The sequence below is a fragment of the Astatotilapia calliptera genome, chromosome 8 (genome assembly GCF_964374335.1).
Source record: "Astatotilapia calliptera chromosome 8, fAstCal68.1, whole genome shotgun sequence".
In the NCBI taxonomy this organism is placed as follows: Eukaryota; Metazoa; Chordata; class Actinopteri; order Cichliformes; family Cichlidae; genus Astatotilapia; species Astatotilapia calliptera.
This window is the reverse complement of record NC_137429.1, coordinates 9,319,607-9,391,695: the sequence shown is the minus strand read 5'-3', so window position 1 is coordinate 9,391,695 and position 72,089 is coordinate 9,319,607. Positions and strand designations below refer to the sequence as shown.

The following is a 72,089-nucleotide window of genomic DNA, read 5'->3' as shown; positions in this document are numbered from 1 at the left end:
TGTGTTTGCTTCCTGTGCTCTTTGCTCACCCATCTCTCTGGTGTGGAAAAAAAAGAGATAATCTGCAGAGAATCCTGTGGAGAAAAGGAAACAGTGAACTTACCTGCTTCGCCCGGCCTTGAACCTCACTGCATGAAAGCTTCTCCATTGGATGTTTGAACTCTTTTGTTGCACGTAAACCTGTGAACGTTTACTCTACAGTCCCCTATTTGAGTCAACCTTTGACTATCAGTTGTGACAACTTCAGGGACTCTTTACTAAAACATTTGACAATAAATAAAAGAGAATATACAGTTGTGGTCAGACATACATCTTTAACGAATTTAAAAACCAAGAATTAGATTTTTAATTCATTTAGGATTTATCTAAACCACACAAAGATCAAAATTATGCATACAGGCTCAAATATACACATACACCCCCAATAATATTTGGTTAAATGTCCCTTAGCAATATGCATTTTCTCCAGACTCTTGTGGTAGCCATTAATAACCTTCTGGCATAATTCTGGCTGCTATTTGATTGCATTCCATCCACACAGCTACAACGCCATGCTTGACAGTTGGTACAATGTTCTTACGCAAGCCTCATCCTTACTCCTCCAACCACATGTCTTGTCATTGTGGTCAAATAGCTCAGTCTTTGTCTCGTCTGACCATGAAACTTTTGTCCAGAAGCCATTTGTCTTGTAGGCAGCCGCAAATTTCAGTTTGAGTTTGAAGATTTCACTTTTGAAGGACCTTCGTTTTTGGTTGATACCCTCTCAGTCCAAAACGATGTAAAACTTCCTTCACTGTGGACAATGGTGTCCCAGCAGTTTCCAGTTTATGGCAGGCTTGAATTTTAGTGGTTCCTGATCATCCTAACCAGTTTCCTCTCATTGGAGGGTGACAGTTTAGGTCAATCAATCACACCATGGCAACATGGCGACACATCTGTATAATGTGTATTTTTGACCTCGACATCTGCAGCTGTTTAGAAATGACACCAAAAAACCATCCTAACTTGTGCAAATCTACAGTTCTTCTTAGATCTTTAATGAATTCTTTGGACTTTCTCGATGTTCTGAATGTCGGTCAGTCCAATGACTACTGTCAAATAAATCCTTTCTATGCTGGCAAACAAAAACTACCGGTTGTATTCAATCATGATCACTAACAAGAGGTTAATTGACCTGTAAGATACTGTGAGACACTGTAGAACCTTCATCACAAGACCAAAATTACTATTACATTAATTTACATGACACGTGTCTGTAAACTTTCGACCACAAAAGTAAATGAGCTCTATAGCTGGGATAATTTGGGTTATTTTTTGGCCAAATAACTTTCAGGGGACTTTAAAGGACATATTACAAACAATGTGAGCATTTTAATTAATTCCAAATTTAAAGCTGAATTAAAAGGCCACTGGATCTAGCTTCTTAAGTACTGGACAGATAAAAGAAGGACTGATCTTCTCATCTAACTCTCAGCAAGAAAATAGGTGTGTTTTCCAACTTGGTCCATTATTTCTTTAATCACTCATTTAAAAGCTCGCTTTACAATACTGACAGGCACGTGGCATGCAATGCCTTTTGTGTTCTTATAGGATCAGACAGCATTTCCTTGTGGGGTAAACGGACTGCTGACTTTATTTACATAAACAGATGAGTCAACTAAAAATGCCAAGGGTAAAATCTGGTTTTTGGCGTGATATCAACATTATCTAGGGCTCTAATGTAAACATATCACACTGAGGGTATTAAATGGGGTTTACAAGCATCCACACTGGAATCCTTATGTCGTCAAAAATCTTTTAGGCATCTTAATCCAAATAAAAATTGCCCGTTATATGTGACATGCACACTGCACACACACACACACGCAAGCGCACATAGTCTCGATGGTGTCCTGCTGCTCATCCAATTATGATTGTGCCATGGGGGATAGGGATAAGGGCAAATAAGCTGGTCAGCATAGATGAGTGGAAGATGGAAGTAAGAAGGGGAGATAAATGTCACTTGAGGAATAAGAACTGGCCAGCATGTTCTGGACTGAAAGATCCAACATAGTCAGTCATTAAGAAATAGCTAGAACTTTTTTAGTGCACCAAACTGCCTCCAGTGCCTTAAAGTGATGCTGTCACCCTTTGGAGGTGCCAGTATAGTTTTAAAACAGTCCAAAAGTAGAATTAGCACTTGGCATTTGTGTGAATCCATCAAGCAATTAAGATGCAGTTTACATTGTGAATGTCAAATATCAGCACTGTAGCTTCAATATCTAAGCAAATATGACATATGATAATAATTTAACCTTCTGTTCTTGTCACATGGTTATGGCTAAAACGAAGGGGGTCACAGTGATCAGCTAATGTTTGAGTTCAAATGAACATTTGTACTGGATGGATGGATGAGCTCTATCGCCTCTGTCGTGTGGAGTGCTATGGGTTGTTCTTGATGTGTAGCAGTTTGCTCAGTGACCTCCTGTCCCTCACTGACTCAAATGCCTCCAGATTCTGGCCAGTGATGGTTACAGCCTTGTGGATTAATTTGTAGATTCTACAGGGACTAGAAAGAGAGAACATATTTCTCCTGTTTTGGCTTCCCTTCATTGGCTTCCTGTTAAATCCAGAATTGAATTCAAAATCCTGCTCCTCACATACAAGATTAGGCTTAAAGCATATAGTTAGGGCTGGACCAGGTGACCCTGAATCCTCCCTTAGTTATGCTGCAATAGATGTAGGCTGCCGGGGATTCCTATGATGCATTGAGTTTTTCCTTTCCAGTCACCTTTCTCACTCACTATGTGTTAATAGACCTCTCTGCATCGAATCATATCTGTTATTAACCTCTGTCTCTCTTCCACAGCATGTCTTTATCCTGTTTTAGCTGTCTAATGTTTGTAACATCTAACTTATGATGTTTAGTCACATTTTTTTCTTCCAGAAGTCAACCATCATCTCTTTTGCAATGTTATCAGAGAGGTGGGTGGGTCATTCACTGTTATAGTGCAAATCAGGACTGCCCCCTGCGGTGCTGCAGGATTTCTAACCACTCCTTCAGACAGCAGGCCCCTCCAGCCGTACAAATTGAAGCCTCTCTGACAGACAGGCAGCAATCCACATGACAGAAGAAGTTAAGAGTACACAAATGGGACCAAAGATAATAAAAACTACTGAAGCCTGGTGCTTTTAGAAATGTCACTCATGTCCGCCGTTCTGCCAGACATAATTTTACATCTGCAAACTCACAGAGCGAGCACAATATCTATTGTGTTCATAATCACAGAATAAATTTACAATTGTAAGATAGGGAGCAGAGCTACAAGAGACAGCCACTTCCTATTTATTTCCTTTGAGAAGAAGAGATGTTAAAGAGTATGACAAAAATAAAAAGCAGGCTGCATGAAGAGCAGAGTTCAATTCATTGAACTGTGGACCAGAAGAGAAGGAGAATATTGGAGTAATAAATTATCACACTTGATATTCATCATCTATTTCTGTACAATACATGTGTAAATGTGAAGTGCAGTATTTTCAATGTAAAATCTTAATTTTCTTGACCATTTTAATTCAATGAGAATTAACTTGATTCTATAATGAGCGTCAAGTGTCCATGCCAGGAACTGCAGTTTTTGGCGCTTGCTCACAGGCATCATTTTCATAATGGAAGCTGCAACTTAGTGACCCATTGCCTATTTTTTTCTGACCCCCATCCTCTTTGTTTGAAGACATTAGAAAAATTCTTTGCAAATATTTTTTGTTTGACAGGAGAAACTAATTTAAATTCTAGCAATCACAGTATTCGTTTATGGAGAAATCATACATTGTTTATCCATTTTTATGGCTCCCCAGCAGCTCATCTGTGTTTTTTCTAGAAATAATTACTGTTGTTAAAAATATTGGCAGCGTAAAGTAGACTCAATTTGATCTCCCCTGACTTGTTTCCTCAGTTTGCCAATTTTAATGATAAAATAAGATTTCTTTGCATGCCAAATTTTAGTTGATGGCTTCATAATATTAATAGTAACATCTCTGGCTGTTGGGGCAATGTGAATGACAGGAAACAGCAAACCCACTTGTTCTGTGGGGATGAAGTGCAGACATGTGCAAGATGTTGGAGAATGCCTGATAATGGACAGGATGTGGGTTTGAAGATGGTGAGAAATGGGAAGGATTTTTGTTACATGAAAAAAGTGTTAAGAATCAGAGAGATTTAGAAAAGATTTAGAATGACTTAGAGGGCAAGGAGTGTGTGAAGAGCAAGTGAAACAGATTGCTGGAGTCACGAATGACAATAAGCCATACAGAGGTAAGATATTGATTAGCTGTCCTCTTTGATGTCAGTGTTATCCATTAAAATAAATGTCGATAAAATGTCTGGATTTTGGTGATGTGGTGGAAAACAGATAAAAGCAGGATTGATGGAACAACAGAGATCAGTCAAAAATAGAAAACAGTACAGGAGTGAATGGTTCTGATACGTTAAGGGTTTAACATCCAACTAGCGGCTCTCAATAGAAGAGTGCAATACATCATGCACACATGCAGAGAGAGGACTGACTGTGTTGCTGTGACCGAGGGCTGAAGTCAAAAGCAGCAGTTGTGATGATAATAATCGCAGTGATTGCTACTTGTTCGCATATCTCCCAGGCTTTATTCAAATGTCTTTCCCCCCAAGCCAACTGCATAGCCTCCATTAAATCTCCTCAATATCTCTCGCTCTCTCAATAGGGATAGCTGAAAAGAAAAAAAAACAATGCACTGGAATCACAGATGGACTGCAGAAAATGTCATCAAAACCCCTGAAAGGCAGATTTGACTTTTATTTTGTAAAATAAATAAATAAATGTCCAGTGCATGTGTGTATGTGTCAGTGTGTTTGCTATTATTGTGAGGACTTGTTTGGGGTTTAGAGCTTAGGGTTGCGGACATTGATGCAAATCCTTGCTTTCCAACATCAAAGGATGTTTGAGGGTTAGGTTTTTAAGGATTGAGGTACTTCATAAGTAGGCTTAGATTAGGGTTTTAGTGAGGAACTCTTTGTAAATTAGGAGCGATATAGAAATGTATGTGCAACATTATTTGCTTATGTTGTGAGAACTAGCAGCAACTTGTTGTTGTGAACACATTGTCACGGCCCAGCGGCACGAGGGAACAGAGATGGACACAGGTGCAGAAACCAACCCGGAAGCGAGACGGTAAGAGAACAAAGGATTTATTTCCGCCCGCAGGCAAACACAAGCAAAAATAAAAATGACGCCACCACACTAGTGACGCGTAGGATAACTAAGGGTGACCTAGATACCTCTAGGAGACAGCTGAACAGCAGAGGCAGCGGGGAGGTGGAAGCAGGACTATGTAGGGGCCGGGGCACTGGAATGAGAGGAGATCACGGTCAGTGGGATCCAGCAGACAATCAACAATCCTCCACAGTTAAACTGAGTTGCCTTACTTGGTTTCAGGTGGAGGGGACAGGTGGGGCGGAAGGCCCAGAAGCGGTCGAGACGTGGTGAGCGGTGGGCCAGCAGGCAACGTCGTATCAGCAGCAAGCGGCCCAGGTCCAGGAAAGCGGGAATGAGGGAGACAAGACCTCCACTATATACACTCACCAGCTATTTTATTAGGTACACCTCTTCTACTGCTTGTTACTACAAGTATCTAATCAAGCATTCACATGGCATCAACTCAGTGCATTTAGGTATGAATGAGGATGGAAGGTGATGTTGAACATGGCGTGCTTGTTGGAGATAATTGAGTTACTGTTACCTTCCTATTTGCTTGATGCCGCCTGGCCATTTTCCACCAACGTCTGGCATCTACAAAGCATTTCTGCCAAGAAAAGCTGATGTTTTCTGGATATTTTGTCATTTTTGGATTATTTTCTCTATAATATATGAAACACAAGATATAAGAGCATCTTTGAACATGCAACATGTCAAACCTTGAAGCTGATTGAGTAGGAACAGGAAAACTGAAAAAAAAACTTGTATCTGTCATGCAGGGAAAAGGGATTTTATTTTAAAAGTGCATTCAAGGTTTAGTGGGTACGGGAAACCTGAGATCAGTGCAGTGGCCCAGCACACTGAAAAGAATCAAAGCTCACAACAATTTCTCATGTGAGCTTCAGTAGGTTTTCTTTGTGTACATGCTGTGATCAGCTGACCTTTTGCTCTTTGTGGATTTACACAACAATTCAACAAGATGTCAGCAGACTGAGAAACTATCGTGGCTGATGTCCATCCTCTACACTGACACTCCAGTTTTTTTAAACTGTCTTTATACTAGACAGTATACAGTTGGTATAAAGTTGTAATTCAGTTAATTAATCTAAGTATCATTAGCTTAAATGCAAATTCATCTCTGCTGCACCTGAAGTAACCTAAATCTGACCATGAGGACCACAGCCACTGTGCTCCAGTCCACCACAGTGCTTTATTGTGAATTCACCCCAGTGCTGCAAAATAACCTTTTTAACCTGCACTAAACTACCCTGTATTTACATGCAACATTTGAATAACACAAGTTTGTATCGCTTAGTTTGTTTAATGTTATGTTTCACAATACAAAATTGCAGAATTTATGAAAACACATCATATACATAACCAATATGTAATTAAAAGTGTGACATTACATGCAAGGTTTAAATTTGCAGTTTATCAAGCGTCACTGAAGGGTCCTTACCTTTTAAATCTAACCACTCTTGTTCCTGTCCTGTCCTGTCTTTCTTATCTTTCTCCATCTATGAGTGAAGTTAGCGCCCTTTCTTTTCTCTACCTGGAAATAACTGTACCTTTAGCTAGTCACACACTGTCCAACATACTGCACACAAACAGTTTGTGTGTTTTCTGATGTTTGTTGAGCTGACAGGTTACATTTGCCTGCCACTTGTCAAAATCTCACCCCCTTCATGTTTTCTAAGGAGCTTGGAAAGAAAAGCGTCTGGACTTCTTTAAGTTGCTTGAAGACGTTTCACCTCTCATCTGAGTAGCTTCTTCAGTTCTAGGGTCAAATGGTGGAGAGTCCCAGATTTAAACCCAGTGGGAGTATCCCCCTAAAGAGGGACAAAGGACCCCCTGATGATCCTCTACCTAATCACATGAGCCAAGGTGTGAAAACGGGTGTGGGTCACAATCAGCCAGGGTTTCGGGTGAGCTCATTGTGAAACCTGGACCCACCCTATCATGTGATTTTCTGAGGTCAGATGGCCCAGGGTGTGAGTGGGCATTAAGGCGTCTGGGAAGGGATCTCAAAACTGGATTATAGATCGCAGACAGTTGGTGTCGTAAACCACCGCCTCTGTTCAAAGATGGTCGCTCACAGTGGACATAGATGGCTTCTTTCACTCCTCTTTCAAACCATCTGTCCTCTCTGTCCAAAATGTGAACATTGGCATCCTCCCTTCATGTTTCCTAGTTGTTGTATGGATGGTGATAAGACTGTATGTGCCCAGCTAAACCATGCCCTGCAAACTTTTCACCAGCAGAACAAACCAAATTTTGGTGGTGAAATCTTCTCAACCATTGTTTGGATTACCATACTCTAAATCTAACTAAGCCTGCCAACCAAAGCATGCAGCTTGCTAATATTATAACTCAGACAAGTGGAACGCAGTTAATTTTTACATTCTGTGACGCCATTATGAGTATAAGCCTCTACTCACATGTGGAAATATGCTTTATTTTGTTGATTTCATTAGAAAAAAAATTTCATTAGAAAAAAATGGGTCCTACATGAAACTGTTTCATAGGTTTGTTGAGCTGTTGTATGTGTGTAAGATGGTCATGAGTTTTCTTTTGGTGCTTTGAGGACCATTTGATTCATTTCCACTATATTTCAGAAAGGGAAAGACATCTTTACATATAACATCTGCAAGAGTAACCCTGACTCACACCTAAATAACTAAAAAGGTATATTTGGTTTTGGAGTGGAATGTCCCTTTAAGTCATCCCATTTTTTTTTGACACTATAGCACCACAAAACTGGACAGTAAGTATAAACCTACAGTATTTTTCAACAGTTACAACATCGCTGCGTGTTTAATATAGTTCCACTTTTGTTTCAAACAAGTTCCTGCAACTGTCGATAAAACAAATACACTTCTAACTTTTGCAAATTTACAGCCAATGCACCTGAACAACAGCATACTACAGTCCCCCAAACAGATCAGCAGGCACGAGGATGAATGAACAGCCTCCTGACACTTCTTCACAAAGCTACCGTTTGAATTATTTATTAGATTGTCATCTATTCTTGCCCAGTGTCCTCAAACCCACACAAAACCTTTAAGAGAGAAGTAAACGAAAACTGAAAAACAAACAAAAACAAATGAACAGTTCAATGCATCAGTGCATTAAATATTACATTTATTGATGAATGGATAATTGAGGAGTGAGGAAATTGGAAATGAATGGCTGAGTCTGTGCACGTGTAGTGAGTTAATGGGTTTAAGTCGCGGTTGCTATGGTAACAATGCTGTCAGCTGCATGCATACTGTAACTGCGTATTTTACCCCCTTGTTAACGTTCATTCATTCAGAACTACACGCACGCACATTACGGTAAAGTACAGTGTTTTGTCCGAAACCCTGAAACTGCAGCCTAGCCGTAAGATTATAAGAATGAGTCACCGCTTCATTCACGAAAAGAAAAATACAAGTTCAACTTTAAAAAGAATGTAATTGAGAAAAGACAAAAAACATAAATAAATAAATACTTATGGCACAGGGGTTTACAGAGGAGGAGAAGAAGTCACGCCTGGGTGCAGCACAGGGACGCGTGAGGTAAAAATACCCCAAAGTTTCTATTTCTTTCTCGTGTAGGCTCCTCTCCCTCCTCCGCTCTGCGCTATTTTTAGCTCACGATGACACGAGCGTCTGTCTGCCACCGCACCGATAACCGCACGTGAGCCCTCCGCACGTGCACCTCTCCCTATGACAGGCAGCTTTGGCGTCAGACACGACTCTCACCGCTGCCAGCACCACGGAAGACGAGAAGGGAGAGAAAAGAAAGACAGCGAGGAGGAGGAGGAGGAGGAAGAGGAGGAAAGATTACTTCTCATCAAAGAAAGCAAACAACTAAAAATATAGCCGGCATTTTCAGCCGTGTTTTAGCAGCTATTTGTGAATGTAGCTACATTGCTGGAGCCTGGCTACCTGGTGTATGAGGCTAATATACCATGTCGTGCTGTCGAATATAAAAACAGCCTCCTTGTGTAGACATGAATAAGTCATTCATGGTTTACAAAAGAAAGAAAGATAGATAACAGATAACCCACTTGTCTCAGTTAAGGTCACTTTTTATGAATTAACAATAAGGAAGAGACTGGACAAAAATAAAATCCAAGGAGAGTTCCAAGGAAAAAACCACTGCTGACAAAAAGGAGCACACATCTTATTGATCCCCAAAACTTGGGAAAATATTCTGTTGACTGATCTGAGGTCTGAGTGATTTCATAAAAAGAGCATCATACCAGCAGTCAAACATGGTGGTGGTAGTGTGATGGTCTGGGGTTGCTTTGCTGTAACTGATCTCTACAAGAAATTCCTGAAGCAGAATATCCGGCCACCAGTTCATTCACAGATGCTCAAGCGCACTTGGGTTATGCCTCCACAGTGCCAGTTATTGACAACACCTGCTTAATAGGATTTTGTAATGAAACACCTTTATATTTTGATTGGAACACACTGGGTAATGCTAAGTCAAACGGATGATCAATTATCAGTGGAAAATGCGGATGAATAAATAATAAATATGCAAATTATTTTTCAGGGGCCATTAATGCCACAGCTGTTGGTGCTTCGGGCAACAAATGCCAATAAAAAAAAAACATTGCCGCATCTGGAAAAACAACAAAAACAATCAAAAATCAGCACTCTGATCAGAAAGAAGGATTTTAAGTAAAAAGAAGCTCTTTTATGAAGTTAACAGTTTGGGGGCATCAAGTTGCAAAGCTGGCTTACTCTCAAACCGTGGATTGAAGTTTGTTTACAATAAAGTGCAGCTCTGTTTGCTCACTTAAGGGTTTGAGGTTCTCCCTGAGCCGGGGACCACACATGTCTCTCTGCATGATGTGGGTTGGAATTTGTTCTTTCTTATCACTGTGTTTTGATTTGGGTTCTTGGATTTATCCTGGAATTCCTGTAGGCCATTCATTTTCAAAGCTGATTTTCTATTTTGTGCACTTGCCCATGTGGAGTTTGCACTATGTGTGACCTGGTATCACGGTAGTTCCTTTAACTTCCACAGGACTCCTGCTTCTCTCTGAGCATATTATCTCTCCAGTAAAGAGCTTCTCCAGACATTTTTAAGCTTGGCTTTGACAGGTTATTGAGTTTGCTGTCATCTGTATTTGTGGTGATGTATCGTGTTCCCACACTTCATTACTATGTGCTTCCTTTAGCATGAATGAGAAATTTCAAAATTAAGTTGACTCTAGGCTCTTGAATCAAATCCTTCACTGTTCTTGTAACTTATATCCAAAATAGAAGCTTGCCTTTCAGGGAAGGTAATTTCTGTCGACCTCTTGAGCCAGAGTGAAATATGTGAAAGGTATTGGAGAAATTCCTATAAATTTTCTGGTCATCAGAGGGTAAGTGCTGTTGACTGATGACCCTTTGACTTGTCTACTATCAACACAGGTTGGCACTTTGGTGTTTATTCGAATATCCTGGCAGGTCAAAAAGCCTGTGTATTTACAGTCAGCACGGCTTAAGAGCCTGTGTAGGTTGAAGCTGTTTCCTTGCTTAGGCCTGCAGCATTATTAGAGCTCAGAACAGCTTTTACATATTATCACTGACTGTTGTTATACATACCCGACAGAAGTGAATGTGAGATCTCAAATGTCTAGCACAGTAGGTTCACATACAAGCCAGTTTTTAACCTGTGAGCTGTCTGTGATCTCTTTTTGTACTGTAGTCCAATTAGTGCAGCTAATAGTCCAGATCATTTAACTGCTAGCAAAGTGGACATTGTGTGATGTCACCTGGAAGGTCTTACCGATACTAAACCTTAAACACGAACCATATGTCCGGCAGTGGAAACTCATCTGAAGTGGATTTTTTTCCTGCTGTGGAGATTGTGAGAAAGGAAAATTCTGGAAAATAAACTGACCTAAGTCCCAAGTATCATTTTCCGGTGTGTAGACGTTCCTAAATTAGATGCTAAAGGATAATGGCTAAACTGTGTTTTTTTTCTTAGACTTAACCAAGTAGTTTTGGTACTTAAATCCAACCAAACAAGAACTGAACAAGAAAACCTAAAATTAAAAAAAAACTTGTGATTCATGCCACCTCTCTCCCCAGCTGTGTGGAATTGTTTCTCCACTTCCTCAGTGAAGAAAATGCCAAGATTGGGATTTTTACCCTGCACAGCAAAAGAAATTTTCTTCCTGCTGAGCTCGGATGACCTGATAGTGTCACAGATGTATTGACGTCATAGTTGCGTTTTTTTAATACAGGTGCAACAGTTCACACTCATTTTCGAAGTGCCTCATCACACCTCTTGTCTCAGTGCTGTGCACTGACCTCGGATCAGCATTCAGGAGTTAAGATGTTCCTAATTACCTTCAGGTTGTCTGGATTAGTTTCAGCCCATCGTCAAGTAATTTTATTTTCTCAGTTTTTTTCTTTTCTTCTTTGAATTGTTCGCTCTGGCCTTCTGCAAAATGGGATTCATGTAACTTCATAAAACCTCACACCAGTATGCGGTGTTAAGAATCAACACTAAGTGGGGCTATGAGTGTGAGCAAGTGAGAGCTTTTATCATTACAGACAATTATCTTCCCCAAATTAAATGTATTGTCATCCACAGTTGGAAGCTGGCAGCAGTCTTGTTTTTTTCCTGATGTAGATTTCATGGCTCACAACAAATTCTTTGACTTGCAGTTAGCTTTGCCTTTTCAGTGTTTGCGTTTGCTCATCCAGGGGCTCATCAGTCTTCTTAACAATTCTGTTTTTCCCCTTCTTTCAGTTATCCATCGGCGGCACTTTTGTTTAAAAGGTGAAAATGTGGCACTGCAATTTCCTTCAGTGTTTTTTGTTTTGTTTTGTTTTTTTCAGAAAACCAAAGCCTTGAAAGACACTTGAATCATTTATGCTAGTATCTTTGTTGAAGGCACCATCTCCATTTATTCTCTTTATTCTGACCCACTTCCTTTAGTGCAGCCTTATTGTCTTTACTTTTCCTTTCACTACTGTTCTCAGGTTGAAATTACTTCTAACTGCGGTTCTCACTTCAGTTCTATTGTTTAGTTTTATAAGAATGAAGAGATAAAGTGCTGCAGAGAGGATGCAGGCAGTCTAACAAGGTGTAACCGAAAATTAAAACTCAGAGTTTACCTGACAAACTGATAAAGATTAATCTTTACATGAATATTTTTCTGCAGTGCTGTGGTGGTCAGACTGCTTGACTAATGCTGAAGACATTTGCAAGGAAGATACACACTTCTCTTAGCAACATCTCATTAATTAAATTTGAAAGGATCCCACTTTCTATTCTGACTCCAACTAGAAACAGTGGCATGACATCAAATTAATGCAATGTTGTGTGTTTTATATGTGATCAATCAACTTTCTCTGAGTAGCTATATAAAAATATATTTTTCATGTGTTCATTATGGAAGCTCAGTTGTGTTCTTGATAAATAATCATCACTTATACAAAATTCACTTCATCATCAGTGTGCATCTTCTTGATTATTGCACTGTTCATGGCTTCCGTCATCTCTTCATCTCACTCTGAATCTTTTGCATTTGCTAAAGATGTAAAATATTTATTTCCTCAACACACAGTTTCATACGTTCAGTAGTAATAATAAAAGGCTGCCTGGGTAAGTGCAATGTGTGTGCGTTTGTGAGGGTGCTTATGAATTATATCAACACTACTGTGCATGAGTGGGAGTGACTGATTGTAGCGGGTAAATGCAAGTGGCAGGCCAGCGTATCACTGCTTACATCTAGTGGTAGGCAGGCTAACTGCAGACTGACCTAATGGAAGACATTAGTAATATAGCTTCACAGTTTCACACACATTTAAACACTGTTTAAGAGAAATATGATGCAAAAAAAAATTTGTAGCAGTTTTTTTTCAAGTACTGCAGGAACTAACGCTGGTCAGTTACTGATCCCTAAACAATATAAATGATCCCTGAATAAATTAAAAAAAAAATTGTATTAGAATATACAGAATATTTTTTATTTCGTTTTTGAATATTTAAGTGATTAAATAAATCCATCAATAAACTTCTGGCATAATTACAGCTGAATATTTGCCCACTCTTCTTGGTAGAACTGGTAGAGTTAATTCAAACTGGTTGATTTCTTGGCAAAAACCCCGCTTTTAAGCACAGACCATAAATTTTAGGTAGGGTTGAGAATCAGCACTATGGAACGGCCATTCCAGAAGTGTAACGTCATCCTGCTTGATGGATTTGAAAACCAGTTTTGGATCACTGTCCTGTTGGAACAGCTAATTATGTCTAAGTTTCAAGCATCTAGCTGTTAATTTGCAGTAAAGCTGAAGAATTTGGAGATCGTCCTCCTTCTTCATTATTCCATCCACTTTGTGGAATGTATCAAGATTACTGACAGCAAAAAAAAAAGTCTCAGAGCACGCTACCACCATGCTTGTCTAACCTTAAATCCTCCATAGATATGTCTTGTTTTTTATTTGGTTTGTCCATGTGGGCAGCTGGAAATCAAGCTTGAAGGTATAGAATTTGTAGCTGGGACATCTTTCTTGGTTGGCATGCTCTCGGTCCATAGTGATGTACAGAAAAACCTGCTTCACTGAGGACAGTGACGCTGGATTTCCAGCAGTTTCCAGTTCATGACAGACTTGAGCCTTGGTGGTTGCTGGGCTGTTCCTGAACATCCTAACCAACTTAATTTGAGGTTTTAGAGGGCAATTAGTTTTTTACACAGGGTCATGTAAGTTTGGATTTTTCCCTCCTTAATAATAAACACCTTCATTAGAAACTGCATTTTGTGTTTTCTTTGTGTAATATTTAAATTTGTTTGATGAGCTGAAACACTAATTTTAAGCATTACTATTAGTTTCACTGACCAAAAATTCTTAAATTTTCTATATTTGAGGAATATTTTAGCTGTAGATTAGTGTATTATATGTAAATATATGAAAAACACTGCTTAAGAGCTTAATTAGTTTTCCTGTTAATTTGGATTAAGACCAGACTGGTGTTGGTTTCTTTTTCTTGAAAGTTAAGTTCTTTTCACTCTCCTCCCCACAAACAAATAATGAAACACATGTTACGGTGGTTACGCCCCCTTTGGGAGTGCATTGTTAATAACTTTATTGCAAAAATACAGGTTCCCTCTTTCCCCGAGCAACACCACCCCAGAACTGACACATAAAGTCTACACACACCCACAAATAACCATCTTTGTCAGTTAGCTTCCCACCCTCCTCTAACGCAAACACACACTTTCATCCTTTAGTTTACATTCATTCGCTCTTTCTCCCTCTTGCTCTCTGCGTCCTCGTTGCTCTCTTTTTGCATTCCATTGGTTGAAACATAGCAGTAGATGCAGAACAACAAAGTTCACCAGCAGCAATAAACATGAGATCTTCTCTTCCTCCTCTCCGTGTCTCTGCCAGAGTCCATGAGAGCACCCGTGAGGGGTGGGCGTGTCTGCCTCCTGACTGTCTCCAGTAAAGGACTGTGAGGGAAGGTTGATTTGCATAGCGGACTCATGCGCTACAATTGGCTACATTCTCCCACATCCAAAAAAACAACAACAAAAAAAATCCAAAAACACAAAAAAAACGAAGAAAAAAACAAAAATACAACCACAAAATCTGAACCTAAATGGAAAAATAAATTCTTACTTTAACTCTCTGAGTTAGGTGCCATCCTTTGGTTTAGTTACAACGTTCATTCAACATCAGTAAATTCTTAAAGAACATTACATTGGCCTTTTGTTTAATAAGGACTTTGTTAGTTTATACGATATTTAACAGAATAAAGCATATAATAAAAGTACTCTACACACGTCAGAATGCTACCCAATAAAGGGAAGAGTGAATTAAGTCGTAATAACTGTTCATACAACTGAGGAATGGTTGACATCTCTGATAGCTCACTGGCTGAAAATATACCTCTAATACATATCTATCATATAAAGCATGTTCATATTAGACATGTCACTGTCTTAGGTTGAAGATGAGCATTTTTCTGAACACATCTGAGGTCTCAAAACCAGTTTCAGTGGGAGGAGGGAGGGGAATAATAAAGTGTGAATTCATAAGTGTCACTGAAGTTCACCTGAGGCCTTGGAGTGAAAACAAACGGCATCGACTTCTCTCCAGCTGCTCCACGTTCAAATAGCCTTCAGAAAGTGCACTTCTGCCGAGTCACCTTGCAAAGTGCACTTGAGTCATCTGTTTTCATTGTTAAAAGCCTAAGAGAAGGGTTTCCTAACCTACATTCTCTCATTCCTTCTAGACTTTCCTCCGCTGCTGGCCTATTTCTGGTGCTACTGTTTCCTGTTTGGAACAAAGAAAGCAAGCGAGAATATAAGAGAGCAAGAAAAGAGGAGCAGAAAGAAAAGAAGAGGGAAAGAAGCAGAGAAAAAAGGAAGCGCTTTTCTTGTTCAAGCTCCCGGTAGAAACGGGAGAGCTGTCATTAGGTCGGCGAGCGGTTTGGGGGCAGAAACTCCAGCTAGACACTTGTGAAGTGCACTCCACTCCTATTTGAAATGCAGACATGAGGAAGTATCACTTTAAGTTTATCAATATTTGTTAATTATCATTATCAACATTCCATAAGGTCTTATTAATTAACATACAGGTTTCATATGTGAGTTTTCTGTACACGACTTAGTTATTAGAGAGTTCAGTCTCGGCAGATTAACTGTGCGCACACACAGGAAGAAAAACAAACCCAAAAACAAAAAGAGAAAAAAATATGGCTGTCCATCTGAAACAGACCTAGTTCAGCTACGTGTGCGTCCAACAAGAAATGCCCGTGAAGAGAGAGGAAGAGGCGTGGCTACTTGGTTAGAGTCCCCCCCTGAGCTAAAGGTCCTGTGGGTTGGAGGGCGAGTCTACAGAGAGCTCTAGTCCTAGTTGGATGCGGCTGGTGAGCGACTGCTAAAAGCAGCAAGCTCACCTGGAAACCCTCTGAAAACCCCAGGGGGAGACGAGAAACAGTCCCGGAAAGCAGGGGGAAAGGTTGAGGTTGTAGTTGGGGGTCAGAGTGACTGCATAGACAGAATAGTAGGGGGAGGAGGAAGGGAGGAAGGCAAGAAGGGGCTAAAGCAGGGTGCTGCAGGCGCTGAGGGAGGCTCTACGTCAGTGCAGATGTGCATGTGTGCGTGCATGTGTTTGCGTGTGCATGTCGTCTGAAGGAGGAGGAGGAGGAACAGGATAGGAGCTGAGTCGATCCTCCTGAGCCGATTCCAGGTCCGTCAAGGTGAAGCGGTTGTGGACCCACGTGGACGGGTTGCGGTAAGATATTAGTGAAGCACTGAAGGACCATGGTCTGAGGAAAGCTTGACCCCCGTCAGACACAGCCAGAAACTCCCTGAACTGTCCGACAGCTCCTGGACATGAAGATAAAAGGTCAGATTAGTAAGAAGGTGCACGTCAAACATGACAGATGTGGTCATTCACAGGAATATGCACACATGCTTCGATTTTACACATGTATCTTCAATCATGGGATTTACAGAGTGTAAAAGACACAAACTGTCACACACTGATGCTTTAAACACAGTTTTCAAAGATCTCAAGAATTATTTCCCCAAGCTCTACTTAAACTTGTCCCATACAATCTGATAAACTATAGCTGTACAGCATCCCAGGGGAAATCCCTGTGGGACACCTTAAAAATACTACGCTATCTTTTCTTTTTGTACATCGATACAAAAGCAGAATCTTATATATCTATATATATATAAGATCTATATCAAACAATGCAGGATGCAGTGACACCTCTTTTTAAGATGTCATTAACAGATATTTGACTGTTGATAAATAAAAATTTAAAAAACCTGTGGTGATAGAGACTAAAATTTCAGAACAGCCATGCTACTTCTTTATAATCAGCATTTATTTGCTTCTTTGGCCCAAATGGGGAGATTAAATTATAAACTGTGAGTATGGATGCAGAATTTCCCAATCAGTGCATCACCCTCAGCTTCATATAATCTAAATAGTAAAATCTGTTAAATTCCACATTTGATTCTTTTTATATGGAACATTTAAAAACTGGTCATTCTTCACTGTGTATACATGCATATTCTAAACAGTGCACGGTTTATTTAGGATCTTTTGTATCTAGCATATCCTGGTTTCTGAAAACAGCATATAGCACTGTTTATGCATAAAACTGAGGCAGTCTAAAGACCTGCACATGTGAATGAAGCGCAATGCAAGACAGCCAAGAGCATTTGGCAAGTAAAAGCATAGTGCCGGGAGGCAGGTTATGCATAATTTCACCTTGAATTTAAAACAGAAAAGATCAAAAGGACCAACGTGCATGCTTGTTGATTCTTTTTTTCCCTTGCTTGTTTATTATAAGCTAATAACAGCTCAGATGCATAACTTTTCCTATAACATACAACCAACCATAAGACATAAAGAAATTGTATGTTAAAAACTACACATATATTCCAATATTTAATGCATGTATATTTTTAGATTAAGAAGTTGAAGAAAACCTGATTACTCAATTGCTGACTTTTTTAAACCAATTGTTTTAAGCCATGATTTAGTGAGAATTTTGAATGCACTGCTAATTAATTACTAGAAATTATCATTTCTTCTTATGTTTTTCTCTGCTAAGAGAGACCATTGGTGTGTGACATGTACAGCAGCTTGTAAAAATACTTTGGATCGATGCGCATTAGCTTCAGCTCCCACAGCGAGGTGTTATTTTTGCACTGTGAAGCTGAAGTGTAAAAACCTGAAACGACACTTCTGCCTGTCAAACTATTCACCACAATTTGAGTTTAAAAACTAATATGATGCAAACAGAGCCGACACATCTGCAGATATGTCGTGTGTAATACTGACGTAACAGAAAACCTAACAGGCTGAAATGTTTTTGCTTCGGGGGCCTTTTTAAGACATCCCTCTTGTTTTCAGCTTTTTTCCTTATAGAGAGTGGGAAGGTGTCTTTTTTTAACCTCTAAATCAAGGTATCAGTGTTTACTTTTCAGAATTTCAAATTTCCTTCTGTGAATTTTAGATGAACTGGACACATGACAGATTTGCAGGCCAAATTTCTTTTAAAATCACCTTTGGGTCTTCACATTTTTTGCAAATCAGTGAGGATTCCCTGGTTTTAGATATATGGATATGCAGCCTACTTTTGTGCCAGATGAGCCCAATTTGCCAGGAGGCGAATATTCACGAGAAAAATAATAAAAAAAAAAAAGAGGAGAAGACTTTTACTTTGCTCTAAAACAGACTTATCTGGCACATAAAGTAGCCAGCCAAAAATCCACTCTTGATGCAGGCGAAACACACAGTGCAACATCATATGAGCCAGCGCGGTGTTTACCTGTGAAGCAGTGGAGGGAGGTGGTGATGAGAAGGTGTTGGTGATGAGGAGGATGAAGGAGATGATAGTGGTGGAATAGCAACAGGGACTCAGAAGAGAGGAAGTAAGCAAGGAGAGGCACTGACATCAGCCTGCTTCACCTTTGAGAGAGACAGAGGACAGAAGAGGAAGAGAAGAAGAGAGCGGGAGGACAGATTGCAAGTAGAATAGCAGGACAAAAGGAAGAAACAAGACAAACAGCGGGGGGGAGGGAGGGGGGAAGAAGAGCACAGGGAAAAGCAATGTGACCGCAAGACATCAGGCAGGTGCAGTTTAACAGCATAGCCGCAAGGAGGCAGCAGAGCCCAAGTAGTCACACTCACAAAGCTGCGGGTTGCAGTCAGGCGGCTGCGGCGCGAGGTCACTACTGTGCCGCTCAGGCTGCGTCCAATTCTCCTCAGGTTTTCCCCATCATCAGGCTCCACCCCAAAATCCCGCAACATCATTGGCTGCAGAGGGAGAAAATGTCTGTCAGACGCTGGAAAATGGATCCAACTGATGACCCATGAACAGTTTCTGCAAAGGACTATGTAGGTGTTGCCTTGTTGAGGTAGGTGGGGGTGCTGGTGCAGTCCGCCCCGTACGCACTCCTCTCCATGTCTGCGTTGGGGGTCTTGGAGCGAGCCTGCCCTCCCACCCTGGATATGAGCCTCTCCGATGGGCTGCAGCCTGGGAACACACAGATGGTGAAAATATGAACAGAGCGTGGTCTGCAAATTATGTCAGACTGACAGCTTACATTTCCTGTGTCGTTCATGAATTCATTAATAAGTAACTTAAACAAACTTTGCTTATGATTTGACAAATGTTTACATACAGTATATATCAGGCGTGTCAAACAGAAGGCCACAAGGGCCAGAATCATCCCGGAAAAGACTCAAATCTGACCCAGTGGATGGCTTTGAGAAGGAGGTAATACATTTTGGACTATATTTTCAGAAATTTTGCAACTTTTCCCACTAAAGCAGACCTCCCACATGGCCATTTATACTACACCAATGTAAATAAGTAATAGATAATCAGTTACAATCATAGAAATTTCTGTTTTTTTGGGGGTTTTTTTTACAATGGATCCACGATAAAAACGAATAAAAAGAAATGTTCTGTGAATGAACAACCTTATAATTACAGCACAGTCTGGGCAATGAGCTACATTTTATTCATTTTAAACATTTATTTCTTACAATTTATGCCCAAAAAGTTATGCAGATTTCTTTCATTTGCTACGGCAGCATTTTTTTTATCATGTAAAAGACAGTTGAAATTGCACGTCTTCTTTTTTTTAAAATTGACATATTTAAGAGATTAAATGTGTAATTAAACTTTTTACACTGGCTAAAAGGGGAGTTTCACTGGTTTGTCCTATTTAGGATCAAAGTGGGAGATACAGTGTGGTGCCCACAATGTAAAATAAGTTTCACATCCTTGGTATATATTTAATGAGCCAGCGCGATGTTTACCTGCGAAGCAGTAAACAGACCGAGACCGAGGCCTTCACTGAAACTCCAAAGTTTTTTTTAAAGCATTTCTTTAATGTCTCTAAAATTTTACATTTAACACAGAGAGAAGTGACCCTATAGAAAAATCAATATAAAAGTGGAAAGCAGTAACATCTGCTGCAGTAGCCTGTTTACTGCAGTACTCTTTACTGTGTCTCAGTTCCATACTACATACTGATATGCACAGTATATAACATGAGGTAATCTCAACAATATACTGTTGTGCATGTTGGAAATTAACAGCTACCACTGCTAATTACAGTAAACAGACCAAAAAAAATACTGAAATTGTTAAATTGTCCCCATGTATAAACCAGTGTAAAATCCTCATTTTCAGTTCACAAAGTTCTGTTGATCGTACATATAATTTTGTAGCGGTTTTATACTTGAGGACATAAATTAAAAATGTGCTTATAGTTGGACTACAGCTGAATAAAAAAATCTATGGAGCATTTTAGCTTGCTTCAAAAAGTGAGCCTACAAGCAAAAAGAGTTTTCTATGTTGTAAATAAAAGACATGCGGTCACATTCCTTGTAGTCTCCACCATTTAGTTGTTTCCTGTGTTATTATTGTTTTCACATGTGCCTCGCTGTGGTTCTACATTTCCCTCCTTTCTGTCTTTGTATTTAGTGTTTTTCACCACTTTGCCAATTTTCTTAATCCATAAAACTTGCAGAGATTGTCAAAAATCTATCACAAATTTCTAAGATCTTAAGAGTCTATGTATGACATCCTTAATTCCTTTCTTTATCGTACATCAAAAGGCCCAAACACACTCACTACATGTATTGAATCAGCCATACAATATGAAAGCAATAAAACGTGGTCAAAAATGTGAACTTAAGTTCAAATCAAATATCAGAATGGACAAAAATACAAATCTCTTTAAATATGAGATGTTTCTGGTGCCAGACAGGCTGGTCTGAGTATTTCAGAAACTGCTGATCTACTGGGAATTTTCCCACACAACCATCTGATGGCTACTTCCAGCAAGCACAGAGCTCAGATCATCTCGAACTGGTTTATTCAAATGCCCTACACAGTCACCAAATCTCAATCCAACAGAGGCCTTTGGGATGTGGTGGAACAGGAGATTTGCATCGTGAATATAATTTAAGTTGATAGTGAAAATTAATAATTTAGTCATTACGCCACAACGGTATGTCATATTCTGAGCACAATTAATTTCACTGAATGGTGGGTTTAAATGTTCCAATAGTTACAGATTGTGTTATGGTGGCTATGTGTGTCTGTGTGTGTGTACCTGTCTTTCCAGCCAGCAGACTGGCCTGGTAAAGGGAATCAAGCTCAGAAAACTCAGCCTCTTTGCGGTCACAGCAGGGATTACTGTGTCGCCCTGGGGCATGCTGGGAGCTGTAGTGACCTGGAGAGGACTGGCAACTGTAGCTGTAGTTTTGACTGGATGCCTGCGGCCTGATGGGAATGCAGCGGTCTGGGGGTGTCTCGTACGGCGTCACCACTGCGTCGGGGCGGTCCAAACTCCAGGAGGACCAATGACGTGTCTCTGAAGCAGCTTCTTCCCTCGGCCAATGCTGAGCAGTGCCCGCGGGGGAATGGGGCCGCGGTGGTTGCCAGAGCGGCGTGAGAGGTTTCCTTTGCCCGGAGGCTTCCAGAGGGGAAGACAGGGGTGGATTAGAGGTCGGAGGGGGAGGAGGTGGGGGAGGCTGTGCGTGAGTGGGTTCAAGGTGTGCGGAGTGTGAGGTGTGTGTGACTTGTGTATCCCAGAGACGCAGAGGAAGAGAGGGCAGAGAGATGGCTAAGTGCTTCCCCAGTGGTCTGACACTCACCCCCCCTGCCTGCAGCAACTCACACAGCCTCACCCCTGTCCCCTCCCTCCCATCCTCCTCCTCCTCCCCTCTCCTGCCCGCGCATCCATCCTCCTCCTCCCCTTGGCTGGAAGGTGCGCAAGGGTGAGCGATGCTGAGGGTGAGCGGGGGTCGAGGGGGAGGGGGGTGATAGGGCGGAGGGGGCGGGTTCTGGCCTTGGCCCAGAGCAGCATCCCTGTTGGGCGTTGCCTGGTCCTCTTCCTCCTCCTGATTGGGCGTCAGCAGTACTTGGACCGGGCCAGGCTGTTCACTGGAGGACACAAAAGAGGGAGCGCGTCAGTCAGCCGGCAGCAGGACAGAAAAACAAAGCTGCTCTGACGTCAGGTGAGTTACTGCATAGAGGGAAGGTCACGACAGCACATCAGGTAAACAAACACACACACACACACACAAGCTCACTTACATACCGGACAAACAGCCTTGTGCAAGCATCGCTTCGTGTATGAGATTTCACAGCCATGCTGTTTATGAATCAGGCACAAGCTCAGGTGCACTGACTGACTGATGACAAACTTAAGTGTCTGATTTGAGCATTTCCATCTTACACAGAATGTAATCAGATTTCCACTACTCTGCACTGGTGCAGTATATCAGCACTGAAAACAATCTATGACATAGACTAATTCAGTCTCATATCCTTTTATTGATTTGCATATATTGATAAATGAGGGATATGATATATGTTGAACATTAGTGGATTTTCTCAGAGACATGAGACACTATTAATGTTTGTGCGTGTGTGTGCTTGTATGTGTGAATAGAAAGTCTGTACATTTCTGTGTAGTGTGCACAGACACACGTGTGTCTATGTGAGCGCCCACCCCCGTCCCCCACTTTAACTTTCCTGTCTCTTTTCAGCGTTAGTAATTACCCAGCAGGCTTTGCAGCACTGAGCTATAAATCAGAGGCTTATGTTGATCAATAGAGGAGAGGAGGAAGGTAATAAAAGAGGCAGAACACTGAGAGCTTTGCCTCCACCTCCTCTTTTCCCTCAGTCTCGCTGTTAACAGTTTGGATATACAATTTATTATTTTAGAAAAAAAAAAGTTTTACTCCAGTTTAAGTTCAGTTTTAATGAAACACAGACTAAAATCAATATTAACATGGCTTAGTTTGCACATTCAATCAGTCTCTGGTCTGTGCTGGTTCTTCAGAGTGGAGCAGCAAAACTAATTACAAGATCTAACAAAAGAATATTTGAGGTTTTAGGAGTTTAATGACCGCCCTTTAAGGCACATTTGAGATTATACATCTAATTTCCTGACTCAGTAAGAATCTAAGATCCTGAGAAAAGACCAGAACTTCACAATAAAGCTCACTATATTCATTCTTTTTTTCTAGGACATTCTGTACATTTTTTGCACTTGCATATTTTTAAAATCTAAAGACATTCAGGTTACTATAAACAAATTAACAAACAAATGCAGTGAGTTTTCCTAGGAAAACAGTTGGGATGATTAATTGGCAAAAAATCTGCAGGTCAATAACCAAACTGACCTTTTCAACTAACTTTCAGTTCTATTCTTTTAATGTTTTCATCATTAAGCCTCGTGTCTCTTGCATGTGTTGCATCCAATTGGGAATTTTTAAAACTATGTGTGTTTGGCTATCAAAAGTCATCAGTGCATCTCAGATTCTTAATACTTTGATTTCTGAATATTAAAACTGATGAAACTGATGTTAAAACTCACTTTCCCCTCCTTACGCAACAAAACTAACACATCAGTAGGAAAGCAGACTGAATTTTTGTAACAGACAAACATAGAAGCAGAGAGCACGGAAACAAAGCGCGGCACAGGATCTGTGACTGCAGTCGCGTGGCAGCACACAGGACAGAAACACAGTGATGGACTGCAGCTTTGCAGTGCACAGAAGGACAGATCAGCAGCACACAAAGAGCAGAGGAAAGCCTTGGCAGCACAAAGCTACAAAGAGCAGCACAACAACAATGAAGGGAAGCAGTGAAGCACAGAAAAGCCGAGAGAAACTCTCTCTCCCTCTCCCTCTTTTTCTTCTTGATGGCAACACAGAGAACAGCAAAGCAGCTTTTTACTGCATTGCAACAAACACACAAACACAAAGCGGATAATAAGTTGCTGTATATAGTCAAGGGTGTGTGTTTGAGAAAACGTACACATTCAGACACACACACACACACACACACATACACAGAGCTGGATGTGAGAGTGCAGTGCTGGGGGAGTGGGTTACAAAATCAAGCTTTCTGGGATTTTGTCCAGCCAGAGCTGAAGACGCACACATGAGGGTGTTGAGGCGTTTCTACACAGCCAGCACCCAGAGGACACACACAGCGGAGTCCTGAGGTGGGTTTGAGGACAGCTTGAGCTTGGACAAACACGAAGTGAGGGAGGAAGGGGAGGGAAGTGAGGGGTGTTGAGGTGATTTTGAGACAGGCACCGCTGTGGATACATAAGGGTTGACAGTGGTGGTACCTGCGTGGGCCCTGTGGGCGGGCGCTTCCTGTCTCCCGTTCCATTTCCTGTTCCTGCCTGCGTTTGATTGGGGCCCCAGTGCTCCTCATGCACGCAGCTACAGCCAATCCGCTATGAGCGTTAGCCTCATGCAGGGGTCTGAGCACAGCTGAGGATGTTAACAACAGAGCAGGAGATAAAAAGGAGAATAAGACAGAAAGATATAACGACAGAGTGGAAGCGAGAGAAAGTTTGAGGAACGGAACAAGAAAGGAGACACGAGGAGGGATGAGAGTAAACGATTATAATACAAAAGGAGAGAGAAAAGAGAAGCAGAGCAGAAGGAGTGTTTGTGAGGGGGCCAGCATGCATTACACTCTGCTGCTGTAAATCAATGTGTGAGTATTTTACATAAGTATAGAGTTGCAAAGTGGGATGTCCTCAAAACCTAACCTAACTTCAATCCCCAATCATTTTGGTGAGAAATATCCATTCACTTAGAAGCTTACAATTCAGGTTTTTGCAGCAATAACAACAAGTTTTTACTATTGTGTTCAGAAGAAACTGGATCCAACACTCAACAGCTGCGATCAGTGGCTTTTAGATAAATGTAGAAACCATAGTGCTGTGTTTCCTCCAAATTTACTGCAAATTTCTTCAGTGCCACAGCTACTGCTGCTGGTACCGAGGGTCACAGATGTCATAGCATTTTGGCATTTAGTGCCTATTCCAAAGCCAAACTGACAGAAAATGCTCTAAATAAAGCAAAAATCTCACCTGACTTAAATTTGACTGCTCCCTGTTTCAAGGCAGTCTACTTGTCAGACTCTTAGCTGCCTCAAAAGCTGGTCTTTACTTAAATCACTCTGTGGAGGTCTCATTCTGACCACTTGCATGTGCCCATAATGTTCCTTACACTACCTACCCTCACTACTATGCTCGCCTGATTTAAATCCTTGCAGCCCCTTCACCAAAATGAAACCCAGACAGAAGGTGCAGAAGGAGACAACCCTTTAGGGAAGATTAACAAATTGCACCACATAAACCTGTTAAATCTTTAAAACTGAGATTGTGAAACCATGAAAGAGATAAAAAAAGCGAATGAAAAGTTATAGATGCATGAAAGAAAACAGACCCCCGCTCCGTTTAATTCACTCAGATGTTTTGCTTCTTAAGTCTTCCTTTGTTTGGTATGACAACCAGTTTATGCAGGCTCACTGTCAAGTCAAAGTTTGTGCCTCTTCTCTGCCTGGGCTACATTGTTTACCCTGATCCTGTGATTTCAACTTGCACAAAACTGGCAGTTATTTTTTCTCTGAGGACACCCTCTTGTTTTCAAGCTGACAGACACTGGCAATATCATAAGAGGAAACAATAGGAAGATTTCATAGCAGGGACCCAGCATCTTTTCCCACTTAGCAACTCTGATGTAATCACATTAATATACTAACTTGTACTGTTGGTGACTCAAAAATTGAACATTAGATAAATGAGTTGAAACTGGGGCTGCGTTCATGAAGCCACACACACCAGACAAGGGAATAAACTACAAAGATATTTCTAAGACCAAGGTTTTTTTTAGTGTGCACTCTCAGTGGTGCTAGTTGGTTACAAAGAATGCACAAGTGGACAACAAAAGAGCAGCCATCATCCGTTTTGGCTTGAGTTTATAGACTTCAGATTGATAGAGGCAGAAGAAAGGAAGGCGGATGGCAGCTCTGTTGTTGCTGTTGGCTGTAACCTCTGAAACACTGAGGCAGATTGTTTGAAGTATGCCCGAATCCATCGATACGGGTGTGGGAACCCAAATTCTGTTACACAATAGCACTGATAGTGATGCCATCTGTTCGTTCACAACTCGTCCTTTCACTTCATCAAGGTTGAATGTGCACACAGGTGAGTGTCAGGTACATGAGACTAAACACAGTGAAGCAAACACAGTAGGGCAGACAGGACACAACATAATAATCCCTGATGTAGATTTAGTTAGTTCTGAGTAGGAGGGGAAAACCTGAACACCTGCGGTTTATATAAAACTCTCACTTACACACACCTAAACACGTCTTCACAATAAAACATGACAGAAAAATATCTTTTGTGGATGAACTGATCAAATATTCATGAAAAAGTCACACACACAGGAATATGGACACATACTTTGGGAACACCATGTGTTCCCAAAGTCGATCTAAAGTCAAGCCTGAAGTCACACAGACCGTGCCCAAGTCTTTAATTTGAATGTTGAGTCGAGACAAGATGTGAACATAATTCTTTCACTGCTATTTATAAAGCTGGTAGCTGATTTGCAGCTGAGGTTGTTTTAGGTATAACTACTTAAACAGCATGAATGACTTTGTAAGTGGTGCCCGACACGAGCTTATTTGTTTTTAATTGCATAAACAACATTTAAGATGTTGATTTTGTGTGTGAGCGTGTTAACATTTGCTAAATAAAGCTAAATAAAGAGGCTGAAAGTATGAGAAAACAAAACATTTGACTCAAGGAGCATGCTAAAGGAAAAAGTAACTGATGTCATCTGCTTTCAGCAGAAGTTATACTATTTCCATTAACACCAAAATGCCCAATTGACATTGCTATCCACAGAGCTGCATTGCTGTTGTGGCTAAAAAGCATGTGCAAAATATAATACTCAGACCTGATTAAAGGAACAACTGAAAGTTTTTGTGATTCTGTGTATAACAGGTAAAAATGCATGTCTGGCTAATTTCCAGTTTAATGCGGTCTCCCTGTGAAGCACTGCACCAGCACTGGGTGCTACTAGTATGGAAGTCCCATTCTGACAAGCTGCACATCTGCAGTGTGTGCTGGATCCCAGTTCAGTTTAATTCAATCTCATTTCTATAGCCACAGATCACAACAACAATTGCCTGAATGAACTTTATATTGTAAGATAAAGACCCTGTAAAAATATAGAGAAAACCCCAACAATCAGATAACCCCCTATGATCAAACACTTGGCAAAAGTAGGACAGAAGACCTCCCTTTTAACAGGAAGAAACCTCCGGCAGAACCAGGAGCAGAGAAGAAAAGCCATATGATGCGACTGCTTTGGGGTAAGGGGAGGGGGGAAAAGGGTGAAGGATGCCTAGGCTGCATCACCTGATCCACTATAAGCTTTATCAATAAAGTGGATTTCCAGGAAGCAATCTTAAAACCGAAGAGGTGCAAGCAAAAGCCCAGAAATGCACAAGGAAGCAACCTTAAAGTGAAAGTTAGCTGTACTTTTACCCACGAAATGAAACTCATAAGATTTAGAATTTAATTTCGCATGATTCTTTTTTTTTTTTTGGCAGAAGAAATTGAAGCTTTCAAAGAAAACCGGGCATACACGCGGAGAACGTGCACGCCAAAGTTAGAATCCAGAACCCTCTTGCTGTGAGGGAATAATAACTAAACCAGGTGGAATTATAAAACTTTGTGATCCCACTTCATATGAGTCAGGCACCACAGTCTTCTGCTCTCCCCATGAAGCAACTCTGAGAGTCTAATATTAGAACCTCACGTCCTGGTACATACCCAAATTTTGAAGTCCATATGCACAGTTTATTATAGACATTTAAAGTCTCAGAGGGCATCAGTTGAGTAATTTATCCCAGAGCCGATACCGATTCTCCAGAGACGGAGAAGAAATCACAGAACGTTTTGTTACAGGCCACATAGCAATACTCATAAACTAACTGTAAAATTAATGGAATGACCCTTAAAGTGTGACTCGAGTCAAAGAAAGACACAATCTAAAGCTCACACCATAACACACAGATACCCACATCATTATAGACCACACAAGAACGAAAAAGGTAGAGAAACACATTTTTGGAAGCAGAGGAATACACACACTGTAAACTCTGGAGGATAGCCAGGATATCGGAGCACTGAACTTGGATTGTGCTTGTGATTCTAAATAGGAATCACCCAGAAAGAGTTTCCTGCTCTGTGCCGGTCAGTGAACGCCCCACAGGAGTTTCCATTTTTGTAAAAACTCTGCTCTGCTCTGTTCAGCTACACTGAACACAGCTGGAACTGCTAGATCCACACACACAAACACACACAAACACACACGTCCTCTGAAATAAAACACACTGAACTAATTGACGGATGAAAAAAAAAAAACATCAGAGAGAGACAGATGGAGAGACAGACCAACAGATGGGAACGAGGACAAAGACGAGGTCAGACAGACACATGGACATACAAGTCACTGTGACTGTTAATCTAGACACAGGTGACCTCAAAACTGCACCAGGCAAGATTTTAGCATAAATATACATGTTATCAGCATAAAGCATAACATTTTAATACCAAAGATATATCCACCTTTTCTTTTTTGGAAGCACAAATTGAGACATGGAAGTGTCTAGATGGGCCTTTGCTATGCGGGTTTCTGCTTGGCGCAGCTTTAAATGCAATTTTGAGGGGTAAAGGTTTAAACACATTAAATTTACATAAATGGTTTCTTACTCATCAGCTGTTGTATAAGTAAATCAGTGTTGATGCGGGCAGTGAAATATCAGGAAAGATCAATTAAACATAGGCAAATGAAGCCCAAATTGCATTCCGCTGGAAGTATTTCATAAGCATATAACTCCCATACATATTCACTACCAACTTCCAGCTGCTGATTTTCTATGTTTCCATATTTCATCCATACCCTGGTGTTGGAGCTGGTCCAGGTCCATGAACTTGCTGGGTTTGGGATTAAATCCCATGGCTGCCTCCCGCTCCGCCTCCCTTCGCTTCTGCTGCTCCTGCAGGCGGGCTCTCCTCACTACCTCCTCCTGAAGCTCGTCTAGCTCACTACGCCCTGGGCCTGAAAACACACACACACACACACGAGAAATATGGGGAATGAAAATATTCATCAATTTAAATGCATGTTGAAGAAATTAAGCAAAAACACACACCTGCATTAGTGCCACCACTCCAAGTAGGTGGGGGCAGCTCCTGCAGGATGGCACTGCTGCTCTTGGACTTAGGCACTGAACGCCATGAAGGACCTGACATCAGCACCCGTTTTTGTTGCCCCACCTCCCTGTAAACAAAGGAAAAGGGTAAACGAAAGGCATAAATGTTGATAATGCAAACAAACTAATTTGTATCTGTAAGTTTCCTACCTGTCGGGGCTGCTGCTGTTCCTCTCGCTGCTCTCGTAGCCACTCTCCATCCTCTGAATCAGACGTGGCTGGTGCTCCACCCCTCTCAGAGGTGGAGGGGCAGGGGGACCCATCGTCCGCCCACTGCCCAGAGACCTGGGCTGCCCAACCAGCCCAAACCCCGCCTCCAACTCCCCAACTTCTCTGGCTTCTACTTCTTGCAATCCGAGCAGTGGAGCAGGTCCCTCTAAAGGGAGTGAGTCCTGAGGCCCTGGAGGGAGAGGCGGGCCAGGCACAGTGTTATAGCCCACAGAGGAGCCTCTCTGTCGGGTGAAGATGCTGTCGATGTTCAGCGCTTCTCTCCTGGGCCTCCAAGTTGGCCTGTAGCGGCCTCCAGAAGAACTAGAGAGCAAAGAACAAGGATTCAATGCTGAACATGTCTACTGACTGAAAAAAATTAGTCTTCTGGTAAAAATTATTTAAAAACTGCAAAAGAAAGTAAAATTTTCTGCAGAATGTCTACTTTTGTTTATGATTCATTCTTTTACTTAAAAGTACAACACGTATAATTTTTCTTGTGTTAAATCCCAATTTCACATTGCACAAGAGATGAGAGCGAACAGTGGTTGTCAGGCCACTGATTGGTCTTTAGGCCTCTATGATTGTCACAGTTTCTCATGACGTTAGTTGCCGTGTGTCTGCAGAACAGTAATACCTTTTTTTATGTGCCCATAATTTAGGACATGTTTTAGAGAAGATCCAAAGTGACATCTTTTCATAATATGGAGTACACTAATCACTAACATAACAAAATGACCACCTTGCATTACTTTATCAGCAAATTTTACAAAATAAGCACTGCCAGATTCAAGCGGTCTAGCTAAGCTACAACTAACTTACTTACTGTAGCTTTCTTGCTAGCTTACATTACTGCAGGCAAATTCAAATCTCAGTGAAAATGCGACTTGGCTAGCTTGACAAATTACCTGCTAATGTGATCCGTGATACTAACTTGTCTATAATGTTTTGTTTTCATGCAACAATAAATCTTGCAAAGGTGTATAACTGAAAATGTTTCTTCAAAGAACTAGCCCAGAGTGATGCAAGGCAGGGCCAGTTAGTCAGCTAGCCGTAACTCAGCTAAACAGTCTGGTGATCGATCTCAAGAGTGAGGTTACAGACTTTGATTGAGAAGCCAAAGCAATCTAACCAAGCACAAGTCTGTATGATATCAACCTTATCTTAACAAACGCACATTTTATTCATATTGTCACTACTGGAAAAATTGAATAGAAACAGCAACATTTCTGATTGGTGGAGGTCGCTGTTACCAAGAAAATCTGATTTCAGTCAAGAGTGAAGGACTGTAACATGTTGCTAATGAGGCTATACTTTGTTACATACACATCACAAAATACAAAATATATTCCAACCTTTTGTTATACACCAGTATGATAATGAAACCTATTAAATTCAAGAAGGTTGAAAGTCCTTTGTTGTGGAAACTAGATTTACAAAGGGTTGCTGGATGAGAAGTTCCTTTACCTTTAAACGTAATTATGTAAATAGTCTTGCACTTTTAGCCTTTTTTTAGTCGTTTTATCCAAATCAAATCTTTTTATGGTCACGACTCACCTCACAACTGTTTGGCTTGTTTCAGAACTGAAAACTCGTTATATAAGGAAATCTCCACTGACATTTCACAAATGCCATTTCAGAAATAAATTGAAAATTCACTTCCAAAACTCTTAAAAAAGTGGGCATTCACAGCCTTTGAGCATGTGCCCCACAATAGGATGCTAGCTACAGTTCACTTAACAGCCACGATTCTTGTGATATTGTGCATTTTATTTTCTTTAAGCTGTGTTGTGTTATTATCTCAAACTTTCACTTAAAGATCAGAAGGAACAGACTGCTGTGTGTCTCACAGTGTGCAGAGCTGTTTAACTATGAACTCAAAGCGAGGAATCTGAGATTTTTCCTCATCTGGATTTTTTTCTAACAGGCTGAAGGGCAGCGTGTTAACTTTTCAATTCAATCTGGGGTACAGTGTTGAAATATATATATATATATATATATATATATATATATATATATATATATATATATATATATATATATATACACACATTATAGTTATATTGAATGAGTAGCCTAACAACATGAAAATAAGCTCCATATCTAATAAGCACTTCTACTTTTTCCCCTGAAGAGATGTGAGTATTTACGTGTGATTTGAAGAAGGCATTACCGTGAAATATTTTCATCTTGCTTTCACCTAATTCTACAGCCGATGTGTACGAGTGCTGCAGTACCTGGACTTGCTCTCACTGCTAGTGCTCTCATCCTCCCAGTGGGGACCCCCAATCCCCCCCTCGCAGCCCCCAACTCCGGAAGAAGAGGAGGAGGACAGAGGACGGGAGGAAGAGGAAGAGGAGGTCAGAGGCCTGCGGGAGGAGAGGAGGAAGACAGCCGTCTCCTTGTACTCCTGCAGCGGAGGAGAGGGAGGGCGCGGAGGACCCTCCACTGCTGACTCTGAACACGGGAGAAAAGGAAGAGAAAATAAATCCAATAACATTTTTATTTATCCCACAGGGGGCAATTATGCAGGCAGCAGTGCAAATAAATGTGAGAGTAACCACTAACGAGGCGCATAACCTGAAGACTCTGCAGAACCCATTTCCCTTCACCGAAACTTGAAAACGCATAACTGTTTGCTCTTAACTATATCAACAATGATACTTTCTGCATCTCCCTGAAAACACTTGAGTATTTGCTGTTATTTTTTAAACCATTAGGGTTTCTTGACTGAAGGTGCAACTGCATTTTTTTTAAGGGGAAGAACATTTGGACCAGCAGCATTACCTCCAGCGTCAGCACCAAGCGGCGGTGTGCCAGTGTCGTAATTACAGACCACTGTGGTCTGGGATTCACTGGAGAGGTGGCTGCCTGTAGACTGGTGGAGGGATCGGCTGCGAGAACCTCGGTGACTCGAGCTGTCTGTCGAAGAGTCCGTGCGAGTATCGCTGGATATGGATGGCTCCCGACCTGTGGGAGAAAAGAGAAAGAGAGGTGACCTTTTAGGTAATCCTGTATGCGCATATGTTTCCACTTAAAGGCATGATAATACTATAGCACAGGCTCTGCAGTATGCAGAGGCAGATTATAGGGTTGAAGGTCAGAGCTTTAAAGCTATAACCCCGCATGTTCTCAAATAATAAAGACAGATCAACCCGATCTGATATTTAGCAGAGTGTATCATCTTTGCTGTACCAGAGTCTTCACTGTCGTAACCAGCCTTGCTGCTGCAGTGCTGGAGCTCCAGCTGCGGGTTGGAGCTGGTACAGGGGTTTGGGCTCTCCTGCAGTATCACCGGCGTCCCACGGGGGTCAGCGTAGAGCAGCAGCAGGGGCTGATAGTGGCCTTTGATACAGCGAGACACTACGTCCTTCCACTTAGGGCCGATCTAGAGATGCAGAGCACACACACAAAAATATATATTTATATAAGCACACACACATAAAAAGGAAGTATAACTATCTGTTTTAGGATATAACGCTACTCATATTCCTCTAAAAGTAGAAGGTCAAATACACTTGGTGCTGCTGTGTCTTCATTGATATCATATTATCTCAGTCAATAATCTAATATGACCCTTATTGTGAACTATGATTGATAGTCTAGGACAGGTACATGCACACAAGTTCGTTCTCTTATTTCTGCTGAGTATTCATGAGGATTTTTTTAGCCTTTAAGAAAAGGACTCACACTTAAATTACATACATAATATGAACACAGTTCTTGCACTGAGATTTAAGCGCATAGATCTAAACAAAGACAGGGATTAAACCTTAAACACATAATCAATCTAAAGCTGCCTCTACTGCAAAAGACCTGACTGTGCAGCACTTAAACTAACATACAGCACAGCTCCTGTCATTTCTGCTCTCACAGGCACAAGTGAAGATGCAGCAGATGCTCCTCGTGTTGCAGCGTGCAGACTCGGGACTCAAACTACGTCTCACCTCTTTGACGTGGGCGTCGTCGAAGTACATCCACTTGCGTATCTTGGTCTGGAAGAAGAAGGTGGAGTAGTGCTTGCCATAGTAGCACACCATGCCCACCAAGTAGAGCTCCGCCTGGCGAGCCCTCTCCTCTGTCACACGGTAGAACAACTACCGAGAGAGAGAGAGAGATAAGAGGGAGGGGGAGGAGACAAGAAGGGAGGGGGGCATGCAGGGGAGAGGTGTGCGGTATAGGAGAGAGAGAGAGAGAGGGAGAGAGAGAGACAGAAGAGTTAGTTAATGTGAATACAAGCACATTTTTGCTCACCTAGTATATGCTGTATGCAGTAATTCTTCACTCTCCTCACTTTCCTCTGCTTGCGAAGCGCACACAAACCTACAGTGCTGCATACACGCTGCAGTTTTTCAAGCGGAAATGATGCACGGCTCTCACACTCATCTCTTAGTAAGGTCACTTGCTCCAGATGATACTGCTAGTAACATGCACAGACAAAGGCAGTGTATTGATAGCCATATGTATAATTCTAGCCACTGTGCTTTGATGAACCATATATCTCCATGATTCAACATAATAAGCTAGAATAAATCTAGTCCTGCAACCAGCAAATGCTTTCATTATTTATTATTTTGAAATCTTTAAAGAATCAGAAAATACATCTTAACAAGTTTGCACAACCACAACTCTTTTGTCCAGCCAGCAGCCCATAAATCTGCAGATAAACAACGAAGATCTGTATTAATTCCTTTTAAATTTAACAGCTGATTTACAGTTAACTGAATATAAAGTTTGGTTTACTGCAGCAGCAGCACTACAGTTATCTAATCTGAGGAGAAACGGGACATAAAAGTGTAAAAAAGGGGGATGGGTAAGATACAGAAAAACAGCAAGTGAAAGTAACTGTGGAGGGAAATGCACACACTTTTAATAGCTAAACACAATTTGGAAAATTCAATAGATAACACCTCAGATTTTCTTATTCAACAGCTTGTTTTTTTCCCCCTCACAGCTGCAGGATGAAAACAAGAGACAGAGCAGCAGGCGGAGACAGAAGATAGAGGGAAAAACTTGAGTCACTGTAACACATATTCATATTCACTAATCCATTATTCATGGATATCACTTCGGAATGCGGCTGGAGATGTAACAGGGGCATTAAAATGCATCAACATTACTCAGTCATGACGCCGACTATCAGAGGTCGAACACGTGTGTGTGTGTGTGCGCGTGTGTGTGAGAGAGGTGTAAAAGCTGTAGCTGTAAATGGAGAAGTAGCGTTCTGAGCTCTTTATAAGAAAATTGAAAGTCTGGAAGATTACGTCGTATCTGCACAGAATTTGTTTTTTTAACATGCTGAACTTGCACATTATTGCAAGTTATTGTGTATTTGTTTACACACACACACTGAAAATACATATACATCCATGCATGCGCTTGTGTCGGACAGTTTGCATGTGATAATGTGCTGAAAAATAATTTATGCATGTGCTTACATCTAGCAGAAAGCAGTTTGCTGTAGATCAAATTACAAATTACTACTCTTGGTCCGGAAATCTAGGACTCTACTGTATTCTGATTTTTCACACCCTGGACCTTATTCACTTTTATAACAACTCTCCAAAAGGTATGAGATATGCATAAATATTTTGTTTTATTGTAAAAACTAGGACTAGTAGACTGTGATGCATTTTCTCTTAAACAAAAGAGAGAAACCAATTTCAGTGTATGATTGTCAGGCTTGCGCTCTGGAGCATTGCCACTAACCTACCATGAACCCTTACTTGAAAGGACAGAAAACCAAAAAACTCCAGCACTCCTGCAAAACATTAGCATGCAAAAACACTCGGTATGCCAGTATGCATGCACTGTTAGCAAGAGATTACAATTATTTGGCTCTAAGCTTTTAAAAACATGCAAATTTTGCCTGTTGGTGGCACTACAGTAAAAGTGAGTTTTGTTTTTTGTTTTTTAATTGAAATCAGTTTGAGACAACCCAGCAAAAAAAAAAAAGGTTGAATTTACTGGTCCTTGAAATGACATCCCTTTATATCTACATTTGACTGAACCTTGAAAGGAGACCTCTTCTTCCTGTGAGACGACTCTATAAACCCCTGCAGCACTGTGCAACCAGAGTATCTGGGAACAATAGGCTTTGACTGTCCAGAGTGCAGTACAAATAAGCTCTGCAAGCAAACATTTTTAAGAAATCCCATCCAGCACTAGTTTTTGCATTTGTTTTGTTTTATTTGTTAATAATGTGTTGCTGTGTAATTGCAAACCTTTCACACCCAAATACAATGCAAATAAGATAAGATATGCATACGTTTGCATTTTTGAACAGTAAAGTGTCATGCAGATGTCAACTAAACTTTTTAAATTGCAACAAATTTAATCTTAGACGTTTCCATTGTTCTGCAAAAAAAACAACAAATTTTCACCTTCACTTCAATAAAATTCAAGTATTTATGAGTATTTTTACCGACCCTGACTGGTTTTGAAATTAGACTTGAAAAGGCCCAGGGGCGTCTGGTGCTTGCTGGGAGTTAACAGCCCTTCTGATTCACATATACACACTGCACACAAAGCTATTTTCGCCACAGAATATTAGGGAAATTACATCTGTGTATTTATGTCAGTTTGGGCTCAGCTGCTTGGATAGAAACACACGATATACGCTAATTTTGTTCAAAGGAGTGTATAATGTGCGGTCGCTTACATCTCCCAGACGCAAGCAGGTTCCCAGGCTGTGTATGACATCCTCTGCTAGGTCAGAGTGGTCTGAATCCCACACCAGCCCGATGGACACAATCTCCGGTGAGTTCATCAGCACCCGGCGGATACGCAATACCTCCCCACAGTTACTCTGTGAGAGCGAAAGGACGAGAGGAGGTTAACAAACAAAACAAAAAAAGAGTGCGTGATTAAACAGCTTTATTCATCATGTGTGATGAGGCTACAGAGTGTGCACGTCACTAAAGCCATCCCTATTTGGCAGTAATGAAGACGCACACACACGGAAAACCTGAACAGTAGGAGCGTGAGGGACAGAGACAAAAGGCTAAAAAAAAACAGAGAGATCATGAAAGGACTGTAAGAGAGAACGACAGAGGAAGAAGTGCTGTGCTGAGTTGTATTTGTCCCTTGGGCCTTCTGTTGAGTTCAGAACCGTGTGTTCTGAATCCTTCCTTTGAGTCATGACCCACCACAGAGCTGGTGCACACAGACACACACACAAACGTACACACATGTACACACGCAAGCATGCACGCAGTGCTGGCAGAGCAGGCTCGGAAACAGCCTGAGAACACCCTGGCAACCAGACACTTTGCCAAACACAGCACTCGCACACATAAGCACAATCGCACACAGAACTCTCCCTTTGTGGGCGGCGGGCTGTCTTGCACTGGCACCAGAAATGGCAGGAAGGTATTTTGCCAGGGTCTGCTTCTCAATTCTCAGAAAGGGACACAAACACAAGCCAGGGAGCAGCAGCCAACCAGCACAGCACTGAGACACGAGGCTATCTGTATGCTTAGGACACATGGACGGGACACAGCTTCAGTTAGCTCTCAGCGCTGAGGGGAACAGCCGCTGACAACATCATTCATCAAACGGTTGTGCAAACAGATTCGCTCTGCTTCATAATACAGCATTGATCGGTGCAGCCTCATCGTTGAATTTTATATGCAAAGATTTTTTTCCCCCACCATTCTTTTTCTTTTTTTAAATCACTGTGGCCATGCAGACCTTTCCAAGACACGGAGAGTTATATAACAGGGCTGCTGGTCAAATGATACTGTAGGATCGCAGTATGCTGATTGTGGCATTCTTCAGATTAAAATGACACAAAGCTTGTTGTTGTTGCTTCCTGACAAATCAAAGAGCAGCGGAATGAAAATGCTTTCTCATCTTTAATAATGGAGTCACTGAAGAGATCGTTCATGGAGGATTGATAAACGCCTAAACCACCACAGCTGATGAGAGAGGCTGTAAACAAGCCAACAGTTTAGCTAGATTATGTAAACCGCTTTATTATATCAATACGGATCACAGCCAAAACTACAAAAATCCAACACACAGGCCCATTTCACAAGTCATTTGATAAATGTATCATTATAGATAATGGATATCTGAAGCCATAAATCTATGATCACTTATATACATACATTTGAATCCTGCACAGCCAGCAGCAGCCAAGTATGTTAAATAATAATTCTAATTTTTTTCTTTCATTACATTGGATAGTGACATGTCTTATTTTTTCTACCAAATGAACAATCACAGTAACTATAGTAATGGATTACTTTGATGGGGTAACATAGCAATGCACTGCCCACGGTGTGTAGAGTTGTTTAAATCAGCTGCAATATAAAAAAAACTGCAGTCTAATTCTGGCTGGTTCTGAAGAAACTTGGTTACTAGTTAAAGTTTAAATGTAATATCTTTTAGTGAAGCATCACAGATTTATTACAGCACAAAAATATAGTTTGAATTTGGCGCCCAGGCTGGCATCCAGGATGGGTGTCATGTAAATATGTTACATAAAAATTGGGGAGCGGGTGGCATGGAGGTGGGGTGTTTAGCACGCAACACCACACCACATAGATACTCCAGCATTCTCCCACAGTTCAAAGACATGCACGGGATTACGCTAAGTGGTGACTGCAATTTGGCTGCCGGTGTGAATGTGACAAATTGGCGACCTGTCCTGGATGGACCGTGTCTCACGCCCTGTAACAACTGGGATAGGCTCCAGCCCCCCTGTGACCCTGAACTGGATAAGTGGAAGAAAATGGATGGATAAAATTGGGGCATAATAAGTAAACAGCCCTCCCGTGGGTGGATGCTGAGGTGGTGGAAGGGTTGAAAATAGCAGGCAGGGATGCCAAGCAACAGCACTAGTACATCGGAGGGGAAGATAAGAATTTCTGCAGCTTAAATAGTGCATTTATGTTATATGTGCTCTGAAATAAATCACAGTATACACTCTGTAAGTCTTATAAGATCTAAATGTTTCATATAGATATATACACACCATTCCCTACTCAAAAAACATGAACGGGAGCACTGAGTAAATCCTATGAGTAAATAACGTGTCACATTAAAAGACTACATAGAAAACATGAACATTTTTATTTTGTTGTCACATGTCACAGTGATCCAGTATAATGTTTACATTTTGATGAACATCTGAAGAGCTAAAACACTGATCATCTCATCTACATATTCACTTTATTGCACTGATATTAGTTCACAACTCGCCAAATTTCAAATCGCCTGTGCAAAACTTCGCCATCAATCACATTATCCAGTCCCTGCACTGTCCTATCTTCAATCTCACACTTACAGTATCATCCAGCAGCCTCGCTTCCATCCAAATACCATCACTTTGTTTGAGCAACGCCCAAGGTGGTATTAACAAAAGATCAGCGCTGCAAGTGATGAAAGATAAACACAGACAGGTTGTGTGTCTCCCATGGGACTGCGCACACAATGCCAACGTTTACCGTGGTTAAAGAAACACTGGGTGTGTGTTAGTGTGGCTGCAGCAGTGGAAGTGGTGATTGTGCTGTGTGACGAGAGGGGCAGCTGCTCGCCCGTGCCCAGAGAGGAGGCTCTTTGTACAGATACTTTGGCAGACAGAGGTGGGTGTGTGTGGTCAAACTGGATCTATTCAGCAGCAGCACTTCCCCATGTGGCATCGCAACACACAAGCCTGCAGAACAAAGGAATCATTGAAAATTCCTCTGTTCACGTGCGCCATTTTTTTTCTTCCCGTTATTGCTTTTACAGTTCGCATTTCGTGCACGGCTCTTACTCCAAAAACACTCCGTCTTCATGTATAATTTCAAACCGATCTTCCTCTGAACAACCAAACACAGTTTTCTCCCACAAGAAGAAACTGATGATTGCCATCATTTACTGTATGGGAGGTCGACGAGGACAACTTGGAAAATGCTTCCCGTAATAGAAAGAGAGATGAAAAACGGGAAGAAAATGCAAATGAGCCGCTCATTATGTAACAGAGACCCGCCGTAGCGAGAAGGAGGAAAAATAACAAAGAAATGATGAAACAAGTGCAAATTATATTTTCAGAATGTGATTTTCACCCTGCTTTAGTTTCCTGATTACATTCTTCTCTTGATAAAAGGGAAGAAGTTGAGCGTGGAAGGGCACAAAATGAAATGCACGTTTTCTGTGCACGTTGAAAGGAGTGCACGTGCGTCATGCAAAAGTGTCCTGTGTGTGCACGCTCTCACGGGGCAGTTGCGTAGGTCTCCCATGTTGCTGGCGTTGCGGAGCAGTTCTCCAAACATGTCCGGCGTGGGTTTCTCTCTGCACTCCAGCATCCTCACTGCCTGGTTACTGCAGCATTGGATACACACACACACACACACACACACACACACACACACACACACACACACACACACACACACACACACACACACACACACACACACACACACACACAAAATAAAATCAGACACCCGGTGAGTGAATGCATCCCAGAGTTAGACCCAAAAGAAGGAAAACTTGATAAGTTTGTTTGTTTGTTCCTCTGCATTTAGATATTGATGCTGGTAATGAAAAATCCCTCTACAGTGGTTAACTTAGCAAGACAAGCACTCATTAGGCAAATGTGCAACACACTATACTACGAAGCCAAATGAAATTTACTCCAGTATTTCTCTCACTTCACAAACGTTATATTCTTTAAATGAAAAAATAATAAATAAGAAAAAGATGTAGATTATATAGACATGCATGTCAGCTGTGAAAAAACCTTTTAAGTCTGAGAACATTTCTAAACCCTGTCTGACTGATGCTGATCTTTGACCCCACTGTAGTAATTGAGCATTAACCATATATCAGCATTACTGTTGAAGAAGTTCTTCTACAATTATCCACTCAGAAAGCTTTACTTGTCCACCATAAATGCATTTTTCTCTGACAATCTCCTTCACTAAAGCATAAAACAATGACACTTACTAATACTAAGCTCTGTTTATCCCTTTTAAGTACAATTGTCCTCTGAAGGACAAGCTCAAATATATCTTATAATTCTCTGTGAATACAAAACAAACTTTACAAATCTGTCTCAGGCTTGGTACCCAGTATGGGATAATGCGTGCATTTATTCGGCATTGTGCTTTTGTTTTTATTTGTTTGCTTTTTGCTTTTTCTAGCGACATATTTCTTTCCTTTAAGAATAACAATTTTAAAAACCTGTCCTCCTCCTAGCCGTTCTCCTCGCCTCCTCTCACCTCTTCCATTAGCCTGAAATGAACTCAACCTCTTCTCTGTACACTCTCTCACTCGATTTCAACCCCTTGCTCAACCTCTCCTCTTCAGATACACAGTCAGATGAGGAGTCTAAGAAAGCAGAAAATACAACGACAACAACACACCGGCTGGGTACACTCTTGCACCGTGTGCTTGAACCACACATTTGTTTTCTCTTTTTGGTGCCCTCTGACTATCTTACTCATGCTGACTTTTGCATATTTGGTTATCTAGACTGTAAACAACAGGCTTCATTAAGGGTAAAAATAGCTTGGCAGCGCTCACAGGCACAAACAGAGACCTGTGGTACTTCTGTGCCCCACAACTACTTTGACATAGAGTGTTTATTTGTACTTTTGCCCCCTCCCCGCCATTCATTCCTCTATTTCCTCGGCTGTGTTTCATTTCCAAACGGGATATAGGAGGATCTGTCCTCTTATTTCTGTCTTGTTTGGCCTTTCCGGGGCCCTCACTTCCACTTATAGATTTATGTCGGCCCCTGGGTCCGCTAAATCAAACACCTGATTGATTACTTTCCCTGCACCTTATTTCATTGACTCGGCACATGTGCTGGGTTTTTTTGAGTACGCACACATCCTGCATGTGTATTTGTCAACACAACATCATCTACCTGTACATGGGGGAATCGTTTTGCACATCCTCACCTGCCCTTGCACGAAGATACACGTGTGTGGACGTAATGTGTGATTGCCACTCACGGTTCAGTAAGGGACCCGTTCAGGGAAGTAGGGAACACGCTGTACCTTCCTTTACTGTCACCCCGCCACAGCTTGCTGCCAGATTTACTGCAGTGTGTGTAGGTGTGTCTGTGTGTGTTTAGGTGTGTAGGTGTGCGTCTTGTCTTACCACAGGGATGTAGTGGAGATATAATGAACCATCTGAATGAAGGGCAGGGGGTCTGATGTGGCTCCACAGCTGTTACACACACACTGGAAACGAAAAGCATTCTGAGGTTCATACCAAGACGTCGCGCTCATGTTGTTTGGACGGTTTAATTAATGCATTCAAAAAGTGAAAGATGTAGCAGCTCTTTGAGGGCGCAGAAGGGACAAACATCCCCTTACCTGTTCGAACAGAGTCATGGCAAACTTCTGGTGTGGAATACAGTGTTTTGCTGTGCAGATGTCCTCTCTACTCTCTGCGCTGATATGGAAGTGGATTCGCATCAGGAGGTTCTCCTGAGAAACACGTGGGAAAGACATCAGTTAATGTGTGTGTGGTATGTACGGGAATATGGTCGGTTATAGTGTGGGTGCGTGCGCGAGCGCGTGTTTGATCGCTCCTCTCTGTTGGTGCTCTTGTTAATCTGACCGTGGGAGCTGCATCTATATTTCATAAGAAGCCGACGGATTCCCTGACTGAACACATTTACTACCAATCGATCAGACACCGCCTCTCAGGCACACACATAAAACGCACACGAAGAAAGAGAGAGGCACAAAAGTGGCGAAAAGAACGCAACAAGAGGGTTTGAAAAGAGGAACGCGCCGAGGAAGTGAAGTAACAGAACCTGTGGAGTGTCACCAGAATATTTTAGCATCCGCTGCACGTAGAACTCAAATATTTTGGAAAGATCAATCATGTACTGTACCGTTTCATGAACCCGATCGGGAGTGATTGCTGGAGGTTGCTGGCCGTCCCTAGGTGTACTATTCTGAACCAAGACCTCCTTGTAATTGTTTTGTTTGCTAGCACACAGTTTGAAGACTGCAAACACCTGCGAACTACTTACCAACTGTGAAACCAGAAAAAAACAGAAAGGGAGAACATTAAATTAAATTTGTGCCTCTTGAATCGTGTTGGCTGCAGCACATTCAAACTGAAGATGAACATTCTCAGTTTCCAGACGGTGTTGCACATCTTCAAGTTACACTGCCACAGTAGACCAACTGTAGTTACTGTGGGTAATGCATGTTTTTCCCTAGCGACTGAACGCTGCCAGGGGATGTTTTAAATGATTATGTTTTCTTCAGCTATCAGAAAGGAGTAATGATTTTATCTTTTGGTCAGATTGTTGGCCGACAGAATAAGATAGCTGTTTAAGTTTGGTTGCAGAGCTCCTGAAAAGGCACTCAGGGGAGATGGTGTGTTTTCCCATTAAGTTCAATGTTTTTCGTAAGCTTGAAGATACATCAGATGAGATGACAAGGAATCCCTCACAGCATAACAGTGTAACAACCCAACAGGCACCGGCGGTGGAGTCACAAACACAGAGAGTCTAAACAAAAAGTGAACACTCCACGCTTGTCAAAAGGCATATTTCTTTGAGGCTGCTGTGCTCGATATCTCCTCTCCCCTGAAGGCTTCCGACTGCAGTAAAGATGTGGGAGTTCCTCAAACACTCGCTCAGATCAGCCTTTAGGCATCCCCTCACCTCTTATTTATGTGTGCAGGTGTGTGTGTACGGATAAATGTTGTCGCAGACTCACAAAGCACTCAGCAGCATCGTCCATGATGCCCAGCTGAAAGCGCTGTTCGTCCTGGAAAGTCTTGGCCAGAGCGCTCCGCAGTGCATCTGAAGGCAAGACGCGCTCACTGCTGAACTGGAACTGAGCAAAGATACTCTGCAAACAGAAAGACATCCACGAATCTGTTAATTTCTTTTCTTTTCCTCAAAGATCCATTACTTTACTTTTTTACAGAGCAGATCAAAAACCTCTAAACACAGCTGCCCTGTAAAGAGGAACCATGTTCTGTCAAATGACCCATAAAACAAAGAAACACACAAACAAAGCTAGTTGTGATCTTGTCAGGGACAAAAGTGCTGCACAACAAAGTCCGAGTGGACTAAAACAAACGGCACAGCTGGCCTCGATATCAGACAGTATCAATAATAAATGGCATTTGTAGTTCACTTTTCTCTGACAAAAACAGCTCTGAGAGTGCTTTGGAGCCGTAAAACCAAATCAAACTGTTGCAGGAGGCTCGGAGGAAAAGCTAGGCCACCGAAGTGTGTTTTGAGGGCAGCGATCAGAGTGGAAGGGAGGATCTGTCATTTTGAAGAGGAAGAAGACGGCAATGTTTATGCTCGTGCAGGTGTAGCAAGTGTTAAGTGTTAAAATTGTGTCTCTCTTTATCATCACGCAACGTCTCAGACTTTAGATGGTGAGCCACTGGAGTCCTGATCCCCTGATTTAGGCATTATACTATTCTTCTTCTAACTGTGCAGCTAACTTTTTAAATACGTTTGGAAAATTAACTGCTGGGAAAAACTGATAAAGTGTTTCTAATTTCTTTATAAATATTCCAGGTAAATAATTCCTGCCACAATATCATAATTCTGTATTTTTTGATCAGATTAATTTTAACAGGATTATTTAATACAATTAATAATTGATGTTTTTGGCATCAAATTTGTGCATTAAATTCAACAAAATTCATCTGAAAACCAAAGAATCGGCAACTGAAGATGTGGAGCCTGGCGGGGGCTGTATTTTGGCTTTTAGGAAGTCATTAGCCGTGTTTATAACACAGAGTAAGGCGAGAGAATAACGGCACAAAGCAGTAACACTGATCGTCTTGTTATTTCGGAATTTTCGGAAGCCTAACTCGTATCTGAAAATAAAATTAGATTAATGGCACAAACCTTGTTACCTTATTTGGTCAGCTCATTTTTGTAAAATTGCCTGTTTGACTTAAATACCTTAAATCCTACATGGGATTGTGAAATTTCAGCCAAATTTTAGTGGTTGACAGGTTCGCTCCAATAAAATTGAAAGCTCTATATATCCAGAAATAATTCCACATACAGAATATTTGTTTTAATAATTTGGTAATATAATATGTGATAGAAAATATATATATTTTTGAGTAATTTTGTAGATATTTGTGTAGAAATAATAGCGCTGCACTTACTTGGGTCATGGGTCAAGGTTGAATTAGATTAAATTAAGGGATTAGATGAACAACTGTCAATTCAATTTCCATTCAATTTAATTTATATGGCACCAAATCACAACGGCTGCTTCAAGTTGCTTTATGTTGTAAGGTAAAGACCCTACATTAACACAAAAAAACAGAGAAAAACTTAACAGTCATATGACCCTCTGTGAGCAAGCACTTTGGCGAAAGCGGGAAGGAAAAAGTCCCTTTTAACAGGAAGAAACCTCCAGCACAACTAGGCAGGGAGGGGCCTGAGACAGTTGTAAATAGTGGCAGTAGCTGCAGAAAAAGTAGTGGCACAAGAAAACGCAGTCTGAAACTTAAGCGTAGTGATGTAGGTCTTAACACAAGCACTTCACCCAGTATTGAGTTCAAGCAGAGGCACCGAGAGCAACTTTTGACTGAAGCTGGACGAAGGAGAGCTGCAGTGTCCAAAGAGGGAGAGATAAAAGCATGGATGGACTTCCTCCAGACTGCCAACGGATAAAAATGACCTAATTTTTTGATGGTAAAAATTCTCAGTAGGGGGAAAGAAAAAAAAAAAAGCAAAACCGAGCAACTATTTTTGACCAACGCTAAAACAGCCCAAAACAGAAATAAACATAAGTCGCTCTGACGTGTCGGAGCAGTGGTTGGTGCTCTGCTGGTTTCCGTCCCAGTGGTATTTCAGTCACTGATTAGATGGCTGCGCTGAAACGCAGCGGGTGCTCTGTGTCTGGAGGACTTAGAAACAAAAAATTTAAATAAAAATATTCTAACATAGTCACAGTTCATCAGCATCCACGTGTCATGATTATGTCCACGTTGGTTCCATTTTTGTTTGGTATACAGAAATATAAGATCATGAACACAGTTAATTTATCTTAAACACCAGCAAGTATTCCTATTTTGTGAATGTTTTTCCATCTATCCTCATGTTACTGAATCAGTGCAGATAAATACTGGAATTGCTACATGTGATAAATTGCACTATGGTAAAGGTTTTTTATTCGCATTCAACAAATGCTTATCTAGTTCAGGGTCCAGGGTGTGCTGGAGCCTAACCAAGCTGACAGGCAGGCTCCAGCTTGAACAGGTCGCCAGTCTGTTGCAGGGCTAAAACACATTTGACACTTAAAGTATTCTGAGTGGGTATAACTTTAAATAGATTAGAGCTTTGGGAAGCTCTGGATTAGAGCTAGGCAAGCTAAAAAAGTTAATCAGTTAATTCCTTAGCTTCTTAAAATCCACATGGACGCCAGCGAACCTCCTCAGGTTAGTTTCAGATTGAACTTTACTTTTACCTACATGCAAAACAGAAAACAGAAGCTGTTGTGTTTCAAAACTCTTGCATCCATTTCAGCCTAACAGTTCTTTAAGTGTTTGATACTCATACTGTAGATGAAGATTCTGTTGAACTTGTAAAGACACCTTCATAAAATTGTGACTTTTCTGACATTTTACAGGCAAAACATAATAAAAGATAATTTTTTAATATTAAAACAGGCATTAAAACTATATTTTAAAAAGTGGTAAGATTTTCTGATTGATCCTTGAGGGGAAGCAATAGAGTACTTGTGGTAATATTAATTATATGGTAACACTGTATTGCATGGAGTATTGCACATTGTGTTGCAATGCCATTCTGCACTTCAACTTGGCAAATATCACATATAGCACTGGGCAAAAGTCTTGACTGTGTCTTTTTTTTTTTTTTTAACTGAGGAAACTGGACAATTAGGGGACAAATAAAGAAGTGGCAGACATAAAAAACTGTCTGCTGCAGTCCTTAAGAAAAAAACTCCAGAAAAACCTGGAGAGATGCCCTTCAGCTGATCCTCAAGCCATTCATCAACTAGGGAAACGGGTATAAAAGAGCGAGTTATGCTAAATTACTCAAGGAATGGACTGAAAATCTGTGGCAACAAGTCTTACAGAGTGATGAATCCAATTTTGAAATTTTTGCTTCAATATGTACAGAGTAGATAAGGAAAGAAGTACAATAGTGAGTGTCTACATGCTTCTGTGGAGACTCTGTCTCCATTTTAACCAGTGGTTTTGGGGATCTTGTAAAAATGCATGGAATCCAGAAAAATACCATCAGATTTGGACCCAGCCTCTGATTGATAGGCAACATTTTCCAGCATGACAGTCATCTCAAACACACCGAGTGAAAATGTGTTTGAAAGCATACCTGGGTAGAAAAACACGCAATGAAACACTATCAGTCAGAGCACAGACCTCAACATTATGGAAGCGTTATAGAGAACAGAACAAAAGGCAGCCAACATCCAAAGAACGTCCAAAGAAGAGCTTTGAATGTCCTTCAAAGGAGCCTGGAAAACACTTCCTGAAGACTACTCAAAGAAAGTTTTCCTGAGAGAGCTAACGCTGAGTTGCAGAATAAAGGCACTCAAACCCAATATTCACCTTTAAGCTCATTAGAACTGTAAAAATTGTTTTTGCCTTATATGCTGTATTGCCATGTTTGCACATGTTGGACCTATTTCCTATATAAAGAAAAAAATTAGGGGTGGCTTGAGCCTTTTGCACAATACTGTAGGGCTATTCTTAAGCTGCACTAGCCTTCCCACAGTTGCTGCTCTCTTCAAGCTACTTTGCAACCCACCTCAACCTCAAATCTGCCTTTCATGCCACCCTTTGATGTCTGCTCTATTCTGTGCTGAGTGCTGTTCTACAAAAACCAAACTATAACCACAAATTGTCTTTTGACTATAGTGGTCCTGACTGAATTACAAAAGGGCGATTCAGCAGAAAGAACAGAGGGAAATTTTATCCATCAAGTGTAAATCTATCGAAGACAGAAAAATGTTGCATTTCAGTACAGACTGTGACGGAAAACGTACACTCATTTGATTAAATTGCGTTTGCTGGAGGCTGCTCAATAATTTTCTGAAGCTTCAGTCAGCAAGAACAGCAAACAGTAGAAAAGGGAAAAGTTGCTTCTGAAAACACAAGTTAACTTATCAGGCAACTTTTTTTTTTAGTAATTAATATATTAATTTGCATCAAGCCATTTACCTAAATTAATTATATCTTTAGAGGTTATTTTTATGAAATGTGGGGAAGTGGTAAAAATCCTAAATGAAATAAATATAAATAATACAGACTTGATTTCTCAAACTGGCTTTCAATTATTATTATTAATGTCGTATCAAATTAAAAGTCAGATTCATTGAACCCTGCAATAACCCTCCGGGTTCCTTCAAAATGTATTTGCCAAAGCAAATAAGTCTGTTTGACAGACAGCTGAGAGTTCACTTCCACCAAACCTAATCTTCCTGCGCCTAATCACGGAGCAACCGACTTCAAACATTAAGTTCACAACAAAATTAATGTGAGTTTAAACTGGATTTTCAAGCCTGATTGCAGCACTAATCTTAGGTTTAGCCTAAATTAGGATCTAATTAAGCCAAATAAGCATTTAATGAAGCTGTGAAGTGTGATTTAGTCTGGTGCTATTAAGTTAATGATTTCTTCATTTCAGGTGTTATTTTTGAAATTGTGGACGCACGATCTAGCAAGATGGCTGTGATCAGGTGGGCCGGGCATGTTATAAAATAATAGGCAACAATAGGCTTCGGTCTGTGTGTGTGCGAGCCGAGGGTTGGCAGTGGGAAAGGTAACGCAGTGAGGGAGAGAGCGAGCGAGAATAAGAAAGGGAAATAGAGAAAGAGAGAAGAGGAAAACGGAAAAGTGAGAGCAATAGGGTGTGAGTGTGTGTGCTGACTGCAGCAATGCACCAAGGAGAATGGAGGGGGAATATACCCTACAGAGAGAGGGAGGGAGGAGAGAAGGAGGGAGGGGGAGGAGAAGGGGGAGGGATGAGGCAGAGTGAGTAAGAAAGGAAGGTGTGTGCGCGTGTATGTATGTTTGTGTGTGTGTGTGAACTCAGTCCGAGTGTGAGGGCAGGAGCAATCGACGCAAACTCCCACATTCATTCATCTTTCTGCTTCCCTTTTGCTCGTTTTTCTCCTCTTCACCTTCTTTTTTCTTCCTCTGTCTTCTTGCTCATTGCAGCATGTGTGTGTGTTTGTGTGTGTGTGTGTGTTGCGTTCGGGTATATCTGCATCCAAGTGTGCGCATGTGTTTGTGTTGTTGTTGAGAGAGATAAAATGTTGCAGTGATTTCTAAGGGGATAGCCACAGGCAGCCTCTGAACTTATGTTTACTACGAAGGCAGGCGCCTTCATCTGCTGCAGAGATCCCCCTCCAAAATAAAAGGATCCACAATCTGCATTTATGTCTTTGGCTCTTTAAATGTGATGCGTGAAAATTTAAGCAACCATTAAAGTTCATCTGGCGTGTGTTTTGGCTAGTTGCTCAGAGACTTTTATCTCCACTGCTGTAGGGACTACAGCCACAGTGTAAGAACAATGTTACATCTGTTCTTTGGTGGGACGGTTAATGGAAACTGACAGGAAAATGTAAACGCTTAGCATGGTGACAATACCTTTGATTTCTACAGCTGTTGCACCGCACCCCAAAAAGCTTGAGGGTGTGTGTAGGTGTGTGTGTAGGTGTGTGTGTTAGAAAGATTTGTGAGCATCTTAAGACGTACGTGTGTAGCAGCATAGCGTGTTCGGCATACAAGTAGGACCTTCGTGTGTGTGTAGTATCCCAGCGTGGGCTCTGCTAGCTCAGCGCTTTCAGTCAGCCAATTAATTACAGAGAAGCACTGGAGACAGAGCAGCGTGTGGAACACACACATCGACACCGCTACACACACACACACACACTGAATCACACCACACCACATTACACACAGCACTTCTCTTCACTCAGACACATATTTGTCATCACTGATGCAACAAATGGCGGAAACAGTGCTGCATAAGACTCGTTTACTACGAGGGTCTCACGATTGCACCGATACCCTGTTTCTGTTTGATTACTTTGCCACTGCTGAAATGATGAAATATAATAAATATTCATACATATAAATATGATAAATTAATTTAACCAGTACACAAGTCTATAAATGTGCTGCTTCTAAACACTTAATAAAATCTGCTCTTCACAGAACCACATGTTGTATTTTTACACTATGTGCAGAAAGACAAAATACTGCATATGAGCAAAAGCCTATTTTAAATGCAGCCAATAACAAAACAGGTAAATTGTGTAGATTAGTAGGTTTGTTGTCAAGTTAAAACCTCATCTTCACAAGCTGTTTTTAATAGTTTTTGAAGAAGAAAAAAAGAATAAAGGTCACTAAGTGGAAAGAAATCATACAAATACAGGCAAGAAAAAAATATATATAATGTAGCAGCACTGCTTATACATTGCATGTCTTTGGCTTGAGATAGACTAGAGTAAGTGTTGAACCCTTTAAAGCGTGAACCATTAAACCATGAAATTGCCAAAAAAAATCAAATGTTTTATTATAATGGACAGTTTATTAAAGTATCCGACTAATTTGTTTAAAAAACAAATTATATGTATAATTCCATATATGACTTTTAATTTGTATCGTATTTCCTACATCTGCCTTTTTTTAAATTGCTTAAAATGTACTGTGCAATTTATTTTGTCTCAAAAACTGTATGTATCAAATATTATACACTAGGCATTAAGGGGTTAAAGTGATCTGACATGAAAATACAAATCTGTGATACTCATTTTATACACGAACACCTGAGCTGCTTCTTACTCCTGCTGCTTCAGATACCTCTTTTGCACAAGTCCTGGAGCCTTTTTGAGAACAGGGTAGCAAAGAAATTGGACTTATTTTCATGGCAAGAAAATCATGGCTAAAAGAATCTGCAACTGCATCTGCAAACCGTTGCTGAATTCTCTTCAGCAGTGGATTCAGCTTCTTGGTAGAAATGTGAACATCAAGTCTGGGCGACAGCACCATGCTGGTTGTAATGGCATGCCTTGAGGTACAACCTTTAGTAACAATGAGGCTAATGTCCAAGACCAAACCTCCTTTGAAAATGGTTGTGTTTAAAACTTTTGTTCATCTGGTGTGCTTTTTTCCCTCTTTTAAAGCAAATAATCAAAAGTATTAGAGTGTTACATAACCAGTTGCAAGAATCCCCCCTGCTGAGTTGAAAGAGATAGGTTTCCCCGACCACTGCGTAAATCCATAAAAGAATTTAGTCTTTAATTAGCTTAAAAAAACCCAAAATGGTTTTGGTTGTTATATAGCATGAATAAATGAATATAAGGACATGTAAAAATAAACATTCCTGTGTGTGCAGCTCTAATTGTTTCTAATAATCTTCTGTTTGCTGTTTATTAGTTTGTCTTATTTCATTTGCATCATATCTCCCTCTGTTTATCTGTCATTTACTGTAATTAGTCTTTTCGTGATAACAAATAAAAGGAAGGACCCAATGAAAAGAAAACACAATAACATAGTTTTGTCGCCCTACACTGGTTGGCAGATAAATGTAATGGAATAATAAACTGTTTGCATGTTAAACCATTAAACTGAAGTATAAGTGAATTGTGGACCATAATGGACCAACAGAAACTGTCAACCAGGAAAACTGCCACAATGAAATACAGCAGAGTAATGGGCACTGCTTTAGGTTTACAGTAAAACCACTACAAGCCATTAGAGGACAAAAGGAGGGGATGTTTTACCTTCAAAGCACAGAAGATGCACGAGTCCTCCATGCACTTATGAGTGGTCAGCTGTCGAAAGCTTCTGCGGAAGATGTCAAGATGCCAAAGAACCTGAAAGACAGTTAATGAATTTATTATTTATCCAGTGTTCAAACTGGAACCAAGTCCTTTGTCCCTTTTTGTCTTAATTTTATTGTTTATTCCTTAGATTTCAGTTCCCTCTTGTTCCTTCTTTGAGCTTCAGCATGTTTAAATTTCTTGTTTTTATTTATTTCTGCGGGTTTGATCCTGCTCTGCATCACCGAGAGCTAGATTTTTAACATATCTGTTTTCTTATTTGTTTGCAACTCATGTGCTTCACATGACTTTTAATCAAAGGGTTGTTCTTGAAAAAAGGCAATTTTGGAGTCTCCCAAAGAGCCAAAGCAAAACATTTAGTTAATTTGCTCTTCATTTACTAAAAAATAAAATGCACTTTTGATTATTGAGTGATCAGAAATAGCAGGAAACTGCATTTGATTCATGTCATCTAAAATTAAATCATTCTGCTCCACTACCCACACAGCCCAAAGATCCATGTTACGCAAGTAAAACCCATAAATCAGATGTTAATTGAGCAATAAGTAAAAGTTTGAATACACCCTTCTTTTGGTTACTGATTTAAAAGCTTCAGTATGTTGGAAAAATTCTTAAAAGCTGAACTTTCATTATTTAGTTCTTAAAGCATGCTTGGAAAAGCAACACTTTGATCTATGTCCTTGAAAAAGATCCAATAGAGACTTTTTCTCTTTTGTGCCATCATATACTACCTGCACCTAAAAGCAAAATGCCTGCTTGTGTGCGCACTTTGTCTGTACTGATTTAAAACCTTCTGTCAGGACTTCTGGGAGAAAGGACGCAAACGCAGGACACAGAGGCAGGTTGAATAACAAAAAGCAAGCCCTTAATGGCTGTTATGAAAAAAGGAGATACAGGAAGTGCAAAAGACTAGAAAATAAAAACAGGGGATTAAAAATGGAACAAAAGAGGAAAAAGATGAACAGACAGTGAGGAAATTTATACACACATGCAGTCGATTAAAGATAAAGAAAGTTGAAAACAACTGACACAGGTGAAAGTAATGAGGGTGGGGTATGCAATCACAAAGGAGGGCAAACAGGAAGTAAAGCAGCTAAAAACACACACAGTCATTACCAGAGTAAAACAGGAAGTGGGAACAAGAAAAGAAAGAACACACTGGGAAAACATGAACTCTATAAAAACACAAGAAAGAATATCAGTTAAACCAAAACAAGGCCAAACTTGAACAAATACTAAATTAAAAACCAGGACAGCCAAATTATTGCGTGATTAATATGAATTAAATCTCGATTTGGAGCGACCTGTTTTCACAAGATTTGTTCTCTTTATTTCTGATGGTTTCGCTGCTTAGAAACTGCAATTGCGTCAGTCGCCATAATCAGTGGAATTACCATTTTTGAATATGCAGTAAGGCTAAGTTTGGTGGCGTGACAGCTCGTGGCTGCAGGTTGGCATAGTAACACAGCATGTTTTCTGGTATGTTGGTTTTGCAGGTACACAGCAGCCAAAAATAGCGACTGACAGCACCGCTGAAAAGAAAAGAGCAGGCCAGGTGCTCTGTTTTTCTGGAGTTAAAAAGTTTGACTAAAATCTAAAACAAATGAGATCCGTGAGTTTAATCTGCACCCAGCAGTGTGGCAAAACGAGCGCTTTGTTCTGTGTTTGAAGAGATGAGGCTGCTCACTAATGCTTTTGATGCATGGGCTCAAACAGACAGTTAAAGATGCAGCAGGGAATCCTCTTTTACTTCTTTCAACATGTTTTTCAGGTATTAACGTGGAAACCTGCAGTACATACATCATTTATATATGTGAGAAAGGATGCTTCAACCCCACGTGAACTATAGTTAAGTGCAGTAATTCATGGCTTAGTGTGATATTTTAACTTTGATTTAAGAGAAAATGAGACTGATGACATATTGAAAAGCTAAGCAGACATCAGATTGCACTCAGCAAGTGGACTTCCTCTTTTGCCATCAACCTGATCTGTTTACCTGCATCCAACCAAAGCCTGCCATCCTCAAGAAACCTCTGGTAGTAAACCTCTTCCCTTGTCCTTTCCGAACAGTTCTGCGTACAGATTTGCAAAATCTGTTTATAGAGGTTACTCACACTGTAGCTTTGAAAATAACTGAATCAAATGACTTTCAGTAATGTGAAATGATTGCAGAGAATCAACACCCAAGTCTGCAGCGCGTGATGGCTTTCAGCCATTTTCAGCTAATTGTTTTTTTCCATCAGCTTCCACTGAGTGTGCTTTCTGCTTTGTATATTTTCAGCAATAAAAGACAGTCAGCAGACATGGCGATGGAAAACTACCAGCAAAAAAACTCAAAGAAACTAAAGAGAAAACAAAAAAAACTTGCAGAAAGGGAAGGTAAACCAGCTGTTGCCGTTCTCCCTCTCTTCAATGCATAACTGGAAGAAAGAGCTTTGAATGCATTAATTCAGCATGATGTTAAAAGATAATATTAACATAGCAGTGTCCCTTAGGCCTCTACAGAGATCTGCAGAACAAATGCACAAGACTGCACGCACTTACAGTATGATTGCAAAAGAAACCTGAGCATTACACTGGAATGTGTGTCTTATAAAGAGAGTGATAAGTGGAAGAAAGAAAAGACAGCTGATAACAGACTGCATGCTGACGCCAGTGTATCCCTTCTATCTTCCCCTCCTCACTGTTTCTCCTCCTCTTTCTGTAGTTTATTTGGTCGTGATGAATCGGCTCCCTGCACAGCACTGCAGCAGCCACAAGGAGGGCACAATCTCTCCATGCCCATCTCTCTTCATCAGCATGTATCTATCCATCTCATTTTTCTCCTCCTCTAAGCACATCCCTCGCTTTGTTCCTCCCCCTGTCTTTCTCGCCCCTGCTATCATTTGTATCATTTGTTTTTCCTTCCTCTTCGTTTTTTCCCCCTTTTTCATTTCTTTGTCTTTCTCTCGCAAACAATGGTGAGACTGCAGGAACATCTTAGGGGGGGAAAAAAAAACACCAGTTCTATGCATGACAAAAACGATGACCTCATCAGCTAATGCTTTACTTGGTGTGATAAGTGACAGGATGATACCTGATGCACGAGTGCCAGATTTATGATGCCTTGGAAAAAGTTTGCACAAAGTACGCTCATGTGTTCACTGCATATTTGTGAGATTTATGGTTCCCTGAGACAGCACTTCTGCTCAGACCTGGTGCAGTTTTAGTAAGGCTACTTGTGCTGCCTCGGCTAAAGTCAAGAAACGCAAGATTACACAGATTACATGAAAGACTGCAACAATATTGGCTGCGGCTAAATGTAGATACAGACAGGTGGCAAATCAAAGGAATGTCTACTGCAGGAAGGAAACTTTATTCATCTATAAGATTTTGCTGCTTTGATGATGGTGGTGAAGACCGCTGTCTAACATCACAGAGGTGGTGATTGGCTTTAGAACAAGGGCCATAGCATCAATCAATTTTATACTCATCAACTCATTCAGTGAACCCTTGTGCCCTATGGATTGGGGAGCCTTGCCATATATCAGAGACAAAGGCGATCACTATCAGCAATGTCGTATTGATTTGGCCCAAAACATGCCAGCAGAATGGCCCGCAGGGGTACGCAGGGCCATCAGGACCCCTGACAGGAGAGGTCACGGGATCAGGATTTTTCTCCTTTAATGTGTCATTCCACTATATCTGTGTTATTTTGGCAAATACAGTACCACACACTCATGTAATCTTTACCATTCTACTTATTCATGATTCACAGGAATAATACAGCTTAAATGCTCATGTTAAAATCAGTGTGTGAGCTCATGGCTCATTGCCTCATCTTGTTGTGTGCATCTTTATGGGATTTGCAATTTTTGGGGGTTGTGGTCTGTCTCTGGCAAAACTCCCGTATTACTTAAAAAACATGCAGATTCACCTTTTTTAAGAAGTCAAAGTGAGTTGAAACTCCAAATAGATTACATTTTTTGGTACTTTCTTTGAGTCATTATGGCCTGAACAACATAAAATGAACTGACTATGGTAATACCCAACGCCTTATTTTCATTCTTGGACTCACCTTGAGTAGTTTTGCATGATTCACTGTTCAAAATAGCTCTAATTCACTGAGCCTTGGTGCTATTAATCATCAGTCTGAACACTTGCTTTAACTTGCGTCTAATTGGCTGACCCTTACAAACAAAAGGTTCAAACAGCAGGTGGGTGGAGCTCTGTGACCACTTTTTAATGAAGCCTACAAATGTCAATTGATTTGCTTATAAAGAGCTAAATAAATAGGTTACCATCACATATAAATGGCGTTGGGTTGTGACTTAGAAGCCTTGATAAACAGTCTTATTATAAATTCCTGTAACTTTAAAGGCTTCCAAAATGTACATACACACAGCTGCTGTCATTAATAATTGGAAACACTGTCACACTGAGGCATTTCCTGCACGTCAGCTGATCAGCATCAGCTGACTCTCTTAAATACCAATCACATTCAAACATCCCCCGGTAGTCTTCAATAAAGACAATAAGGAGGCCTTCATAATCGGATAACCGGAGCACCACCTGCCTCAAAGTGCTCTTAGGACTCTGTTGGCTGAATTCTGCCCTCCATGTCCCCAGCTCCTCCTGTTCCAGTCTCCTATTACCACATCTGGTAATGCCATCTCATTTCCTGTGCTTTTTGTTTAACACATGATACTGTTGTCATCGCAAAAGCGAGTTCATAATATCCTGTACTTTTGACTCGTGTATCTGTCATTTAGAACAGCAGTCCCCAACCTACCTTCCCAATGCTGATTTTATTTCTCAAGTTTAATCATCAACTGAGCTCTGCTCCAACACTCAAACCTGCTCTGAATTCTTTCATTAAATGATGACTTTCAATAAACGCCCTTCGTTTTAATTCCCCCTGCATCAGTGATGAGTTTGCCTTTTGCATCAAATCACAAATATCGGAAATGCTTCAAAAGCCTGTTTTGTTGTCTGGTTCCTAGGATCATATTCAAACAAGTGCAAACCTCAAACTTGTCCCCACCGCTAGACCTTGAAATTGAGTAATGTTTTCTTTTTGAGTGTTTTTTGTATATTGCCTTATAGGGCTACTGGCATAATAATAACAACCATGCTAAATTTCTCCTGTTATTTGAATATTTAAAAAAAGCAAATTCCTTCAAAGTTACAAGTCAACACAAAGAGGAGACATTGTCTCCCAAAGAAAACACTGCTGCTAAACTACCTCCAATCCCTTGTTTGCAGTCCAGGCTTTTCTTCTATGACTTATCAGTGTCACTATGTAACACATTTCCATAACGCTCACGTAGCGGCTAGTTTGGCACAGCCTCAAACAAAGAATAAGCAGCTACCTTGCACTCCGGCCTCTTTATTTGCTTGCCAGAGTCTGTAACTATAAAACGTCTCAGCTACAAATGTTCTGCTGTTGGCAGTCAGAGTGAACATAAGAGTCTTCGTGCACTCACAGCAACCAAGGAACTAAAGAATCAGTGCATTACTTTGATTTTTTATGGAAGTTTCTCTGCAATAAAATGTCCAAATGCTGAACATTAGCGTTAGCTTTGACTGTATGCCCACTGAACAGAAGCTAGAGAATGTCAAAATGTTAGAGTTGAGTGCAATCAGAAACTGCAAAAATCTTAGGAGTCAGCAAGAACTGTGTGAATTTTTTCTGCTAAGCCACAACCTCAACTCGGCTGGCTTTATTCTTAGCGTTCCCTGATGGTGAATACGTGAAAAATTAGAAGGATCACTTCCACCTAGTTTCAAGGAATTAGGCTGGGAATTTTCAGAATAATCTTGCTGACAGACAGACTAAAGGCAGCGGAAACACCTCTTCACTGAAGCTTGAGCGTCCACCTCGACAGGATCAGAGTGACCAGTAAAGCATGCTGACCTGCACCATGGCATATTTAGCATACTGCGTCTGTTTGCACACACTAAATATTTTTCTTTACTATTAAGTAGTGTGGCGTGCTACAGCAGTCTCTACTTGTTCAGGGTCAGATTCTGATTCAAGCAGGTAGTGCTGAACTCTGACATCAGTACAGGTCCTGCAGCAATGTGCAGTGTGAAAAATCTTACTTTACTTTCACTTCAGCTGTATAACTGCAGGAAAACCAATGCAAGCGTATGATAAAAAATTTAACTTTGCAATCCATACAGACATGTTTTGTTTTTGATAAGAGTCATGTAGAAAACGCTGCACATCTACAATCTTAATTTTGCTCTTCCCTACCACTGCATCACACACACACAAGCACACGCACATGTGCACGCTGATGCCTGATGAGTGAACCCATGTTTCTTTTTTATCAAAGCCAGCATTATCCATACATCCTTTAGCTATGATATTTTTTTACCTGTGTTTACACAATGAAAAGTTGCTGAACATGCGCTTTACCTCGGAGCACCTCGCTCATTATACTACATAAATTGATACAGAAAAAAAAAACACTGATGCAGCTGCTGTCACACAGCAGCTCCACTGCAGCAGCAGCAGCAGGAGGTTAACTTCTTTGCCCAAGGGGCCTTGAGGAGCAGGAGAGAGAGTATCTCACTTAGTATCGATGCACAATAGCAGTAAGACACTATACAGAACAAAGAGCAAAGCTTTTTTTTACAGCTAGCTGCTGAATGGACTGGTTGACAGTGTTTTTTTTAATGTTAACAAGATCTTAAAAACGTGATTTATAAATATTCATGAAATAAATGAACATAAATGAATAAATAATATGTGATAATGGTTTGTTTCAGTGTAAAAAAAAGAATATTTTTGGATTTCAGGCAGAAAATGTAGGGCTCTGTAAAAATAAAATGTTTCCCTATTAGAGACGTGGCATTTGTACATTTTTACATTAAAAAAAACTAAAATAATTTCTGCAACAATAATGTTTGGTTGCAGGATAACTGCTGATGAAGCAAGTTGTAAAGCTGAACTCTGATGTCTAATTGTTAATCTCACCTGCCAACAGACAGTTAATACAAGCAAAAACGCCCACATGAGCACCCCCCCACACACACACAGACACACACAGTAAAGTACTGCCAACTGCAGCTCAGTTCTTTAACACTGCCTCAGTTTATCCTCACTCATCTGTGTCCTGCTAAAAACATCCTCTCCCCATTCTGTGTGTGCATGTGTGTGCACATGTGTGTGTGTCCTTGAAGTGGCCCACTTCCTTTGGTGCTGAAGCTGCACTGCATGCCTCTGTTGAGGCATTTTCTTTATTTCGCAAAAAAAACCAAACTATATGTCCTTCACTTTGTCTTTTCATCTCTCTCCCTCTCCCCCCACTCCCTTCTTTGCTCTTCACAAACATTCTGTTCTTTCTTCTTACCTTATTGGACTCTTTAATTCCTTTATACCTCTGAGCGGCATCCCCTTCGGTCTTCTCCTTGGTTTTTTCATACTGCATACTCCTCATCCCTTTCTTCTCTACTCCTCCTTCAGCAACTTTTCCTCTTCACATCTATCCCTCTGCTCTCTCCGACTCTCCCTAAGCTTCTGCCCCGCCACCCCCCTCCCTCTTCAGCTAACTTCTCTCTTTTCTTACTCTCTCTCTCTCTCCGTCGCTCTCTTTCAAGCCAGTACTCAAGAGGTATTTACTGTGTGTGCGTGTGTGTGTGTGTGTGTGTGTGTGTGTGTGTGTGTGTGTGTGTGTGTGTGTGTGTGTGTGTGTGTGTGTGTTCATGTGAGGGCAGGTATGTTTGTGCCAGCTGGAAGTCTTGGGAGGAGGGAAGCAATCTTTATGTGTGTGTGTGTGTGTGTGTGTGTGTGTGTGTGTGTGTGTGTGTGAGGAGATGCAGCAGCACAGCATAAGCATCCACATACTCAGACTGGATGTCCACACTGAAGCCAGACGGTCAGCCATGCCAAAACCAACCGAAACACGCAAACCCTCGTTAATATGGCACTAATCTCATCCCCGTCGCGCTTTAAGAGTAATTTACTGCAGGCTTCATGAAAGTGTGTGTTAGCATTGTGCATTATGTCCTAAATGTGAAAATATAGACACAGATGTTGAAAAATGAGTTTTTATATAAGAAAGTAGTTGCTATTTTTTGCCAATAGTACACAAACTTAAACTGAAACATTTTCACTGTAAAGGCTTTCAGAGAAACACAGATTTGGAGAAATAATCACCTGTATTTTGTGCTTTTCTTACATAGAAGAGTGAGTTGTTAAGCAGCCAGAAAGTATTTGGAGCTGTGTAATTTATTATTCTTTATCACTATAGATAAAAATGCAGCTTTTCTTACAGAGTCTACATATTTTAGAGGAAGGTAAATGGAACAGCAGACAAGTTAAAGTGACAGATAATCAAATAAAGTCAGATTTTTTTTAACTTCTAAGAAAACCTACGAATTTAGAGCACTTGAACTAGTGTGACAATTACTCATGCAGGTGGATTAAGATCAGGTGCCATTGAATACTGCTTTAGTCGTAAGAATCTCCATGAAAAACATTTTAACGCCTAAAACTTTCTGCCCAGAAAATGCTTGTGCATGTGTTTATCTGACTGACCTGCAGGGCGCTGTTGAGGAAGCAGCTGTTCTGTCCCGGCTCGTTGCTCAAGCCTTTGCTGGGTGCGATAGAGGTCATGGTTCTCGGGGTCACCAGCCCCTGCACCCCACCTACCGCTCCACCGCCCGACGCAAAGTAGTTCCTCTTCCACGACATCACTACCTGGACGCCCCCGTTTCCACGACAAGGCGGAGAAGGGGCGGGGCAGCAGACCAAACAACGGCCTCTATGTCACTCCCATGAGAGAGAACGAGGGAGAATGAGAGAAAAGCAGAGGAGGACAAAATGGACGGAGGAAGAGGAGGGAGGTGGCGGCCGTAGATTGAAGAGACGCGGTGTGTCTTAGACGGGGATTTGGCACCCATACAACCCTGCCCCTCTCCAGCCGTGTTTTTACTTTAAAATCTGTCCACTTGCATGAGCCAGCGGTTGGCTTTTTGTTTTTCTGTTTTTAGCTCCTCGGATTTAGCAGTTTGTGTTTAAAGACATGAGAACGTTTCCAAAGCGTCCTTTGGCAGATTCTGTCACATGGATTAGACAGCGCTGCTGCTCCCATGTGGGGACTCCGTCGATGCTTTCTTCTCCTCTTTTACTTTGCCTGCAAGACACAAAGACCAACCTGTTAGGACTCTGCACACACAACAACGAGCAACAAGAACCTTTAGCAGGTTTACCAACAGGTACAACTGTGGTACTAAATCCTGTTGACTCCATAGACAGAGTGATGTTCCTTTAGTACCAATGCAGCTGAAAAAAAATGACGAGGACTTGTAAAGACTTAAACAATAAACTCTGTTCCAGGGTGTTAACCAGATAAATGAAAGTGAGACTGGTCTACCCCTCCTGAGAGTTTGTTTGGCAGATACAAGAATATCACTGATAACTATTCCCTCTATTGCCTTTATACTTATTACAACACGCTAGCATGGAAACAACATGAACAAGTAATCACCACATTCGATCACTCAAAGCAAAACTGCAACTTTAACCTAGATAGCAGCAACATTTGGTCCTAATCAGGATACTTTGGCACTTTGGCTCAGACTTTGAGACTAGATGTGGCCCAATAGTCACAACATACCAACCCAGTCTCATGGCATGGGAATAGTCCCACGTTTTGCCGCGATATCAGGTTGAACACACCTATTGTCTTGCACATGTTAAGTAGATCCTTTGGGTCACATGGGTTGCAGGTTGGGAACTCTGCAAGACATTTACAACCAATTTTTGCAAGGCCATATGATGTTGGAGGGTGAACTTGGTCTATAATTATGATTAAGTGGGTGGTTTGTGTCAAAGTATCATACACATGATTGCCAGGACTAGGTTTCCTAGCAGAACTCTGCGTGGTAACAAGATGATTAATGTCATTCCCTTCACATGTCAGTGGTATCAATGTAATGGCGGATCACTGTATACTTCTGAAATCTGTCTTGGCCTCTTTTATGGCATCAACACATAAAAAAGGCAAAATAAAATAATGAAATACATTTAAACCAGCAAATTTTAAAAAGGCGGTAAAGGCTGTTGCTTTGCCATCATGTAAACATCATACGAACACAATAATATGAGGGAGGGTAGCAGTGCATCAGTGGTAGGACACAGGAAGAAATCTGTTATGTCATTTCATAATCAGTACTTAGGGACATTATCTGGAGCTTATGCTGGTTCAAGCATCAATATGCACGGCTTCTAAACATGCGTGTGTGAGATGATAAAAAAAAGGCAATCTGTGTGTTTGTTACTCTACAATATGTGTGCGTGGGTGTGTGTGTACATGAAGTTGCATAACACCACAGGGCAGTAGCTAGCATATCCGCAGTGCCCCCTCCACCCTCCCTCCCTTCCTTCCTTCCTTCCCCTATAGCTTCCCCACTTTTGGCAATGCTCCCTCGCCTGATTGCTGGGTTGCGTTACTGCCACAGCACCCCCTTGGCGAGAGGCCAGAGGGCGCAGGGATGCTGCGGCGAGCAGGTGAGCAGCGTGGGCAGTTGCTATGGCGATGGCCACATGGGATGGGTAACAGTGGGGTGGGGTGATGGGGGGTGGGATAGAGCTTGGGGAGGGGACATCGTGACAAGGATGGCAAGTGAAATGCATCAGAGCGAATACAGAAGGAAACATTATGCAACTGTTAGGCAGCAACATTGTCAGTTCATCCACTTGTCACAGTCACAGAGTTCTACTGCAAACTCTATCTATCTATCTATCTATCTATCTATCTATCTATCTATCTATCTATCTATCTATCTATCTATCTATCTCTTATATACGTTTATCCCTTAACAAACAAATCCAAATTGCCTGAGGATTTAAAAAGGGATTTGGTGTGCCATTTTTTTCTCTACAGAACAGCATTCTGAGCTTCTTTCTCAGCATACAGTGTGCATGTGTGTGTGTGTGTGTGTGTGTGTGTGTGTGTGTGTGTGTGTGTGTGTGTGTGTGTGTGTGTGTGTGTCCCGCTGAGCCTGTGTAGAGTGTGTGATCACACATCCTCTCTCTGACTGCACCCTACAGCCCCACACAGCCGAGATCGCTCTGGCAAGCCTTCGCACAAGTGCTGTTTATGCGTGTGTGCATGTGTGTGTGTGTGTGTGCTCATGCGTTTGTGTGTCCCCACATCTTCGGCTAGTTACCATGGAAATAGGCCAAGCAGCAGGCACGCGGGGGAAAAGCCGAACCATGTGATTTTACAGAGAGACACACTGTGCTGCACTGGTTGAGATAGCGCACACACACTCACACACACACACACACACTCACACATGGGGCTGGCAAGTGATGATGATGATGTGTATTGATGCTAGAGACTTCCTGGAAGCCAGAGTGAGTCAAGGCACAAGTCATTCAAATTCCCTGACCCCGCACTGGCAGGCATAAGGAAACCAGGACCTGTGGATACAGCACAGACAGATGGAGGAGATTTTCCACGTGTGATGTTGAGGTGAGGACACTCTTTGTGTCGTGCACCAAGACACTAACCTGTGACCTCATGTCCGCCTTATCAACTTGGTGGAAGTCAGCGCAACCTGGCTTTGAGCATGAGGCAGTTGTCACAGAGTGAGCAGTCACCTTTTCTCAGCAGTCAGTAGTCATTTTCAGATATCCATCTCTGCCAGCTTCTGATACAAATAAGCAGCGAGGGCTGTAGTGCTCTACTAATAATTTCACTACATTTCTCAGTGGTGTTGTGGTAAGGTTGCAGATTTCTAAATTTAATAACTTTTCAGCGAAGCTTTTTCTTAAGTAGTGCATTAGCATCCATTTTACATTTACAGAGCATTTCAGAAGCTGAGGATCAGCAACGGGTTCTGCTGCAGTCTGAGAGAAAACTAAGGGCCAGATTTCCTGCTGCACCACCGCAAGTTGGGTTCTGCTGTGAAAAGTGGCAAGGCTGCATGTAAGAGGTGGGAAGATTTTTGTAACTGACCCTGTTGCATATGTATTTCTGGGAGTTCTTTTCTCAAGGCACAAAACTTAGAGAGGACAACATTTAACTGAAGAGTGCAAAATGATTTATTAAGATTTGCGACACGCAATTCTGCTAATTGCACCAATATTTAATGCCACAAAATGGCATATCTTATTTTTTGTGCTTCATATTGAGATGAATTGTCTGCAGCTGGGTTTAGAAAACAGTAGCTTTTATCAATTACCCATAAAAGTAACCCCACCTATGAGTGCTATTTGGGAATCACACTCACATGCTATTTTGCCTTGTTTAGTAAATCTCTCCCTAAAGGAGGATTCGGATGTATAAGTTGCTTCAACATTTTCTAGTGCATGTGCCTGACATTTAGCTGATATTGTTGTTCACTGACCTGTTGTAGGCAGGAACATCATTACAGCATTAGCAGTTGGCATGACCTAAGCCAGCTGCCTGTGTCTTACAGGGTGATTACTCACCACAATGATCAACTTGTACTTCATTCTGATGTCTAACAACAATCTGCAAAAGCCAGTTTCTCACCACAGTCATTTCCACAGGATTGCAGAGAGAAAAAGTAAGTACACCCTTACTGCTTCCATAGAAAGTAGATGCTGGTGTTGATAATAGCGGTGCTGATCTTTAGCAAGTGTGACGACCTTTATAAAAGCTGAGGTTTTGGCAGTTTGCAGGTCTGGAGCATAAAGGTGTGTGTTAACACAAAGGTATGGGGCAAAGACATCAGTAATGAGCTTAAAGAACTAAGTCCTAAGCGCTACCTATCAATGTGGGAAGCGTCGTAAGGCCATTAGAAAACAATTTAAAGTCCACCATTCTCCTTAAAGTTTATCCACAACTGGAAGCCATTCAAGACAGTTGGCAGGAGTGGACCCCGAAGTCTGACTGTGCAATTCTCAGAGAATCTGCAAAATAACAGGTTTCCAGGAGAAAATATCTTTTCTCTAAAAAGAATGTGGCAGAACAACTTTGGTTTGTAAAGATGTATCTGAACAAGCCGCAAAACTTCAAGAACACTGTCTTCTGGAAAGACAAAACCAGAGTTAATATCTTTGGCCATAATGCACAGCACTGTTTGGTGAAAACCAAACACAGCATATCAGTGCGAAAATGTCAAAGCACCTGTCATGCACAGAGGCAGAGGGGTGATGAGTCGCACTTGCTTTGTAGCCACTGATCCTGGATGCCTCACTATCATCAAGTCGACCATGAATTTCTCTGCATGCCAAAGATTCAGAGTGGCTAAAAAGAAAAGTATCAAGGTGTTGCAACGGCAAATGTGATTAAAATAAACTTAAGAGAGCTGAGCTTAAACAAATGCCTTCAAAGCACACAATGATGTAGGAGCGCAATTATTGTACTAGATCTTTTCTCTGTGTAGCTACTTGAATGATATTCATCATCCATTCAATTAAAGGAACAGTTCACTCCTATTTTTGAGAACTGCAAGGAAAAGGCCATCTGCTCCCATCATATACACGAGAAGGCATTCATTTCTATCTCAAAAACTGGGTAACTCACACCAAAACAATCAAGATGAATAAAAAGCACTTTTGATGAATGAAAAAATTGATTTAATAGTAGTTTAACTCTATTGAAATCTTCTGTTCTGTTCAACTAGTATCAACGCTGTTGATGAATGACACCTGAACGCACACAGCTGTCCACTGTCCCATGTAGACCTGTGTAGTGGCTCCATCAATGCCAGCCTCCATTATACTAGCACTAGAACTAATAAACTATTACCACTACTGCCACTAGTGCTGTTAATAATACATTGCTTTCAGTAATAATATTTTTGATGTCCCTTTCTCTTGAACTGTCTCGTCTTCTTCTGTCCTTTATCTATCTTTTACTCTTCTTCCTGTTTTTCAGCTTTACTTCAGCTCATCAAGTGATACGCAGGAGGTTTGCAGAAGTTTATCCAAGGACAGAATCTGACGGATGGATGGATGCCTGTTTGGTCCCCGGTGCACTGTGGAGCCTCGTCTTTGATCCATATAAATGTTAACATTCGATGAAAAACATTCCTCTACGTTCATCTGCTATTCTGTCGCTCTGTCACGTCAACATTTGACACTGTATGGCAAATACAGCAAGCTTTTATTGAATTTTCTCTTCTAATCTCAGTCCTGTTCTAAGACTTCTTTCCATCTTTCTTTGCTTTGGGAAAAAAAGTCCACAGCTTCACTGTGGTCTGTATTATAGCCGTTGGGTTTCATTCAAAGTATGTGAGCTATGATGTATCGACCAGGAAAAACTGAATGGACATATCAACACTTCTATGTCCCTCCTCCCTATTCAGCTAACTTGGGCTTCATTAGTTTTCCAATTAGGAATAAAAATTATTTTATTATTGAGAAGGTCAGGATGGTAATTTTAGTCAAACTGTGGACCCCAAGCCTTTTTAACCTCACATGTAATGAGGTGAGAATCGTCCTTAGAGGGATTTTTTTTTAGTATGTTTAATCTTTAAAGAATTCATGCAAGAAAAAACAATCAAACCAAGTAAAATTACATTAAAAACAAGCAGTTTATGAAGCAGAAATGCAGTGTGCTCCCTTTTGTTTATACCGACAACCTCCAGAGAAATCAGATAATAGAAAATGTTATAATATGGCCAAAATATTAAATATATTAATATTTAACATTAAAAGTCGTGATATTTTTCTGCATCACATTCAAAAACCCTGGGTATTACTACACTGCTATTACCGCTACTCTTCAGATTTTCAGCCACTTCAGTGACGTCTGTATCTGTTGGGTGATGACGTCTGGCCCACAGCTCTCTCAGAGGTGTTGGGATTGTGCACAGAGCCAGTTTGGCTCTTCTACACCCAAGTAGGAAAACTATTAATAGAGCTCACTTTGTGAACAGGGCTATTGTCGTGTTCAAACCAGGCGGTGTCTTTCCCAAACTGTTGCCAAAAACTTGGAAGCAATAAGTGCACTACAATCTGAGCAAATTATACATCAGTAGCTCTTCTGAAGCTTGTGATCGCATTTTACACAGATGGAGTGGCCAAGCTTTAAGTCAGCAAGATTTCGAGTCCTTAAAATGTGTTTAAATTGCTTGGAAATCTGAACATTTGCAGTTTTGTCAGAACTGAAAGAGCTCCATCTGCAGAGTAAGACTGAGTGATACGTTTAAAGGATGCAGAACAACAACATCCATCCATTTTCTTCCACTTATCCAATTTGGAGCCATGGGGGCTGGGGCCTTTCACAAATGTCATAGAGCGAGAAGGTACACCCTGGACAGGTCACCAGTCTGTCCCAGGGCTAATACAGAAAGACAGCTTGTATTCCTCTCTACAGCCAATGTAGACTCAACAAATAATCTAACAGAGAGAACCCACGCACCTCTTAAACAGTTTTAGACCTAAAAATCGAATATTTTTAGGTCTAAAACTGTCTACCATGGCTGACTCCTCTGATTACAAAAATATAATGAAGCAGGGGAAGCTTGTTGGCAAGACTACCTTTGTGTCTGACAAGTCTCTACTAAATGAGCCTGCAGTGACTCTCAGTTTCACAGAAACATCCTATCTCAGTTTTAAAATACCAAGATGGCAATGACAAAAGTGTTCGGTTTGGGCCTTCACAACGAAACTTCACTAACCAACAGATGATGTCACAGTGTCTTTGTCTTTTAAATACAGTATATGGTTACATTCACATGAATGACAAGTCCCAAGTGGAACTGATGGTGAATATTGGTATTTATTTATGTTGAACGCAGAGGAAGCGATTCATGACAACCAGAGATCACAGAAAGTCAGCGGTATCTGGCGTCATCAAGCAACAGTTGGATCCTAAGATATGCTTGTTTTCCAGTACCACGATTGTGTCATTTTGATGAGAGCCTATCAAGAGGGCTTTTCAACCTACGCAAGCATGCTCCTGTGAAGTCCTCCAAAAACCCAACAGCATGTAGCTCGGCTATGCGTAGATCGAATGCTGGTTGGTTGGCAAGTGGGCCAAAGAGGTTCAGGGAGTGCCAGGACACTTTTCACTGTTTTTATCACTCAGTTCCACTTTAGCTAGTTTACTGTTAGAACTTTGCTCTTCTGCAGCTGGCTGACAGACCAGCAACAACACAACCAAGAGTAGCCCACAAACAGGCTGTTCATACCTCGCCCACGGTCTGCACTGCCAACGGTCAACAATGTTCACCCCATAACTGCAAATGTATCGTACAGTTGCCGGTTTGCATAAGCAAACCACCGACTGATATGGCAGGATGGTAAATATTGTTAGATGATTACCTAGGCAACCAGAAACTGTCTCATTTTATCATGTTTTTTCCTTTTAAGTTGTATTTCCCATCTTAAAAACTGACTGGGAGGGTATTACTTGACACTATTTGCTGTCTCTCTCTCTCTCCCTCTCTGCTGTGGGTTAGTATGGCTTGGTGACAGTGACACTGGTGTCAAGCAAGCTGAACAAAGAGCTGATACTGTCCCCAAGGACAATAGCCTGCCTCTGACGCTGTCTTCTTCCCTCTGAAGCAAACCTACAGGCGAGAAGTATATTTAAATATTGCTGTAAAAGAAAGACTCGATCTTTCAGAAACTACACGCTGCCTTTGTTTGTCCTTTGGCTGCACTTTCTTCACTCCTTTCCATTCACTTCATTCCTGTTCTCTGCTTCTCACTTTCTTCCACTGACCTCTATTTTCCATTTTCATTCACTCTCTCCACTTCTCTCCCACCATTCATCTCTGTCTCTTTCCTTTCAGTTTCCAAAAAAACCCCACATGCATGTTCTCACATACACGCGCACACACACACACACACACACACACACACACACACACACACACACACACACACACAGTGGTTTCCCTGTAATTGGGTTATGTGTAACTTCAAATAGCCCCGGCTGACAATAGGGAGAGCCCAGAGTTCATCCTCCCCTCCGTGCTTCTCCTTCTCACCCCTCTTTCCCGCTCTAAACTTATATTTGTGTGTTTCATGTGTATGTGTGTGTGTATGTGTGTATGAACATACTGTATGAGCACGTGTCGCTGCATGTGTAAGCATATTACCGAGACGTGGGTCTTTTTTTTTTAAAGCTTCAAGGTTATTTTCCTGATCACACTCTGCAACATTAAAGTTTACATGTGAAATAATACATGTAATTGCATGCACCCGCACAAAAACACACACACGACCCATTATAGCTGTGCACATGAGCTCACCCGATCCTGTTAGTAGAAAATAAGAAGAGTGGTGAATATTTGCTTAATATTTAGGCTATTACATAACCATCAATATTTACAATGCATTCTGGGAATCATGTGCGATTTTTGCGGTTTTGGTGAGAGAGAGAAAAGAGAACGAGAAACGGCATTCAGGGTTGATGGAGGACAGGAATGGAAAGGAAAGGAAGAAGAAAAAAGAAAAGGAAGCAATGTAAGTAAATGAAAAGAAAGGAGAGAAAAGATAAGGAAATCAAAGAAAGGAAAGGAGATAAAGAAGAAAATTAGAAAAAGAAAAGAAAGGGGAGGAAAGGTAAGAAAATCAAAAAAGGAAAGGAAAGGAGAAAAATTAAGAAGTTAAAGAAAAGAAAGCAAAGGACATTAATGAAAAGGAAGGAGAGGAATGAAATGAAGCAAATGGAAAAGAAAAAAATGAATAGGAAGTCAAAAAAGAAAAGAAAACAAAGGAACTAAATGAAAAACAATGATAGAAAAGGAAACCAAAAGAAGGAAAGGAAAGGAAAGATGAGATCATAAAAGACAAGGTAGAGATTGAAGAAGAGAAAAAGAAAAATAGAAAAGGGCACTGCAGACTTGGAGAAAAAGTGGCAAAAGAAGGGAAAAGAAAGAGAGGAGAGGAATAAGTGGGACATTACGCTGAACAAACAACTATGGGGAAAATGAGAGAAAGAACACTCCAGCGGATGGTAAAGGTCATGGGAGACATGCAATATAAGCGTGTCGTGTCTTTACTCTCCTCCTTCATCTTCTCTTTAATCTCCTCTTCCTTATACCTCAATCCTCTTATAATCGCATGCATGTTGATCCAACTCTAACCACAGAGGCAGAAACACTTTAACTGAAACGCCAACAGCACACAGGCCTATGCTCTGTAAAGCCCAGAGAGCCTAGTGTTAATAAAGGCAACCTAAAAACAGACCCAAAACTCAAAGTTAAATGCAAGCATGAAAGAAAACCTTTAGCCTTAGCTCTGAGGATGTTCATATCACATGTCAAGCTGCTCAGTCACATAAATCGCCCTGATTAGTTTGAGTACTTAAATAATGCCAAAGCAAAGTAAATTCTCTCAGAGGGGAAGCCAGCATGTCTCTCTGGCTTTGTGTTTGGGGGCAATAAAGACAAAACAGTCAGAGTTATCTTTCGCTGCATCCCTGCCGCTTGGAGTGTGTCACAGCATACAACATCAAAGCAATCAGGTCATAAAAACACAGAAAAATCAGTGCATATAAGGATACGGCTTTGAGATGGTGTTTTTAAACTGAAATAGTGAGAGTGGCCATGAGTAGACAGCAAATAAGCAGGGATGACATTAATACATAGACCCTTATGTTTATATTAACCTTAACTTCAACTAAATTTGGAGCCTTGCAGAGCTTTTCATCTCCAGAAAACAAAAACTGATGAGAAAGACCAACTTAAATGTCAAGGCGACATTTCAGCTCAGTTTGGAGGGTGACGGTGGGCTTCTGAGTGCAAGAGAGAGAGACACAAAAGAGAGAGAGAGTGGGATCTGAACTCCTCATGTGGAGGCTTCATCCTGTTCAACCAATGCTCATCTCTGCAAGGTTTGCAGGTTTCGGGTCAAAGCATAAAAGTTGGGACTTCAGGAGTCACCAGAATGCAAAACAGACACACAAAAAACAAGTCTGCGTGCTCCTGCGTGATGACAAGCCTATATGAAAACAAGGAGAACTGCCAGCAGCCTGTACCCTATTTCCCCCTTTTTTTCTAAGGTATTCACGTGTGTGCGTGCGCGAGGCACGCGGCAGAAGGCTGTGTCACCGTCTCTATAATGTGACGGTGCTGAGGGCCGGCGCTGATGCGGGCCAAAGTCATCAATCACGCAGATCGAAGCCGCAACATTAAATCACTACAGACCCCCACCCCGAGCGATGACAGCGGAGCGTGAATCCGTCCCGGTAAAAAGCCGCGGTCTCTCGGTCATCCATCTATCAACAAGTACACGAAAAACACTGCCAACGCCAAAACATGCTCTGGCGCACAGGAGCCACGCGCTCAGTAGTGGCATGTAGCTTACCTGAGTGGACTTAGTGGGACGACCTGAGCAATAACACCTGTAACTCTGGAGAAACGAACCCGGGGCTGGTTTGATGGGGAAGGCTAATTAAAGCTGTGAGCGCCGTGCAGCACGAGGGAGAGCAGCTGCGCAGAGAGAATTACTGACCCGAGACCACCTGATAAAATAATAAAACTGACACGAGACAGAGCAACAGAGCGAGCTCCGATCCCGCCCCTGCTGCTGCTCCTGATGATGATGATGATAATGATGATGATGAAAGTAGTGATGATAATCATGGAGATTATGGTGATGGGGAAGAAAAAGATAGCCATCCTCTGAGACTGTCACGAGAGCGCATCTGGTGGTGGGGGGGGGTGGGGGGTGATCACATCTGGCTGACACGCTGACTGCCTCCTCTCAAAATATCAAAAGAGAGACGCACGCACACCTACTCTGTCCGGTGCGGTCACATGCGTTTCGACCCGGTCTTTGTAGCGGTGATGCAGCCCGTGCGGTGCGCAGTGTGCAGGTTTTTACTCACCCCGGCTGCTGTCGCCGCCAGTCTCCGTCCGATCGCGTGTCCTACCGTGTGACTTAACGGGAGAGAGGGCGAGCCGTGGGCGCATCCAGCCCCCATCAGCGCCATCCAGCGCTGCGGTCGCGGTACACCGCTCTCGCGATACCATGCCATCTCCTCCAGCTCTCTCCGCTCCAATATGTGACGTAGCGCTTTTATCACGCTGTTTGCTCAGCCCGATGCCGCCGCCTTCTGGGCACGAGGCGCGTGGAGCGTGAGGATGGTGATGATGTCATCCCACGGCTCACCTTCTGCCCTTACCTGTTTTTGATCTCCCTGTTTTTCTCTCGTATCTGACCCGCTGGCAGCAACACGCAGAGGACATCTGTTTAGTTTTTGTAGCTGGAGACGTGCCAGCACCAGTTTAGAGTCACTAGCAGGGACTGCTGGTGGAGCAGGTGAGAGGTCACGTGGACACCGTTTAGTTTGACACTGGGAGGTGCGCGTGAGAAAATAAAACGGTTTGAAGTCTTTCAAGAACATGTATGATTAGAGATGTGTTTTACTCGTGTTTGGCATCTTTATCTTGAGGGTCAATCGAATTTGCCCGCCAATAGCTATCCATCCTCTGCGCATATCCAGACCATCTCAGTCCTGCCTCTCTGACTTTGTATCCTAACTGCTCAACCCTGACCTGTCGGTGTGATGTACTAACTAATTTCTAATCCTGACCACTGAGGTCACTCCAAATGAAAATATTAAGTAGCTGTAGTGTGTTTTAATACTATTGTAAAAGGTATTGGAATATTAGGCTACATGTCAGAGAAAGGTGGACTTAAATATTTCTAGGGATTTGCCTTTTGTTGAGTTAGATATAACTCCCATGTTCCTTTTCCCAGTAGCCATATGTTGTTTTTCCAATTTTACACATTTTCTACTGATGAAATCATTCCTGTTATAATTCTTATAAGTATTGCACAGTTACACAGTTAAGTAAGTATCCTGAACCTTGCTGCACAACATGGCATCATTTATAACCTAATCAAATTTACAACGCC

The 72,089-nt window shown here is 41.3% G+C and overlaps 1 protein-coding gene and 1 long non-coding RNA gene across 5 annotated transcripts; one reads left to right on the top strand and one right to left on the bottom strand.

Moving 5' to 3' along the window:
• Positions 1 to 14,244: 14,244 nt before the first annotated feature.
• usp54b (ubiquitin specific peptidase 54b) lies at positions 14,245 to 71,218 on the bottom strand. 4 transcript variants are annotated; one of them, XR_013910947.1, is made up of 21 exons: positions 71,056 to 71,218; positions 59,826 to 60,423; positions 51,239 to 51,331; positions 43,193 to 43,327; positions 41,828 to 41,941; positions 41,610 to 41,692; positions 39,716 to 39,821; positions 36,172 to 36,318; positions 33,458 to 33,607; positions 32,706 to 32,898; positions 32,298 to 32,480; positions 31,748 to 31,967; positions 29,454 to 29,834; positions 29,244 to 29,371; positions 28,991 to 29,149; positions 24,343 to 24,490; positions 21,307 to 22,139; positions 19,084 to 19,211; positions 18,866 to 18,991; positions 18,504 to 18,643; positions 14,245 to 16,539 (listed from the first exon to the last, which is right to left on the bottom strand). XR_013910947.1 is itself a non-coding variant. In XM_080305417.1 (20 exons), exons 2-20 carry the CDS (start codon positions 59,979 to 59,981, stop codon positions 16,453 to 16,455), a joined length of 3,570 nt encoding a protein of 1,189 aa, XP_080161543.1. In that variant the 5' UTR covers positions 59,982 to 60,423; positions 71,056 to 71,214; the 3' UTR covers positions 14,245 to 16,452. The 4 variants fall into 4 exon arrangements, 3 of the variants coding, with proteins under 3 accessions (XP_080161543.1, XP_080161544.1, XP_080161545.1); XM_080305417.1 differs by lacking the exon at positions 18,504 to 18,643 and having other exon boundaries at positions 71,056 to 71,214; XM_080305418.1 differs by lacking the exons at positions 18,504 to 18,643; positions 71,056 to 71,218 and adding an exon at positions 70,533 to 70,681.
• Positions 63,706 to 65,818, top strand: LOC145430336 (uncharacterized). The gene is made up of 2 exons (XR_013910853.1): positions 63,706 to 63,829; positions 65,146 to 65,818. It is a non-coding gene; the product is annotated as an uncharacterized LOC145430336 (long non-coding RNA).
• Positions 71,219 to 72,089: the final 871 nt, after the last annotated feature.

What these genes read in the sequence shown, in the direction of transcription:
- usp54b (XM_080305417.1), bottom strand. Translation starts at nt 59,981, where the DNA reads ATGTCGTGGAAGAGGAACTACTTTGCGTCGGGCGGTGGAGCGGTAGGT. An exon ending in AACAGCAGCAGCCCCGACAG is followed by an intron (nt 29,372 to 29,453) that starts GTAGGAAACTTA and finishes CTTTGTTTACAG; the next exon opens with GGAGGTGGGGCAACAAAAAC. An exon ending in CCCCCACCTACCTCAACAAG is followed by an intron (nt 18,992 to 19,083) that starts GCAACACCTACA and finishes CTCCCTCTGCAG; the next exon opens with CCAATGATGTTGCGGGATTT.